General features: G+C 46.8%; 1 protein-coding gene and 1 long non-coding RNA gene across 2 annotated transcripts; both read left to right on the top strand.

Moving 5' to 3' along the window:
• Positions 1–12,377: 12,377 nt before the first annotated feature.
• On the top strand, positions 12,378–17,429 carry LOC139679108 (uncharacterized). The gene is made up of 3 exons (XR_011699139.1): positions 12,378–12,479; positions 16,867–16,993; positions 17,075–17,429. It is a non-coding gene; the product is annotated as an uncharacterized lncRNA (long non-coding RNA).
• Positions 17,430–38,597: 21,168 nt separating this feature from the next.
• Positions 38,598–70,905, top strand: ADRB2 (adrenoceptor beta 2). The gene is made up of 2 exons (XM_071569904.1): positions 38,598–39,997; positions 67,093–70,905. Exons 1-2 carry the CDS (start codon positions 38,824–38,826, stop codon positions 67,125–67,127), a joined length of 1,209 nt encoding a protein of 402 aa, XP_071426005.1. The 5' UTR covers positions 38,598–38,823; the 3' UTR covers positions 67,128–70,905.
• The last annotated feature ends 516 nt before the right edge of the window (positions 70,906–71,421 follow it).

The following is a 71,421-nucleotide window of genomic DNA, read 5'->3' as shown; positions in this document are numbered from 1 at the left end:
CAGTTGCATCCTATGGGTGTGTTATCCTAAGCAGCAAAATTATTAGTGATGGCATTATTCCCTTAAAGGTGAAACTGCCTTAGAGATTTGCTAAGGGTACTTTGCAGAGGTACCCAAAAGCCAAAGGTGGCAAGTTGCCTTAGGAGTTTTTGCCAAGAGTGGAACACCAAAAGGCAAGGCAGGGTTAGTCCAGAATCCTGCCCACACCTTCCGGCTCAGCTCAGATTTTCGCTGTGGCTACACAGGAGCAGTGGCCACGCTCCTGCAAGCCAGGCTTTGTTCCCATCGTCTTGTTCTGATTCCCAGGCGTGTGGCGACCAGGCTGTCCCCAGGAGAAAGAGCGTGTAAATGACTAATTAATGCCTCCTGCCTGTGCGTTATTCAAACCCATTTGTGCTTGTTGGAGATATCCGGCACAGGCTCCCTGAAGAGATATTCTATAATCTGTTACTAATCACCAAGGCTTCAAAACCATTTAAAAGGCTGTGCCTGACACTTGCCCCCATGCAAACATCAATCACATGCTTTCTGATGCTATGGCCTGAAATTCTGCATCACAGGAGAGGCTTTTGAAAGCTTGCCCCCCAGCCCTGACATCCAACTTGTTTTAATGTCAGTGGTGAAGTCGTTTAAGGTATTCCCTGCTGCTTGGAGAGAGTTTGAAGGAATTTCATGAAAAGACACAAAGAGACTATGGCAGAGTAAGAGACAGAAAGCATTACACTTTTCCAGGGCACCAAGTGCAGCAGTTTGTAGGGGTAAGTCAGGTTTAATGCTGTACACACACTGGTATGTGTGTTAAAATGTTTGGGAGACCTGGCCGCAACTGGGGACCCAGCGTGTTAAGCATCAGTCAGATATAGCGAAGGTGACACTAAGGAATCTACTAAAGAATTTTTTAAGCCAACAAGCTGATGCCCAAATAAACTGAAACCCCTCCATGCTCAATTTTTGAGTGTTAGAACAGTCTTTAGACATTTAAAAACTTTAATGCTTTGGCTATTATAAAAATTTGCCATAAACACTTCTTGAAATTGAGGCAGACAGAAAATCTCATACACTGGCTTTAGCTGAACATGGTGAGACATTCACATGGCAAGAAACACGTCCCAGCGAGTATGATCTGCAACACTGGAGGAAATCAGATTTTTAATTACTCTTGGCATCTCACTGATACTGGTTGCCAGCAGCCAACCTACTGGAAAATGACATCACCAGTTATCAGAGCAGAAGGTCTGCTGGCAGGAGACCTGCTGACCCTGGCAGGAGTTTTCTATCTGTAAATTTATATATCTCTTCAACATGAAATTTTTGGACACCATTAGTCTTCTTTCAATAAATAAATAGGTTCTAATTTTATGCCTGCAATCAACTGTGAGCATAAATTTTCCTCAGCAGTGTTTCATTTTCCATAAACCCAGTATTTCCTCTAGTAACTGAGAATCAAAATTTCTTCACTAGCAGAATTTTTATGAAAGCAGCATGATTGATTCCTTTAATCAGTTGACAATCATGCAGTATTGTATTTTAAAATGTACAAATACCAAAGATTTGAGGATTCATATTGAGATAGGGGCAACTTTGATGATTTCAAATGTGGAAGTGTCTTTCACTCATAAGTGAACTGGCTCAGTCCTTAAGGACCAAGTCTAACCCCTGTACATCACAAGAAAATCTCTCACTTTTAAGGGGACTTCCAGTCTGGACCTGCAGAGCTGCTGCAGCAAGTGCTGGAAGGGACCTGATCTTTGAGGCCACTGCGCTTCACTCCTACCGACCCACACTGCAAAGAATTGCCAGGGCTGGGCAGCACAGAGATGGACTAGAGAGCCTGAACATATTCAGGACCATCCCAAACCAGGACTAACACTCCTTCTGTTTCATGAGAACCAAAGCAAATATTTTAAAAGTTAGTTAGAGATTAATTGTGAGCCAAAAAATAGATTTTAAAGATGTTTCTATTGCCAATATGAAGAGCTCTGTTTGTGTAGATATTGTGATGACACCTTAATAGGCTGTTGCTCATCTCTGTGATCTGTGGGACTCAGTACACTCTGCTCTTCACATCACAGGCAATTTAGCGAATTAGTCCTTAATTTGCCTCCATAAATGATGTTTTTTTTCCTTTTGAATTGCATAATTTTGGATGTGATCCTCCATAGGAGAGGAGGCAGAGACCTTGTTCGGCAGCTTCCCAGGAGAGGGAAAGAGCCCTGGATGCTGCTCGGCCTGCACCTGGGCCCTGGAAAGCCAAGCTGGCTGCTACTGCTCCCTCTCCAGCAACAGGTATTTCTTCTCTGTCTCATCCCAGTGGGAACAGCCAGCCCAGCTCTTCCAAACCTTTGCTGAGTTCCATTCATTTATTTTCTCCCCTTTCTTGGGAAAAAATGTCCCAGTCCTCAACTCATCGCTGTTGGGTAGCTGCTATCCAGTCCTGTCCATGTTGCAGAGGATCTGTAAACTTGGCTCTTGCTCTGTATGTGTATGTGGGAGGGTGTGTTGGTGTTGAAACTATTTCTATTCCTTCATCAGTATTCAATTTATTTAAAAAATAAATAAAAAGACCTGTGAGCCATAATGTATAGTTTAATCAGCATAGAGCTAGTCAGCAAATGAAAATGGGTGGCTGAGCCAGTTGCAAAATTCTTGGAAATAATTCAGTGATTGCATTGGAAGGAAAATACCCAAGGCAGATCTTCCCAGAGGGGAAAAGCAATTCAGATTCTACTCAGTTCTCTTTGAATAAACGAGGACTATCTGGAAGGGTATGTGCAAAGAACAGGCAGAGAGGAGCTAAAAATAAAGGTGTTGAACCACCTTTCACACTGGAAGCTGGTTTATCTTGGAAGCATTTTAAATGATAAGCTCCACTGCAGTGAAAGTCAGAGATAATGGCTCTTAAGTGTGTGTCTCAGGGTCTTGCTGTCAGAGAATAATTTACATTCATTCCAGCCTGTTAAACCATCGATGCTTAATGCTTACACCTCTTAGCCAATGATGCTGCGCCATTAACATTACGAAAACACCCAAAGCCTAATCCTAAAACAAAAGAGAAGCCTAACCCCAACCCTAACCCTAATCCTAAACGTAACTCTAAGAGTAACCCTAACCCAGGAGTCGGGAGTGGAGAGAGGAGGGGGTGTGGCAGAGTAGAGAGAACTAGGCCAGCCCTTTGTGGGCTGGCACCTCTCCTCTTTCGATTCCTTTTCCAAGAGGGATCTTCATTCGTCTTCACTTCTTGGCTGAAAAATGGCAATATCCCAGGGCCACTGGTGCCAAGGAAGGACTGAGCTTTGCGCCAAGAGAAAAGGTGGCATCCATGGGCTCTCAGGTGCTGATGATGCTGCGCCATTAACATTAAAAAAACACCCAAAGCCTAATCCTAAAACAAAAGAGAACCCTAACCCTAACCCTAATCCTAAGCATAACTCTAAGAGTAACCCTAACCCAGGAGTCGGGAGTGGAGAGAGGAGGGGATGTGGCAGAACAGAGAGAACTAGGCCAGCCCTTTGTGGGCTGGCACCTTTCCTCTTCGATTTATTTTTGAAGAGGTATCTTCCTCCATCTTCAATTCTTGGCTGAAAATTGGCAATTTCCCAGACAAAATCCCAAAGTAGTCAGAGGCATGTTTTCAGGCACAGGTGCTGGAAAGAAGTCCAGCCCCAGACCACTATTGCATCTGTGTACAGCTGCCCTCTGGATGATGTTCCCCTTGCACATGAAGATTATGTCTGCAGACACAGCCCATACACCTGTGGACCCCATTGTTTGGAGTTAGCTTGTCTTCAGATTGCCCCGGAGGCAGCCCAGGGATGGGCATGGAGAACCTCTCACTGGAACTGAAGGCCACCCTAGACACTAGTGCTAATGTGACGAGAGTCTGGGTGTGTTAGGGATCACTGGAAATTCAGGAAACTGTTGACAAATTGACTTTTGTGCTTGTTTGTCCTCATCATCCTTTCCATAAGCTTTATCCTTGTGACTGCTGAACACTGCACCCTGTGAAAAAAACAGTGGAAGTGTCCTGAGACCTGGGCAGAAGTGTCTGCTTGGGGCCTGTCCTTCTTCCATCCTTGAGGAGCTGATGGGCAGGAAGACAGCAAAGAGGAAAATCTAAGCCCACACTGTCGTGGCCAAGCCCCAGCATGGCCAGAAGGCAGAGCAACACAACACATATCAGAGCAGATTCAGGAGGGTGCAGCTGGTTGTTCATGCTGTAACAGCAGGTTCTGTGCTGACCTGGCAGGTGTGAAGGTATCAAGGTAGTGGTGGGCTGTGTCCTTTTGCCAGCCCTTCTCATTGGGCAGAAGGAGAGAATCTGACATACAGTGTTGTGACAGCCCAGACCTTGTCACCCTGAGGCCTCTCTGTGCTCTGAAGGGCAGCTCAGCAGAGTGCTATGCTGAGGGAGGTCCATGAGGAGCAGAGGGGTCTGGAAACGTGGGCAGAGATGACAGTCTGGGGCAGGAGGCCAGGTTTGGGATGGTTTGGCAAAGCTCTGTAGGAGGATTTTGCATATTCTCCACTGCAGCCAGAGTTGGGCTTGTTCAGCGCTCCAACATCTCTGGTATTTTGCAAGAGCAAAGAAGTGGATGCCAAGTTCATGGTGTCTCCTGTGGTTGCTCAGGGTGAGGGCCAAGGGAAAGCAATCAGTCACAAAATTGCTTCATAAGGATCTATTTTCTAGGCTCAGAATGGAGACATTTTGCCAGGTGTATTGTGAGATGGGGCTGCCAGAAAAGGCTGCATCACCATCTCCATTTCCCCAGCTCTGTTGTTGGAAGAAGGGGCAACTGCTAAGTTATTTGCTTCTCCTCCATGAATAGGATCAGGGAAAAGCCTGGAAACAGTGGCACAAAGTGACCCTGTACATGGTGCCATACACAGTGGCGGATGAGTTATGTGTGAAGCAGTGGAGGAGTTCCAAACATGTTTTCTTATTTTATATCCTGCCTTTCATGTCTTCAGCAGTAGGAAAAATGTTTTCTTTACATTTCTGCCTGGAAAAACAATTATGAATGTTAATTGCACTGACCAAGAGGTGGAACAGGAGTTGGCCAGGAAGGGCTTTTAAACAGGCTCGTAAACAGGAAGACTCAACCTTTCCCGCCATTCTCCATGTTTTGGAGATGAAGGTGTTGTGGCGATTTGTAGGAGATGGAAAATGGGACTTGAGAGGGAAAACTAGCATAAGGAAGAAATGAAAACAAACAGAACAACAGATCAAAGGACTGGCACTGTCCAGGGGCAAACTCTGCTCCCGTCCTGCTGAGGGGAAAAGCTATGTGAAGGGTACAGGCATCTCATCGGCTCTTTGGAAGTTCTCCAGGATTTTCCTAACAAACTCTGTTGAGAGGTGTGGAAGCACCCAATACTCTCTCCCATCCCTAAATTACAGAGCGCACATGGGCAGAAGTCTACATCAAGTTATCACTCTGAAGCCCAGTGTTTCTTCTCAGATTCTGGCATGTGGCTTCTGGCCTGTTAAAGACTGAATATTTCTTTTAGAAACATGGCTTTTATGGTAAAAAATGTGACAAGTTTTCCTAATTACAAGTCTGGACCTCGGTCCATCTTCTGAATGCAGCACCATGCAGGACTCTGAGAATGTGAACTCTGCCATTGCATAGACTGAAAGCACCTCTCTTGGGTCTATTTAACAATTTTCACCTTTTTTATACTGCAGAATACTATGCATTTATGAAACCTGCCACACAATTCTCCCCTGCCAATAATTTTGAGTCAATTTTCCCTGAGAACCTTAAATGTCCCCTCAAAATTATGTCAATGAAAAATTGTTCTTTTTCATTTTTTCCTATGACAACCAGTTTCATTCCAATTTGGGGGTTATTTTGTCTTTCTGTTTTTCTGAGCACAAAATCACTCCCAGAGCTGCTGTCTGTTACAGGAGCAGAGGGCCAGGAGCATGGTAAGTGCAGTGGCAGGTGGCTGTGTCTGCTGGGCACATGGCAGTCATCCATGAGAGGTTTCCTCGTGGTGCCATCTGAACCCAAGAACCTGGTGCAGGCTGGGCATTGAACCACTTCAGGTGCCTGTACAATGGGTGGAAATATACATATCAAATATGAGGCTACCTCTGTGCAAAAATAAAGGTGAAGCTGCAGATTTGAGCCTCCTTTCATGCTGCATTTCAGGTCACTTATCCTTGGCTTTTCTCAGGACGCAGGGAACTAGGGCAGGGTAATTGGATAACACCAAGCAAGTAATTTCCCCTAACTTTGCTTCACTATTCTCATCTGGAAAAGGGGAAACAGTAATATTAACTTCTCCTTGAGGGGATTGTGAAAATGAGCTGGCTGCTGGCTGCAGAAATCTGCAGGATCCTGAGCTGGCAATGGTTAGACAGACCATGTGTTAATGTTTTATATTGGATAAACAAAGTAATTTCCCAAGGGTCTTTAAGATAACATTGCCTTTTAGTAAGTGTTAATTGACTTTGCTGTAAGGCACCCAATTTCTGCCTGTGTCCCTTAATTAAAACCCTTTAATATTTGTGCCTGTATTCTTTAATAACTGCATGACCCAAATGTTCTCAGGACAAGGCAAACATTTTAAAAATTAAGTTTCTGCTGTGTTCTGTTTGCCAAAAGTGGCGTCTTGTCCTCTGTGCAGTGATTCACCATGTCCATTCCCCTTCCTCCCTCAGCGAAGTGGCAGTGTCAGCCACTGGCAGAGCAGCCCTCCTGACGTCTGGGATGTTCTCAGAAGCAGCTTTGTCCTCCAGCCTCTGCCAAACAGGAACTGCTTTTGAGGTGTCCCAGGTGGGATGTGCCAGGGACCTGCATCTCATCCGGCGATAAGGCATTTCAGCAAGGGAGTGGTAGAGAATGCTTTGCTGTAACAGAAGTTTATATATTAAATCTAGAGGTGGTGGAAGCCTGCAGAAGCAGATGGAGCAGCAGAGCCCAGGGTAGCAGGGTGCCATCTTTCTTCTGATTTCCAGAGCCCACAGCCGCCACATTGGGTCATGGCCAGGTTATGATGGAAACCGATTTCCTGTAGTTTGACTATTCGGTCATTTCTGTGTTCTGCCTCCTGCTTGTAGTAGTCCCGAGCTTTTGGAGGATGTCCTGGAGCATGCACCATAGAGATAGTATCCAACTGTAGGAGAAGTCCCATGGCAAAGAGATTTTTATACAGTAGCTGAGGACATGCCCTCATTTGTAACTTTTGAGCAAGTACAGATGGCTCCAAGTCCTGGGACTCCAACCAGCACTTTCTGAATAGGGAACAGAAGTGTCCTGGCACTGAAGAGAGCTGTCTGCCCGCAAGTGGAAAGGAAGATCACTACAGAGCAACTGAGACTCATTGTGTGCTCTTGAAAGCCCCTGGCAGAGACCTTTAACTTTTCATGGGGCTTTTTCTTCCTTTAGTGAAGTTCTGAATTTTCCTTCCTCTATGAAGAATCTGGTGCCGGCAATGCTTCCGCCAGCTTTAAACAGGGCTTTGTTGCTCCCCAGGATTGCTGTGGGGAAAAAATTAGCAAACTCCTTGCCTGCAGAGATCCTTGGCTCAGGCTGTACCCTGTGCTGAGACCCCCTCCTGCTCTGGAGTTCATCATCAGCAACAAGTGGGGAGTAGCTGCTCTGTTCTTGCCCAAAATCTCTGTTCTTGGTTTATATTTGAGGCACAGCAAATTAGATTCACAGCATCATTAAGATTGGAAAAAACCTCAAAGATCATTGAGTCCAGCCTTTGACTGATCACTACCTTGTCAACCAGACCAGAGCACTGAGTGCCATGTCCAGTTGGTCCTTGAACACTTTCCAGGGATGGGGACTCCACCACCACCCTGGGCAGCCTCTTCCAATGCCTGACAACCCTTTCTATGAAGAAATTCATCCTGATGTCCAACTTGAACCTCTCCTGGCACAGCTTGAAGCCATTTCCTCTTGTCCTGTCCCTTGTTTCCTGGGAGCAGAGCCTGACCCCCACTGGGCTCCCCCCTTCTGTCAGGGAGTTGGGGAGAGAGAGAGAGAGATATAATCTCCCCTGAGCCTCTCTCTCTCCAGGCTGAGTACCCCCAGCTCCCTCAGCTGCTCTTCATATGACTTACTTATTGCCCTGCCTTTTACTTTATTCCTTCATCCTCCAAAATCTCCTGTTGACTTCAGTGTTTGAGCAGCCTCAGGAATGCCCTGGAAAGCTGAATAAGATGGCTCCATAAGACAGCTTGGGCAGCCCTGGGACCATGGAGCTCTCTATCATATGCCCAAGCTCAGGAGTCAAATCAGTTTTAGATGATCAGCAATAAAATTGTGTTCTGAATGCATTTGTGTGACATCCAAGATGGATATATACGAGTCAGCAAGGACTTGACTCTTCAAGAAGTTTCTGGAACTAGTGGGGCACTTCCATGGCTTTTGCTAAATTCCTGACAGTTTTGAAGGAAGTTAATTCATTTTTGAAGCTAAACCTGTCATGAGAGACTCATAAGACCATAAAATGCCTGTCTAAGTATTTAACTGAAGCTTACAGTTCATGCATGGTTCATGAGCAGCTGAGAGAAGAGCAAGTAAGCATTTCAGACTGGAAATACTGTGCAGGTACTTGTGCAGGCTTAGTGTCAAAGCTGTTGCAGCAGGATAATTTCCTTACTGCTTCCCCTCCTGGGCTTGCCTTTAGACTTGTGGGATCATATTATGGTCTAATCTTCAATCTTCTTTTTTTTTTTCTGTCCCAGAAATGCAAAGGTGCAAGATTCAAGAGTGTGAGACTCAGTGTGCTTCAAAGGACTTGAGCTTGCCTGGAAAGTCAGACACATATGCAAAATTTTAAGGATTCACTGTGAAATCCCTTTTAATAAGGCCTCCTGCTAAGTCTATCTAAACCAGCAGGAGCTTTTCTATTGACTCTAATGGGCTTTGGAAAATGCTCTGTAACACAGCAGGGAGCTCTCATCTACAAAAACATGCCTTCCTAAAGCAGAGTCCATGCTCTTTCTTGAAGATTAGATATGTAAGCAATCCAGGTGGCCCTTGGCAGCCCTTAGTTCACGGGGCTCACTCTTTCCCTTCCTCAAGTGACAGTAGGCAGGTTTTGCAGGGAAGAGGCTGCAGGAGGCACTGGGCTAGGGCTGCTCAGGTAAGGAGGTGATGCCACTTGTGAGGAAAGATGCTTGATGGAAAACAAGCAGCGGACGTGGGGCTGCCCAATGTCTTCCTAATTATCTCTACCACTTCATTTGGATGAAATCCATTAACTATGCAAGGAAAAAGACAAGACATTTTATGCATGGCTGGTGTTCCTTTGGTAAATTATGAGAACTGGGCAGAGCTGGCTACTCCCTGTGTAGGGCTGCAGGTCCAGTGCCAGGGCCATGTGGAATAGCAACAGGCTGCTATTGGGGCTGGGGGGCACTGGCAAACGGCCTGTGCATGCCCTTGACTGGGTAAGTTTGTATCTCTCTGGGTATGATTCAGTCCTCTGCCACTTGCTGATGTCAAGGCATCATTTCCACCAGCTTTAAAGAGCATGAACAGCTTATGAAACCCCCCTCCTTCCTATTTCCCCAGGAATAAACATCACTAATCACATAACTCCTGTTCTTTTATGCCTTCTCATGGCTGAGCTAATTGAAGAGCTCAAGTTGAACACAGTAACTCTGTAGGTACCTTCCTTGAGTTGTGGACATGAGTCCAGGAGCCTGGCATTCAAAGCTTTTTATAGTCAGTGCCTCAAGAGAGGAGAGGGCAAGAGGCTTGTTTTAAAGGAAAACAGGCAGGGGCAATCAGAAATATTTGGGAGATGTCTGCTTCCTTTAAATTCCAACCAACACCAGGATGACTTTTTTTTTCACTGGAGAAAGCGGTTACCAAACAGGAGGCCTTCTTTTTAAGGCCTCTATCACACATACATCCCAAAAACTGAGGAGAGGTAAAATGGGGGAAATACATCCTGATAATTTGTTTGTGAAGTACCTTAGATTGACACAAAATTTCTCCCTGGAGCCTAATGTTCCCAGAGCTTATTATACAGCTGCCTGGCTATAAAATAATCAGGAGAGGCAATGAGAAGAATTTTGGCTTCTGGCATGAGAACAGACGGCAGAGTTTAGTATCCCACTTCATGGGAGGATGAGAGGAGCAATTTGTTTGAACAGAGAGAAAGCAGGCCTTGTGAAAACCCTCCCAGTAATGCAGAGGATTTCTCACTTTAGATTTGTGGGGGTTTTTTCCCACACATACAAATTGGCAGCAGAGGCAGTGCCTGATGAGAGGACAATCCATGTGGGAAGCAGCACAGAAAGGATTTGAAAGGGCAGAGGCGAGGTACAAGTGAAGGCAGAGGGCTTGAGAGAGAACACGCTGGTGAGCAGGAGAGAGTACCATCCAGGAAAAGGACTATAAAGAACAGTGTGAAAGACGGGAAAGAGCAAAGCCGGGACCAGATGCTAAATGTTCTCAATGGAAGGGTGGAAGTTCAAGAGCCAAGGAAGGAATAGCTTGGGAGAACACAGAGGGAGAAATGAGTCATCTAATGTGGAGTCCCCTTGGACACTGCCACAACCAACAAGGATTTAACTGGGAATTGCAGCATTGAAAAGATGCAAAATGCAGCAGGTTCCATTTGAGTGAGTTGACTGCAGTAAAGAGCAGCCTAGGGATGCACATTCCCAGGGTTGGAGGGGAGGGTATGCAGACTGATGTGAAACCTGCAGGGTGAAGGGCACTGCACTGCCTTGCAGGAAGACGCCAGGCAACCCACCAACAGCACAAAAGGAAACGCGCCTTTTGCAAAAACAAAGTCATTGGGATTCGGGACTTCAAAGCTCCATGTTACGCCCAGTCTATTTGTTGCTGTTTGTGGCTGGGAGCCAGGTTAGAGAATTAAGAGGGGAAAAACTACATTATCTTGTTCTGCTGAAAACCTGTGTCAGTGCTGCAAAGTGAGCACGTGAGAAACTGCAGTCTGGAGAGAGGAGAAAGACACTGAGCTGTGTCTTCAAATGCACCAACATCTCTTAGGGACATGAGTCCACTTTAAAAGTCAACATACAGAACACCTTGTTTTCTACATTACTGTCCTAAAAGTAACAAGAAGTCAACTATATGTTAGCATTTAGCACCCAAATCTATTAAATTTCTGATCTGTGAGCTACCAGAGTACAGATGCATCTCAGAAAATGGTACCTCACAGCCATTCTGTGGTGTCAGTGGAGCTGAGTGCAGGGAAGGATAGTTTGGAAAACAATTGAAAAGTTGCACTTACAGAATATATGTTTGTCGGGAGAGAAACTGGGAGTCCAGAGTTGGTTAAATAATTTTTTAGAAAATGTGACTTATGTTCACAAATAAATAAAATTAAACTGCTGACACTTTCCCAGGAGTCTCCAAGGAAGTCACATGGAAACTGCTATGAAAAGTTTATTAATGGTGGCATAAAATAATAATTTTCTCAAAATGTGTGCCTACAGAGTGGCACTCAGGAACTGCTGCCTGCAATGTTTTAAGAGGCTTTGACCAACTTGATCTGGTGGATGGCAGGGGGTTTGAGGAGGTCTTTAAGGTCCATTCCAACTCAAACTATTCTGTGATTCTATGATTCTACAAATCAACCAGTAGAGAAGCAAAGCACAGATGAAGCCAAGATTTTTTGCCATGGCCATGCAGTTTGACACATATGCCTTCACAGCAGCCTATCAACACCCAGCTGATATGCAGCAACTTGTTGAGATGCCCCCACACCCCAGGATTCCCAAATCCTCTGTTTGGGCTGTGCATGTGGGAGCAGTGAAAGATGTAGCTATTCTCAGCTACCTGTCCACCCCTTTTTGGTCTGGGGCTGTGGAACCTCCTCTTTCAGCCATGATTCATCACCTGGGCATCAACTGCAGCTCAGCTGGTTCAGGGACTGTGGCAGCTCAGACAGTGTGGGGCCAGCTCTGCCTCCCCGCTGTGAGCAGGTTTTGGCACCACAATATAAAAAAAATTATTTAAAGCTATTAGAGAGCATCTAAAGCAGGGCTACAAAGATGGTGAAAGCCCAAACGGTCCAGTCTCGAGCGCAGGCAAGGCTGGCAGACTTCTCTGCCCACCCTTGCCCAAGAGGAATGTGTAAGTGGGGTTGAAGAAAGTCTCAGCTGGGGCCTCTGACTCTCAGCTCTGCCATTTTTAGTTCAAGAGGTTTAAATGTCTCTACGAGGTGTTCACACCTGCAAGTTATCTAGGGAAGGTAGCAAATGCTGAAATCAGCACTTCAAGCACAAATGCTTGGAGAGCTTGTGAGTCAGAGGTGTGAGTCAATGTAAGAACACTGGGTGAGTGGAGCTCCTTTAACGGACACACTCCCTCTTTCACATGGTTAGGAGGCAATACTGTTTTTTAATAAAATTTAAATGAGCAGAATACGGTATGAAGAACAGCCAAGGAATTTATTTGCCCCTGTGCTTCCTACCTCTCTCTCACACCTCTGTTCATCTGCAGCTTTGCCTGTGGTACAGATCTGGGTGAAGTGGAGTGAGTATACATAATTTTCTTAATGGGAATATGTGTTTTTTTGCACAGTGTGGCTGCACCTTCACACTTTGCTCAGCAAGTGAGGAAGGAAGGAAGAGCTCTGTGGGGAGTTGCAAAAAGAAAAGTAGGTGAATATGTCTGAAGTAATAATGGCATGATTTGCTTCAGAGGGAAAAGCTGTATAGATCTCAGATAAATATTGAGATTTTTGTGCCCAGATCTGTTCCCCCAGTTCTTAGCTCTCCTCCTGGAGAGGGAAGAAGACTGGATGCTCAGAGCAGGCAGCTGTGTTGTCTGTGCCATCAGCCTGCAGCTGGCATCTGTCACTGTGTCATGCCAGACCCTGCATCACCACTGGCCCTGGGGGGAGGGGATATTTATTTCCACCATGGGAAAATCTGATAAGGACATATCTTTAAATGGTGCTGGACTTTAGAGGCAGATTATTGTCGCATCAAGGGAGGACAGTGCACAACAGAAGTGGAGTGGGTGCAAGAGGCGATGCAAAAGAGCATGGGAAATGACATCCCTGGAAAAACCCTGGTTGTGGCACCACATCAGCCACAGGCTCTGGAACATGCCAGGTTAAAAACCAACTCAAAAAGCGTGTTTGGGTTCCTAATGTCCCCAGAAGAAAGGCTGTGTATGTCTGGTGCCCAGTCTAGCCTTGATTCATATTTATGCAGCAGTGCAAATCCCCACAGGATTTGCCAACTTCCAGACTGTAATTCTTATATTATGAACTCCTCCTGTGTGAAACTGTTCAAAATCAAGACCAAACACTCTCCAAGCTAAATCCAGCCTAACAGAAACCAGTCAATGGTGTGAGAACAGTAAGAAAGGCTGTGCTTTGGTATCTGGGTGTAGCTGGGTTTAGGGATTAGCTGAGATCAGCTCCAACAGCTAACTCCAGGGCATCAGGGAGCTGCTTCTGTGAGTGGTACCTGTGAGAACTGCCTGGGAGTGACTCAGCCAGACAGATTCACCATCCTTTTGGAAACCATCATACTTCATTTCCCTGCCCAGGTGCAATGCTGTGCTGAAAGCAAAATTGTCCTGTCGAGATGAAGCGCAGCTGCACTGCCAGCTCCAGGCACGTGGGACCATCCCTGGCTTACATCAATTAGACCAACTGCTCTTAATTTTAACCCAAAATAGAGCATGGACATGGCCTTGGGAGCACCTGTGATGTCTTTATCCATGGTTGTGAGAGAGCACCACAGGCTGGAGAAAAAGAAGCTCAGGGGAGACCTTCTCACACTCTCCAACTCCCTGATAGGAGGGGGGAGCCAAGTGGGAGTCAGGCTCTGCTCCCAGGGCACAAGGGACAGGACAAGAGGAAATGACCTCAAGCTGTCCTTGAGGAGGTTCAGGTTGGACACCAGGAAGACTTTCTTCATGGAAAGGGTTGTCAGGCATGGGAAGGGGCTGCCCCGGGAGGTGGTGGAGTCCCCAGCCCTGGGAGGTGGTCAACAAACGATTCGATGTGGCACTCAGTGCTCTGGTCAGGTTGACAGGGTGATGATTCTGTGATCTTGGAGGTCTTTTCCAACCTAAAGGATTCAGTGTGATTCTGGGATTGTGGTAAGTGCCACTTCTGGGTGTCGCTGAGCAAAGGAAGTAGGGGTATAGCTAAGATAAATAAAATGTCTAATTGAAGGAAAGTGTAAGCTGAATGCCAGGAAATAATTCCTAACTGGGATCTGCACAGGGCTGTGGAACAAGCTTGTAAGAGGAATGGAAATGTGATTTCCTGAGCTGTTCAACCCTGAATCAAACACTCAGAGTCTAAACCCACTACTGACCTGACAACAGACCAGTCCCTATTTCATCTGAGCCTCTGGTCTTGTCATGGTTGTTTTAAAAGCAAATAATATGTTAATGCCCATAAAACACTGTTAAATTTCCTCTCAGCCTTCACCACAGGAATCCTTCATTTCTTGAAACTCCTGTTCAGATACAGACCTTTGGTTTCATAAAAGAGCAACAGAAAGATCTCTAACGCTGATTGAATGTGTTTACCTTGAACCCTTCCTCCTCTTGAAGTTCAACAAAAAGCTAAACATCCCCAAACCATGATTTTATCTTCATTGTCCACCTGGAAAGGCACAATCATTTTTTGATTTATTTAGCCCTGTGACCACTGCCAACCTGAGCTCTGAAATTGCTGCTCTAGGAAGCTATTGCTTGTCCAGGATGAGGGGAGTTGGTGTTTTCCAGCTCTGACATTCCTGGCCTCCACTTGCCATTCCTTTCTCAATGTTCCCTGTGGTGCTGCGAGTTCCACTCACCCTCAGTGACCACAGTGAGACATAGGAATAGGAATGAAAAAGAGGTGGCCTCTCAACAAACTTGCTCTTGTGAAATTCCAAGCTGCAGGGGAAGAGAATAACAGAATTGATGATAAAAAAAGGCAGTCTGGCTTGCTAAGTTTATGTTGATCTTGAATTTTCTCGAGACTCTTGAGAGGAAAAAAAAAAGAGGGGTACAGCTCTCAGGAAAACACTTTTAAGATAGTGGTCATCCCTGCCTGGCTCTGTGCAGTGCCACTATTATGTGAAGGGATGGTGTGGAGAAGCACTGGGAGCTGGTTAAAGGAGAGTGGGCATCACATAGATTCCATCATATACACATCAAAAGTGCCAAGATCAGGGGAAAAAATGAAGGAAACATAATGATGCTTGTGATGCCTGAATTCTTGATATCAAGAGATAAACAACACACACCAATCTTTCCTTCCATCCCCATACCAACACAGGATTGCTCTACAAGTCTAGGTTGGTTTCTGAAGCTTGTCAATAGTTCCCACTGCAGAGCACACTCGGAGGAAGCTTCCCTGAAAATTCACCCTATCCTGGTCCTTACTTTCCTTGCTGTCCAGCCTGTGTCCTACATCACAGCTTCTTTGTGTTCAAGAAATGTCTGGATGTGACACTTGGTGCTCTGGTCTAGTTGAGAAGGTGGTGATGAGGCAAAGGTTGGACTGGATGATCTTGCAGGTCTTTTCCAGCCTCAATGATTCTGTTATTCTGAAAGCTTTCTTGTTTTCAGATCTTGGAATGGAAAGGAGAAGATGGACTGTTTCCCTGAATGGAAATTCCTTCCCAGTGTGCTGAATATAGATGTCCATGGGATGTTTAAATTTCTGTGGTGGCTTCAGAGCAGTGGTTAAATTTGACTGAGAAGTGTCTGAGAGGCACATGCAGAGGTGTCATTGTTTGTAGGACTGATTTACACAACACTGTGAATTTCCCAGTGCTGCCAAAATGGAAATACAAATCAGCAGTGATGAGGGAGGCTCTCTGGGGAAGGTGTGTGTGAGCACAGACACACACATGGGCCTTGAACAATCACCCAGGGAGAATTCCCACCATACTCTGGTGAACTTTGCTCTGCTCACCACATGTCATATAAAGAGGCAATTAATATTACTTAACATTTGGCTGTTTTTCCCAGATTAGATGTTGTTGACTCATTTGGTAGCTGCTTTGGAAAGGTTAAAGGTATCCATTCAGGCAGTGCAGAAACAGAAAAAGATCACTGACCCAGTGCTGGACATAGACCTTCCTCTGACCTTCAACCGTAGCTCCTGCCAGGTCCCTCAAACTGCTTTTCTGTTATTAGTCTCATTTTTAATGCAGAGTTACTTTTTTATAACCTCAGAGTTTAAATTCATTGTTTCTGATGTCACTGATTTATGGCATAATGTTGTAAAATTTAAATCTGGTTTTGAATAGAAAAGGCATAACTTGGAGGTGTAGATGAGTCAGAGATCTTGTAGGTTACAAATGAGATATATTACACTGGTGAAGCAAGAGATCCTTGACTGAGACAGGGAGGATGGGACAATTACATCCTTTTTCACATGCTACTAATGCAATGGCACAGGTAAGACAACTACAAAGACTTCAGGTGAAAGGAATTCACATTAGTAGAAAGTAGAGCATTAAAAAAAACCCCTGTGTTTCGTGGGTTACTGTCTCAAAAATGAGCCTCTCCCTGTGGCAAATCACTAGTGAGTGGCACGTGACAAATGTCTGTTCAACATCTTGTGTCCTGGGTGCTAAAAATATTCTTGGCACTCAACACCAGTGCTCAACAGTTTACCCACTTCTGCCGATGTCTCAGTGCCATGTCACCCTCCATCTGGGCATGTTTTTTTCACTGCAGTGGGTGAGGGCTATGCTGAGCTCACCAAAGACCTGAACCCTTGACAAATGACAGGTTGTTATGCTTAAGTGGCCTTGAACTTTCTGTCCTCTTGGAATCTGTAGTGCTTCCCATCTTGATAGCCCAGAATAAACCTAAAGCCCTTCACAAACACACTTTCAGAGCAAACAGCCCTTCAGCAGGAAGCAAGTTATCTCTCCATTTGATCTTTCAACAGGCTCTTCTGCCTAAACCAGTCAACTCTTCAGGTTTCTCCTTGGGACCCACCACAGTGCCTTGGCCAAGGACAGCCCACCTTTTTCTCCTGGTGTCCCAGGAATGGCACTTCCAGACAGAATTCTCAGGTGATGAACTGTTGCCTGCTCTTCCCTCTTGTCCTAAATTCAACTGTTATAGAAGTATAACTGTATCTGTTGATTCATTAGTTTAGGGACATCTGGGAAGAAGCGTACCCTGCAACAGAATCCCAGAGGATGAGGCCAAGGCTGTGGGACAGTGCTGGCTTTGTACACCACTGACTTGGGACTTCTGTGAAGCTGTTGCTTCAGTTCACACCTTGCCTGGAGCTTGGTATCCACATTTCACCTGCAGCAGGAGAAACTGCTCAGCAGGAAAAAAGCCCCAAATTGCTGCAGGTGTGGGCACATGTGCCTCTGCACAGAGCCAGGTTCTGCACGGACTTGTTTCTGGTCTCGCCTCAGAAATCCTCACTTCCTCTCTCTGAAACACAGTGGTTTTTTCAAATTCCTTCTTCCCTCCTTCCTTTCCAAGCTGCAGCCTTCCTTGTATTATATTTGTGCCTGGAAATACTGTTCCTGGAAAAGCCTTGTTGGAGTCATCGAGGGACTGATTTCCAGGTCTCATGTGGGCACCAGTACCAGAGACTGCTGGCTGGACTATCTGTCCAGCTGCTCTATTACCATATCGTGCATATCTTGTTTAAAAAGCACATGCCCTGATCTGCTGGCACTCAGTCACGAAAAGAAAAATAAATGCTAAATTTTCGGTCTGCTATTTTTGCTTTCAAATGCTTTTAGGTTTTAGTTCTGTGTCCTCAGCAAGATGTGTGTTCTTTTCTTTCACAGCTGAGGGTCAGTACAGTGTGTGCATGATCCTCAAGAAAGCATGGAGAGGGACCCCTGGAACTCCTGCCCTTGGCAGCCCATGGTGGTGTGGTCATTACCCACCACCTCAGCGCGATGCTGAGCCTGGAGCAGAACCAGGATGTGTCCAAGTGTGCTGCTGATCTACCCAGAGCATAAACCACAGCATTTGTGCCAGCTGAGGGCAGACAGATGATAACTGATAGAGCAGAATTCACCAGGATAAACATTGCCCCATTTCTCAGGGCTGGGAATAAACTTAAGTTGGCAGCATGGATCTGTGATGGTTCCAGGATCTGCAGTGGGAGGCTGTAGGGTCCCTAACCTGATCAAGCATCCTAAAACTTCCTTCAGCTCTTGAAACTGGACTGTCATTTTAGCTTGGCCTTACCTAGAAGTTCCCTTTGGGCTCTCAATGGTGATCTCTGACAGTATCTTAAAAAGCAGTCCCTCACCATGTCTCAGCTAAGCCATGATTACATGACAGAGCAGCAGCAAAAGTAGCTCAGGGTATCCCTGTTTCCGATCCTCCAGTTCACAGAGACAAGGATCAAAGTGCCTGAGGGGCTGCAGGTCACCTCCAAATTTCTGAGTGTTCCAGCATCCCTGAACCTGCAATGCAGTTCAGGTGAATTCTGCAGCCTATGCTGAGCTTTGTTCTGTTTCTCAGTTTTCACCTGTTTCTATCAGGAAAAGTTAAAAGTGATAGCAGCAACACTTTTGCTACAGTTTGATGAGCTCCTGCAGCCCATCCTGGGAACTACATAAACATTTAGTTGCTCTGTCTCCTTCCTTCCTCTAAAAATGAACTAAAGTCACAGTGATGAACCTACTTTACCAGTTCTGGACTCTGGCCAGAGCTTGAATATGTAGCTGCTCAGTTATTTTCAGCTTGGAATCCCCTGTCATTTTCTATCATGATTCCTCAGCCAAAACACTGTGTTTCAAGAGCAAGAGAAACACAAACATGAACTGGAAAAGGTCTACCTAATCTTGTCATCATCTGTTAACAGAGAGATGTGAATGGCTTGACATATGATACTTGTACACGGTATTTTATCCAAACTGTGGATTCCTTGCTCCCAGACACTGTTTATCAACTTCTCTGGGGAGTCCTCTGTGAGTATAGGGACACTTTCTGCTCTGAGCCACGCCAGGATGTGTGTGAAATACTTCAGTTGTCTGTAGTAGCATAACCGGATTTTTATCAATGTAACTGAGATGAGATTCTGTCCAAGATGTTCTAATAAAAACAAAAGTCTGCCCTGGGAACAAAAGCCTTGGAGTTGTTTTTTTCAACTCATTCAGCACTGAGGAACTGAAAACAAGAGGGTGCCTTTCACACTGCACCTACAGGGCTCCGTGAGGCTCCCGAAGTCTTTAGCGGTGGAGGCTTTGCTTGCAGATGAACTTTGGTACTGATGGACTCAGTAACTGCCTCATGAAAAACGTAGCAGGGACAGGTTGTCAGTGAATAGCAGGGAAATGTGGATTTGTTGTCTGTACTGACGCTCATAGCACTGCAATAACCAAGTGCCTGCATATCACATGCTACAATTTCTAGCATGTTTCAGTGTTGTCAATGCCAGTTATATTTTTTTTATGCCCCTGGGATGAGAGATTATGCAAATACTGGCTGCACAGTACTTTATGGCTGATGGTGAACACATTGCTTGTGAGCTACTCATGCTCTGATGAAGTCTTCTGCCATGGCTTCCTGAGCTGAAATGTGTCTACAGGAGGCCACCAAGTAGATTAGAGCGGTGGAGCACATCTCCTGCAAGGAAAGGCTGGAAAAATTGGGATTGTACAGCCTGGAAAAGAGAAGGCTTCAGGCTGACTTAATTGTTGTCTTCCAGCACCTGAAGGGAGCCTGCAGAAAAGATGGAGACTTTTTAGGAGAACCTGGAGTGACAGTTACAAGGGGGAATGGCTTCAAACTGACAGAGAGTAGGTTTAGATTGGATATTAGGAAGAAATTTTCCCTGTGAGGGTGTTGAGGCCCTGGAACACCTTACCCAGAGAAGTTGTGGCTGCCCTACCCTTAGAATTGTTCAAGGCCAGGTTGGACAAAGCATGGAGCAAACTTATCTAGTGGAAGGTGTCCCTGTCCAGGACAGGAGGGTCAGAACAAGATATCTTTAAGATCCCTTGCAACCCAACCCATTCTATTATTCTATGATGGTATTTTGTAACCATGTGAGCAGTAATAACCAGTTCAACAAAAATGAACCTTCAATAAACCTGTAAAACATGGCAGGAGCATGGACAGGTGGTTTCTGGCAGGACCAAATCTGAACGACGTGAAACCAAAGTAAGCTGAAATGCGGAGCAAAACTCTCAACAGAACAGAGACCTTGTGAATGTGTTTCCTCCTTCTAGTCACAGATTGTGAGAGCAAGTGCCTCTACAGCATATAGAGGGAGACATGAAATATCAGGTTCTCATGCCCCTGTGAATGAGCTGTTCAGAGAGGTCTTTGCTTCCGTTGAGAACAGATAGTTCTTCTCTGCAATTATACTACATTAAAAGTGGAATTTCAAGATCTTGTTATTTCTGGTGTGTTCCTTTGCTCATGTTTGTGATTGGAGCAATCTTTGGCTCAGAAAGACCTGCTGCTCATTGCCAGAACTGGGAGTGCCTCTGAGGGAAGGGTTTGTGCAAGTTTTGTTCTGCTACTCCTATTATCTCTCCCTGATTGTCAGTTGGTCACAGCTGGAGCCAGAACACTGGTCAAGCTGGACTTTTTCTCTGAGCAGTTCAGTCATTCTTGTGTTTTCCTAAGAGATGTTGAATCTCCCACAGGAGAAAATTTCTCTCTTAGTGAGACCATATGGAGGCTATTGGACAAAGCAGAGCCTGGGATTCTTTTCTTTTGGAACTGACAATGTGCTGGGAACAAGAGAACACCATGCAGTTAGGCAGTGAGGAAGCAGAGGGGACCTCAATGATGAAAGGTCCATTTCTGAAGGTGAGGAGCTTTCCAAAGGTCCAGTGGCTTGCCCAACTATAACTCTTTTATCAACTAATGCTGAGCTTCAGCAACGTGTTCCACACTGACACACTTGTCCAGCCCTCTTGAATTCCTGCTCTGAGAGCTGGTAATTTTCACCTTAGGGATGAAGAAAATCAAGAGGAGCATGAAGAGGCTGCAAGAGCAACAGCTTGTTTGCAGAGGGTCTGTGGCCCAGCTATTCTCCCACTGCTGAGTGACCATGAGGCAGGAAGGACAAAAACTTCTGGGGTTTGCCATCCAGTGTGTCAACAATCAAGGATTCACTTCTGCTGGTGTCAAACCTGCTCAGTGGAAATTATGTCCCCATGTTACTGTGGTTTCCATCACAACAGAGAAGCTCAGACCGCTCTCACTTGGCAGGTTATCTTTAGCCCTTCATTTGACATATTGCAAAGGTTTTTTTCAGTAGTGAGGTGGAGACACACTAGGAGCTCCCCTGTACAAATCCCTTGGGAGATCTTCCTTTAAAGGGAAGTCAACGAAGCTCAGAGGGAAGGAAAAAAGGATCCAGCATTGCAGTTACTGAGCTCCAAGCATGACCTTTATCCTGTTCTACAGATCTATGGGAAGTTAGTGATCAACCCTTGGTAGCTTCTGCAGTGGGAAGACTGTGGGGTGGCAGCTGAGTGAAACATTCCAAGGGGTAGTTTGGTGATTCTGGCCAAGTGATGTTGGACTGAAATGGCCCATCCCTGTTCTTTGTGACTGTCCTGCTACCACCCACTGGTCTTCTGCTTCTTGGAAAGCAAGTACCTTGTTATGGGAGCAGGGCAGAGGAGATGATGGCTTAATTGCTTGTAATGTTGAATATTGCATCCTGCTTCACATAGTAAAAACAAGTTTGTCCTTTTCCAGAGCTGCTCTGTGTGCTTTTGGGTTCATGGCAGTTCAGCCTTGTCAGGTCAAAAGCGGTCAGGTGCTTACGTGCAAAACACAGAGAGAACACCAGCAGAAATTCACGGGAATGGACTGACAGCCGTGGGATCAATATGAACTATGCTGCCAGAGTGGGGAAAACTGCAAGGACTGAATTAATGTCACGTGGGAGGTGATGAACAGAGAGGCTGAAGGCTTGTGAGCTGGGACCAAGGGTGTCACAGTGAGAGAGAAGAGAGTAGTGGGACTACCTCTAGTCCAGGCCTCCAGTTACAGGTGTGTTGCAATGTTGGTGATGCTGATCTTGTGGGTATTGGCTGATGTGGGAAAACACCCAGCAAATGATCAGAATTTGCAGGCTTGGGCTAGACTGGGCTGTGAATCCAGACGTTTCTGGTGAGACTGTCTAGGTGATATGGTCATGAATATGAATCTGAGTGCATGTCTACCCACTGGTGACAGCACACCCATTTAATGCCAACACACAAATACACACTATATTCCGATTCTAATTGGTGAGTTCAAATTCAGACCTAAACCAAAAAACTTTGCCAGGGCAAATTTTATTTGCATAGTCTTTCTGCTCATTTTCCTTTTAATGCCAAAAATCTACTGGATACTGCCCAATCCATTTGAAATTAGAAAAAAATATTAAAATAAAGTTCTGCTCCATCACTGCATTATTTGGTCTCCAGGATCTACAGAAGTTTCTGCTTTAAAGATGTGAAAGAAGGTCTCCCAAAGTACTTTATCCACTGCTGCACCAGAAATACAAGTGGTAACGTGGCAATGAAGTGTTCTGTTTCTGCTTCCAGTAGTGACACTATTCTTAAGCAATCTATTCCAAACTATTCTCCTGATCTATGTGGATCAGGAGACAATGTGTTGAGAAGGTAGGAGGCTGTGATGATGAACTGACTCTCTTCAGAAGTTTCCCTGTGGAATCAGATCATTACATGATGAATTCCTGACATCAGGAGGCTGTGTAAAAGCCTGGAATATCATAAAACATGCCCAGCATCACTGACAAATGGCCAGATCCCACTGACACAAGCAAACAAACAAAAATGCACAGGCTAACGCCTGGGTGAGCGTGTTACCCTGGGTATGGAGCAGTGCTCTCCCTTTTCCTGCTAAAACTGGAATGGTGCCGAGTTGGCAGAACTTCACTGCCTGGTTCAGCAGCTTCAAAGCCTGATGGTATTTCCTTTGAGTCATCTGGGTGAAGAGGCTGATAAGGCTGGGCCAAGGCTCAGAGCAGCGTCAGAACCTCTCTGTGCCTGGAAATGCAGATCCCTCCAGGGTACTGTCACTGGGACCCCACCTGGGCATGAGTCAGGGCTGGAGCTTCAGCTCTCATTCATTCTGGATACAAACATGCTCCTATGTGTGATGCTGCTGTTGGGAAAAGCTATGTTGGGAAAAGCTCTGTAGAAAAGGTCATGCCAACAGGAACCACCTGAAGAACAGAACTCATACAGTGGATGGGGCTGAGGATATTCCACATACCATAACCCAAAGTTTTGCAAACTTTCTCAAATCCCTCTGTGATGTTTCATGCTTCAATACTAGGTCTGATGATAATTTCTGTTCCTTTGAAGATGCAGGAGCCCTTGGAGGATATTTTAAGACACTTTAGTTGTCTCTGTCTGAACAAGTCGATGTAGGTGTGCAAAACACATGGATAAAGCTACTCAGTTGCATTCCTGTGCCTAATTGTGCTATGGTTTTGGTGGAATTTCATGTTTTCTTTCAGCAGGAAACGTGCTTTGTGCTCTGATAAATGTAACAAGGATGGAAACAGGACTTTGTGTTTCAGCAAAGGTTTGGTTAGAAGAGATGCCGGAAAGCGGGAAGAGTGATAGCCTGCAAAGGGTTCATGAAAAACTGGATGGGGTCATTTCCACCAGTTACTTCCAACACTCCCTATCATTTCCCAAAGTCCTTCCAAGACAAACAAAACCCTGTTTGCCGAGGCTTTCCCAATCCTCCCTCTGACACCAGAACTCTTCAGTAGAGACAAATTCCCTGAAGCTGTTTGCAGCAACTGCTGCCTAATGACTATCATGCTGTTGGTTCTTTACAGATTACTTCAAGATGCTGAGAGATCCTGCCTGTCTAATCCAATTGGCTTCACTTTGGATGACTATGAGAGATGAGGTAGAACAAAATAAATGTAAATCAAAGCAAACCTCTAGTGTGCTGCTCAGGAGCCCTGCTTGTCATGTAAAGGTCAACTGCTGTCAGACCACAGCTAAATTACAGCATTTTCTTTCTTCTCTAGTCTGAGAGAGCTACTGAACCAACAGGGCAGAGCTTTAGTCTAAAGAGATGCAGATTCGATATGGGTCTGAAATGGGATGCAAATTCCTCACTGCTGCAGGCCATGTGGAAGTGGGAGAAAACCTTCCTTAAAGGCACACACAGAGCATCTGGGAAATGGGATTTGGAGGCTCTGCTCTGCTACTGATTTCCTCTGTGTCTCTGAGCAACTCTCTTTCATCTTTACCCTGTTTCATCTTCTCTTGAATTAAAAAAAATAGTGTTGGTACTGTTTCTCTGCTTCTGCAGGGAGCAGTATGGACAAGGACCTTGAAGAGGGGCTTGTATGCTTTGGCCCACAGCATCTTCTAAGTCCTGTAGATAGACATAAATTCAAATTCACATGTCAAACATTTAACATGGTGCCAAGCAAAGAGATAGAGCTTGGAGAGGTCGTCACAAAATTATGTATCACACTGAATTGTGCCAGAAATTCCCTTTAGTTTTATTTCCACGGCGAGAAGCTCTGTTTACGTCAGCATGTACAAACTTTAAAGAATCTTCTGACTTTCTGCACCAGGCTGGGAAGCTTGCAACAAAAACCTGGGATGAGGCTAATATTGTCCAGTGGCTTGGCCAAATGAACTGTACAAATCCCGGAGTTTTCCACACGTTCAAAGCATACACAGACTAGTTTAAACTGTTCCAAATTGAGCAGATGAGGAAACGGGCACTACACCAGGGATGATCTCCTACAATATCAGTGGAACCTCCTCTCTGCATGAGGAGTTCATAATGTATTCCCAGAAGCCACCACCAAATAACAGAGGAGAAAACCTCCAGAAGCTCCTTGTTTGTGATTTCAGTCTTAATAACCCAGCTGCAGCTGCTGTCATAAGCACTGATCTCTGTTCTCACCCTTCCTTAGTCTGGAAGAAGAAAAAAATGAAATACGATGTGTAAAGAACCTTGACACTGAACTGACACTTTAATTTATTTTCTTATAATCTGGATAGTTACAAAGATTTATGTAGCTATTCTTCTAATCTTTCTTCAGTTGAAAAGAAAAAGCAAAATTCCAGAAAGAATCTCTCAGCATAAAAATATTCCCTAGAGGCACATAAAGAAGGATGTCAAAGTGGCATTCATGTAGGTGAATAAACTTTCATGTCCACAGATAGTATGGAAGATTTTTTCATGTGCACTGGACACCTGAGACAGGAGGAAACTATCTTTTTTATCTGTGTTTTGCTCATGAAGTTGTTTCCATCTCCTTTAAGATGGGCTTTGGGTAGAGATCAGCACTAGTAATCTTCATCTACTTGGTAGTCAGACACGGTCTAGTCAGAAACAGGCATCAGTAAAAGCCTCTTAATCTTGGCTTTACATGGAAAACAAATCTATTCTTGCTATATAGAATACACATATCTTAGTGCTCCAGTTTTACCCTTCCTCTGGTTTGTGTCTAAAGTAGGAAGTACCCAGTTTTTATGGATTTACTTTTCAGATGGTGAAATATTACTCCTGGCCCTTAGAAACCCATTCAGTTTTGCTTTTCTTGCTGCAAACAAGAAGTGATATAATCTCTGTCACAACTGAGGGTTTTATTCTTTTACATGAAGTCCTTTGTCTTCTGAAAAAGCAGAGACACATCTGAAAGGTCCTTGCTATACATTTCTCAATGCACAGCTGTCCCCATTACCTGTAACCACAGAGGCCAGTTAGTGTTTCCATGAGTTACTCCTAGTTATAACTCTGAAACATTGTAAGATTTAAAACGTAAGGAGCACTTTCTCAGTACACTGCACAGCCACAAGCTCATTTCAGTGCTTGCAAATGCACTTCACTGGGTGAAGAATATAGATTTCATGTTGTTTTCTTATTAAAGCAGTTTTGGATTCTCGACCTTAATACCCTATATGGTCAGATATGAAGACAATTCATGACTAGGAGCACTGCCAGCTAATGTCCTAATCATTCCTCTGTTGCAGTGTATTCCCTTGAAGATGGAGTACAGTATGGAAATCCAAAAAGATGAGTTGAATTTCAGTACCTCTATGCTGAAGAGTTTCAAAATCCAACTCTGAATTACGCTGAGTGTGGAGCCAAGTAGAGGTCCACTGTGATGTGGGATTTAAGCATATCCCTCAGAGACTAACTAGAAAGACATTTTTTCATGTTGTATGACAGGAAGCTATAATAGGGTCTGATAAGAATAACCTTTACCAAGGCAGAGAGAACACAACATGCATCTGTAAGAAATACTAAGAACATGAACTGTGGACCAGGCAAACAGAAGTTGAATGGTTTATAATTTTAGGTGCTGACTGGGCACTAAGAATTTAATCTAATTATGAGACAATCCTGGTTTGTAAACAATGCAAACATTCCCCCTAATTTAACATTTCTTCTTTTCTCTCATTACACTTTTCCATCTGCCTGTATCCACGGGAACTTTTACTCCTCCAATTCCATCTCTGCATGCTCTTGCTCCCTCCATTCCATTTCATCACAGTGTGCAGGAAAAAGAATCTTTAATTTGAGAAGAAGAAACTCCTTCCAAAACAATAAGGAAAGAGATGTTCCTATCCTAGAAGTAGGTGAAAATATTTCTTCAGCAGCCATTTAGTTTCTTTCCTCTTCCTTTGTCTACTCCATTAGTAATTTTTAAAGTCAATCACAATATTTGCCTCTTGACAGCATGTCAGCAAGACTCCAGAAGGGACTCAGTAGAGAGTCTTTGGTCCATACTAAGGCTAATTTTATAAGTGCTTCCCTTCTCTCCTGAAGCATTGCAGGGATAATAAAAGATCTTTCCTCCCTACACTATTACTAGAGATAGTGCACTAAAATTTTACTTCACATCAGCAGTTCTGAGTCATCTCTGCACACAGAGTTGCTTGTTGAATAGAGGAGGTTCATTAACACACACAGCAGCTACTCCTGTCCAGCCACCCAGGCTGTGGTGCTTAACACCCTCAACCATTCAATTTGCCTCTTCAAACCAAATTACTGGAGCTCTACATTAATAAAACTAATGCTCACCCTTCCCCATTTTCCTAAATCTTGCCTCTTTACACTCCAGATCCTGGCTACTCCAAAAGCCATTACTTCCAAGAAAGGCCCTTTATGGTACCTGACTGCCCTTTTTAGTTCTTTGATGTCCTGAACTATGAAAGCAAAAGGGATTTTAATCAATATCCCACAGCATGGGGCAGAAAGAGGTGCAGAGACCAGATGCAATGGTGTGGCATGTTAAATTGAGTGCAGGCAGATTCATATTTGCTTACATTAAGGCACTGAGATGTGAAGAAGTAGATGAAAGAACTGGGGAAGTCCAGAATATGCAGGGAACCTGCTGCCTAGAAGGCAGTTTTTGAGACAACTAGGATTTTACCCCTTCCCCTGCTGCATAAAGGATGGTAGAGGTGCCTTTCAGACCTTTTTTTGCCCCTGCCTCACAGCTCTTCCAGCTCCTTGGATGTGTTAGCCTGTGCATTCATACCATCTCTAAAGTCACCACTGGTGACATAGGAGCAGGAAACTGGGGATTAATGGAAAATTTCCTGTAAAGGGCACCACCAAGTGCACATGGCACAGATCAGAGAGCCCTCCTGTAGCCAGAGCTGCTAATGAGATGTTTCCCCTGTGGTTGTTGATGTGCTCATAACCAAGTTCCTGTCCTATTCCATTTCCTAGCACTGGTTATAATGGCTGTCTCACAGAGGTAATTGCTTACATAAAGGCCTTGAGATGTGAAGCAGTGGATGAATGAACTGGAAAAGTCCAGAACAGGAAGGGAACCCACTGCCTACAAGGCAGCTTTTGAGACCACCAGGATTTTACCAGTTCCTCTTCTGCATAAATGATGGCAGAGGTGCCAGGAATATCCTTTATGCCAGGAATGGTTTCTTTCTTGCCCTTCTGTGTGGCTGCCCCTCTTCACCCTGGGTACTGACAGTGTGTTGAGCCCCCAAGCTCCAGAATCTGCACAAATTCTGAAGGATTTCAGCTTCAGAGAAGCAGTGACCAGTCATGAAAGAGCCAAGAGCTGGGTCTCACAGGACTGGGCCAGACACCTTCATTCCTCATGGCACAGTAAAGTTCCTGTGAATTGGGGTCTCCCACGTCTCCCAGAAAAACTGCTGACTTCATTCATAATGACAGTAATAACATGGACTGTGATGATTGTTTAATTAATGAGCTTTAAATCTTTGGGGGGAAAGAAAGAATTGTTGACTTGGCTGGTGACAGGAGTGATGGATTCAGGGCCCACAACCTCCTGGTCCCACACTCACTCTGAAGGAGGAAATTGTTACTCTTGGCACAAGAGACAAGCAAGACACGGCTGCTCTGTGTGCATTGAGCTGCTTTACCTGCTCCAATAAACCATCCAAATCTACCCTGCCTGGGACATGCAACGCTGAACTCAAGTTGCTAGCAGGTAAAGGACAGGAGTGCTGTTTGTTTTAGTATAACTTATTTAAAGACTTATAAGTGCTTTTGATATGGCTATACTCATTATTATTTATTTTGGACTTCAAGCAGGATTTTCCCTTTTAAAACTGCACCCACTTGAACTCAGCAGCTGCCTTAACTCACGCAATAGGAATGAACTGAGATTTACAAGGAAAGGCGATGCATACCTTCCTCTGAAATGTTTCTTTTTACTAGTGTCTATCAACCACAGTGTATCAGCCATGCTAAAACTCCAAATCTGGAAAGGAACAAGGCTTTTTTTTCCAGTTAAAAAGTCTGGGATACACTGCACAGCACAATTAGAGCTGGTGCAATGACATCAGACACGACCAGACACCCAGTGTCGGCCACATCTTGGCTATGCCTGTAAAATCACCCACGATCTTTTAACCTTAGCCAGTCTTTTGGAAGCTATTTAAGTTGTTATGGAAACTAAAGGACTGAGTTAATCTCAAAAGAAAGCTTTCACCTCAGTCACCTCTTGGGTTTTTTTCTGGGAGAAAGTCTGATTCAGTTGGTGGTGCCAACAACTCCCGACCCACCTCAATCTGCAGCCACCCACAAGCACTGTACTCCCGGCCCTAATGAGGACATTGTGCTTGGGTTGCTGTGACTTCCTCAGTCCCTTTCTTTCAGCTGTGCAAGAGCAGTTTAGGTGATGAAACTACACATCTGTGGCAAATACCTGGGGAGAAACAAGGGGTTTCTAAACAGGTGACAGTCAGAAGTTCCTGTTTCCTATTCCCTGATGTGCACAGCCCTGTGTTGTCAGCTCTGGGATGGAGATGCTGCTGCTGTACCACATGTACCACATGTTGAGAAGCTGAAGCAGCTGCTATACAGGCAGTGAAGGGACACACACTTTCCCATGTGCCCTCAGCAGGCAGGGACTGCACACCCACAGAGACCTGGGAAGTCCTTGGGGTCCTTCCCTACCATCCTCCTGGCTAATCCTTCATGGAAGCAGCCTCTGGCACACACAGGGATGCGCACAGGTCTCTCTCCCTGTGAGTGTTGTACCCACAGAGCACATGCATCCCTCTGGTTTGCTGTGGTTACACTACAAATGAAACTGATGACTAATGAATTCATCACTGACAGGGACAACAGGGAAAATGGGGAGCTGAGGTGACTCACAGAGAGGTTAAAAACTGGAATAAAACTCCCTTGTGCTCCTGCTGGGAAACAGATGGGTTCCTTCTGAGTTAAGGAGATGGGACAAGGCCAAAACAGCACACCAGCTCTCTGCTGGAGTTGGAGTAAGCTGAACGAAAGCACGCAGTCCCTTTAGCTGCCACATCCCCAAGACTGTTTTATTTTAATGGTGAAGTAAATTCTTTTGCATTTGCATTTATAGAATTAAAAAAAATGCATTTTCACAAGCTTCATGAGTGCTGCTCTTTTCTGGCTGGGCAGCAGAGCTGCCAGACACACGCCTTAACTTTTGGCAAGAGCCTTCAACCCCTGACTCAAAGTGACCTGGCAGAGGTGGGGAGAAGAGCTCAACATTATTTTCAGGGTAACGAGCACCTTGGGAGAGTAGCCAGGTGGACTACTAGAAACTCCATGGATGAAATTGAGGTGGCCTGCAGTGAGGAATTCTGCTCCATGACAGGACAATGGCATTTCTATCTCCTCCCCTCCCTAATTCTCAACCTATGCTTACATCTAGGTTTGCATCTTGTAAATGCGGGATCTCCCTTCCTCCTCCAAGTCTCTGGGACACCTTTCCCTATTTTCCACTTCCATCAGAGGGTTGGTTACACAAATGATTATGAAACCAAATGGCTTTGACCTTTGAAGTGGGAAATCAATGGCTGGGCAGGGCTCAATTCATGGCAGAAATATTTATAGGCACACCAGAAATGTTGTATTCATTTCTTTCATTACAGGGAGAAGGTAGGGAGCCAGTACGTGTTATACTCAACACATACATTAAGATCTTCATTATGACTCTTGATTTACCTGCCCTGACCTTCTGCCGTCCCCTGAGGAGCAGCTCAATTGGTTACAGAAGTCAGAGAATTTTTGAGGAAAAATGCTTCTAGAACTGGAAACCCACGTGCAGAAAACTCCTTCTGGCTCGAAGAGATGGACGCAGGTGACTGTGTAAGAAAAGTGATGGCATGGAGGTTGGTTTACTGGAGAATTTCTCTGTTTTCTGTGCTGACTGCAAGGGTTGGACCATCACTGCACCAGCATCTCCAGGGATGCAATTAAAAGATCCTCAGACATCAGCACAAAGGGCTGGAGTGGGGGCAGGTTGGGGCAAAGAGCCTTTAATACTTTTCTGGTGAACTGAGGGAGAGAGTTCATGTTCTCTGGGGATCAGGGAGGAAGTCTGGAGGATACAAAGTTCCCAAAATGTTGAGACTGAGCCTCCATTGAAACGTTACTAGCGGGAGTACAGTAGAAAAGCCGGACTTGCAGGTTCTCTGTTTAGTTGGTCAGACTTGCAAACATTTTTTATCCCAAGTGTTCTGCCCTGAGCAGGAGGAAGGGGTGAATTTGAGCTTGCCAAGGCTAATTTTAGTAAGAGACAGCCTTACATCGTTTCCCTCAGGGCTAGCAACATAAAAAAAAAATTAAAATAAAATCAACCACAGATTAAAATCACCCAATTACCATACTATGGCAAATAAAAACACCAGCCAGAGATGTAATCGCATATGCTATTAAAACCCAGGAACATACAAAGCACCATTCACAGATACCATCTCCGAGGTGAATGCCACACACAATAGCCTATCTAAAAGCAATTACTGACATTGTTTAGGGAGTTAAACAGTGTTTGTCTGACATTCCAGGGCGGACTGGGATGGGTAAAGAGACTGGATGGTGAGGAAACATGGTGTCTTTCACTTTCGTGGGCTTTTCTGCATTTAGCCCGAGTTCCAATGAGCAGAGAAAATGAGAAGGATATATAGTATGTGGGATATGCAATATGAATTAGAAATGTGTTGCAAGTTTCTCCCGCAGAGAATAAGTCAAACAGGGTTCAGATCAGATGTCAGGCCCAGGCTAAGAGCGTAAGAGATGTGTGAATTATTGAGAGTAAATTCTGCCTGTTTTATACCTCACCTTGATACCTTAGTGCTTACTACCCATCTTGCGACTAGACACTGTCCTCAGATACGAAAATATGTTGGTGGTAACCAGTGAAACAAACATTTTTGCATGTTCTGGAGTTGTTTGTGTCCAGGACTCTGTTTGATCATTTTCCTCAAACACATTCACTTCTAAAGGACCTTTCCATCCCCCTACTGACTTGCTTTCAAGACATTGATTCACTTCCAGGCTAAAAGCAAAATCCCCATGACGGCTCCCATTGCAAAAGTCCATTTTCTGTGTAAAGTGGGAAGACATACGGCTATGCCAGGCTGAGGCATCACAAAAACCCGAGACAAGCCTGGCTTAACATAAGCCACTTTTGAATTGATTGTCGTTTTTCAGCAGTGTATTTAGGGAAATGATGAGACCTTATAGACTGTAACCACAGAGAAAACAAAACTTTTTAGCACTGTCTTGTGAAGTCTGCTCAAAAAATCCTGACAGACATTACTGGATGTCCTCTTAACATGTCTGGAGAATATAAGTATTTATTGATCCTGCCTCAGTAAGGGAAAACAGAAAATTAAGGGCACAGTGACTGCAAAGGTCCATGTGATCTTGGAAGCAAATGCCAAGCACTAGAGTATTTTCTCCATGTGTGACACTCCAGCTCTGGAGCCACCAATATGCTTGCCCAAGGGCTCAGACCTTGCAGCTTGGCAGGGATTACACTGCATGTGTTGGTATATCTGCTTTCCAACCATGCAAAGGCCTTGCCCAGTAGAAATGATGATTAAACAGAATTAACCCCGCCTCCCTTGGTACGCTCCAGATGAAGCACATCCTGCAGCACCCACCACAGCCATGTCACTCTGCAGTAAATCCTCCTCCAGCTCTCAAACCATCTCTTGGAGCTGAGGGAAAGCTTGCTCTGAACTGCAGCCACATAAGCTATTTTGGGTTTGATATGCAGCAGATTTGATAAGAAAGCTCTCAGGAAAAAACATATTTCCTCTTGGATTCAGTAGAACTGGGCACATATTCCAGCACATAGAGTTCCTTTTCCTATAAGCTTATGAAGTAGCCTTCTAAAATTAGGAATGAGGTGGAGGACTGTCCCCACTGCAAACAGGGACCTGCATCCTCAAGACCAGGACTCACCCTAGGGGTACAGTAGACCTTCACTGATGGACAGGTGGAGAGGGCAGAGTGCCCTGTGCTTCCTGTGTTGCTTCTCTGGTGTGCTGCCTTTATCCATGCCTATTATTTACATGAGTCGGAGCCTTACACCAGATTGGTCACAATTTGCCTCCTACCTAATGATACTGAGCATTATCTGAGTAGCTCAAGACACCTTGCAAGAACAAAGGCAGGGAAGAGATTATAAATTAGAAGGGACTTTCAGTTTGGCCACAGTTTTGGTGCATTTGTCTTTGAATCAGACATTGCCTTACACTATGAGTATGCAATTCAGTGTGGGTCCAGGCCAGGGTCCTGTGAAATTATGGCTACATTTATGCCTCATCTGCTCTGTGGCACCAGGTGCCCATTGCACCTGACTAGTGTCCCCTTTGACCTTCTGGGTGGGGGTAATGGAGCAGAAGCCACCTTGCTGCTGATGCCTGGAACACCCAAAAATCCTCCACTGTGTGGCAAACTCCCCTGCTGCAGCCTCACACCTTGGCTCTGCACCATGCGAGGAAACAAGATCCTGGGGAGAGGACAAGAAAAGACTGCTGGGCTCAGAGGTCATTGCCAGGGACAAGCCAAGGGAGAGGTGTGGGTTAGAGACAGTGATCTTCTCTGTTTGTGAAAACCCTGTTCAGTTATGGGAAAAATAGTAAAGAGAAGAAAAAGGTCTTGATAACAATCTTTTATCTCTGGCTTTTATTCCAATGCTCTCTTCTGTTTCCTCTGCTGCCCTCGTTGTGTCATTTTGTAACCTGTATTCACCATCAGTGTTGATTTACAGAAGAGCAGTACGGTATTTGGCCCAGAGACAATAATTCTCTGGTGTTCAGCTGTTCTAGCTAGTGTCATGTTCCATATAAAGTGCTTCAGTTTTCAGTGGGGTCACTGCTCATGTTCTGCAGTTTCCCTTTTCCTTAGTCTAGTCTAAAAAAAACCCCACCATAACAGCCTCCCTGCAAGTGCTGATGCTCCAGAGGTTAATAACTGTGATCTTCTACACTCAGCAGATGCTCTGGGAGAGACACAGAGAGGATCAGAGCATCCTCCTGCCTTCATGCAAGAGGTTCTTCCTTGCTCAGTTTCCCTTCCCACTTCCACAGCACCCTCAGATGGGATGATGTGGGGATGGGCACTCCAACAGCAGTGGCACCTGTGGAAGTGTTAGGGATACTCCTGTGTCAGACAGGTGTTGTCTCAGGCATTTCATACCATCCTGCTGCCCTCAGAGCGGAGAAGACCCTCTTCACTGTTCTTTCCCCTGCAGTGCACAGCAAGCGCACAGTCCATGGGAGTGGCTGCCTGAGGGTAAAAGTGGCAGCATCTCCCCCTCAAAAGAATCAGGAATGTTTCTGTCCCTTCTGCTGCCTCTCCTGATGCAAGTGAGTGTCAAAGAGAGCTCCAGGCTTCTTCTTACTGCTGCAAACTCCTGGAGCAAGGAGACACCACAGGGCTCCCACTTGACCATGCAAGGAGATCTAGGAGAGAAATAAGCAAACAAATAAGCCCGACTTTATCACTCCAATCCTAATTTCTGATTGTGCCATTGCTCCAAACAAGCATAAAGCAGAGACTAATGAAGAGCTGTGAGTCAGGGATGGCTCCCTCTCATGGCTTAGAGAGTTAGAGGAAATCAGGAGCCAGGACGTTGCACTCTGCTCCCACAGCTAATGTCCCAGAGCCCCCTGATCCCTACCAGGCCTCTCTAAAGAAGCATGAGGAAGCCAAAAAAATCACAGAGCCACAGAATAGTGTGGAAGGCATATTAAAGATCATCCCATTCCACCCGCCTGCCACCAGGTTACTCCAAGACTCATCCAACCTGGCCTTGAACAATTCCAGGGATGGGGCAGCCGTAGCTTCCCTGGGCAATTGTGTCAGTGCCTCACCACCCTCACAGTGAAGAATTTTTCCTACTATCTCATCTAAACCTGCTGTCTTTCAGTCTGAAGCTGTTCCCCCTTGTCCTGTCATTCCAGGCCCTTGTAAATAGTCTCCCTTCATCTTTTTTGCAGGCTCCCCTCAGGTCCTGGAAGGCTGCAATTAGGTCCCCAAAAGAAGGCAGAAGTGACCCACAGAAAGTGTCCCTGTCCCTTCTCCTGTGGGCTGGTGAGCTGCCCCTGCACTATCCCAGCACTGCTGAGTGCTGAGAGCCATAGCCTGGCATATGTGAAGGAATGCAGCAGCAAAAGAGGGGAAAGCAGAGTGAATTCACTCTGAGCAGGAGTGTCAGGTTGTCTGAAAGGTGTCTAATATGTCTCAAGCCAAGGTGGGCAGCAGCCCACCTGTGACAGGGGTTGATGTGAGTCAGCAGCTGCAGGATAAGGGATCCTTCCCTCCTATCTCTGTGCTGCTGCTGCCGCCTTACAACCATCCCCGCAGTGACACACCAGACAAACACTGTGAGTTATCAGTTCTCTGCAAGGAATTTTACAAATTCCTCTCCAGCCAAACACTGTGTTGGAGACTGTCACTTCCAAGTGCTTGCCAAGAGCTTGATCTGGCCAGCTGGTTAATATCAGAATGCTTCATGCTTTCCAGCTTGTGATAAGCATCTGGGCAGGCGGGGTTAAAGCCGGCATCCTGCTAGTCACAGTCCTCAGGAAGGTCTTCCATGCCCGAAAGCCTAGCTGTTTTTTCCAATTATGTCAGTTGGGCTAATAAAAGTGATTACCTCTCTCTTCCAACCCTGCTTTCTCATTGATCCCACAGGCCGTTCTTCAAATGTCACTCAGCGAGGAGGGAGCACACATCCAATTATATAAAGCAAAAAGATCAGCGTGATGACAAAGCAGCAGGGTCAGTGGTACAAATGTGCTGCATGAAACAAATGAGATGCGTCTTTGGTTTTGACACCATCCAAGCCAAAGCAACCCATAAGGAAGCATTTTGGGGTGTGCTGGGGCTCTCCTCAGCACTTCAGGCAGCATAAAAAGTGCAAACTGCACTGTGTACATAACATTTCTTCTGAGGCTGGGTGTTACGTTTGTTTAAATAAGGAGCATTAAAAATGCTGGAAAGTTAAGAACTGCTCAAAAGCACAGATAGTCATGCAAACCTCAGAAGTAACTTGGACTTCTGGTGATCAAATTTATTTTTATGTGGGACAAAACCCTGCCTTTATTTTGAATCTGTGATCACTTCTCTCATTTGTTGAGGGCAGAAATCAGTTCAAGCCGTGGGCCCACCCCAACACACCTCAAATAGTTGAGAAAGAATTGCCAACACAAGCAAAGATGCAGAATCAAGGAAGAAAAATCAGCCTTTCTCTGCTTACTCCACCACAGCCTGTCAACCAGAGGTTCAGGTTTCCCTTAATACATTACAGCAAAGACAATATATTTAGCTGTAAACTGGGCTAGCTGATTTCTGCACCTTGGGCCACAAAAACTGCCACAGTCCTTAAGAGCCTCTGGAGAGAGACACAGGACTGTTACCAGAGACCTGTAGGAAATAGAGATGCCTTTGGTAAAGCACTTGTTACAAAGCAGAGAACTCAGCTTTGACTCTCCCAGAGCTGGAGTTTCCCACCAAGTCCCCAGACCTGATTCTCCTCCTGTCAGGACTCAGCGCTTCATGCAAGGATGAACAGCCATATATCTATCAGAATAGGAGATCCAATGGTTTTTGAATGCTTTGATTTGATGTCTAAATATTCCCAGATATTAGTCTAACCACAGAAACAGCACAGCAAATTCACTGGGTCACTACCAGACACGTACTTTGAGTGCTTTCTAGAGCTTTCAGATCAGCTCTTAAAATAGAAGGGGGAACAGAGACCTGAGGGTGATGTCTAATTCCCACACCTTCTGCTTTTCCTACCCCATTCTGCTCCACACTCTCACTATTGCATCTTATCTGTGTCTCTCTCTGCTTTCCAGCAGTTTCTTGTTGTGCTTCCTCTAACAGGTGAGTGCTGTGGGTCCTGGGAAGAGAGTATGTAAGGACCTGTGCAGGGAATGGATATTACACCCAGCAAATACTCTCTGAGCCTGTGTGTGCCTCTGGACTACACACTCTGCTGGTGTGAGATCTGTGAAAGCCAGTGGAGTGTTACACTAACACCAGTGGGTTACAATTGTACAATTGTACAGTTGTTGGTGTGTGTGTGAAATAGACAGCCCCATTTATCTCATTTATCCTATGGACAGGAGAAGTGCCTGGTAATTAGCTGAGGTCATTATCACCAAACCAGTGGTTCCTTCAAATGTTTTTCAAAAGGCTGCAGATGTCTGCAGTGGGAAGGGGTGCGCTGTGGACTTCTGATCATGTCTCTTCATTTTTAAAAACTCTGAATTTGTCCATGCAGAAGCGGAGTGTGGAAAGAGAAGGGAAACCACTAGTTCAGGAAGGGCCCTGCCTAGACAGACATCTCATACCACTGAAACTGCCTTTCATTTCCTGATTCCAGTACCTCATTTGCCCCTCTGTTTTAAATCATAAAACTTCCTCTCTGTACATCCAGCTCTTCTCTATAAATATCCCCAGCGCAGCCAGGCATGGCAGGGTGAAGGCTGCTCCCCACTGCAGCCCCACTGCCACAGCTGGTACCTGGCCCTTGAACCATGGTACCACCTTACCATTTGGGAAAAATGAGGCAGAATCTTGAAAACCCATCAGATTCCAGCAGCTGATGGGTTTCAAAGAGGATTCTACATCACTAAGTGTTTAATTGCTAATGAAGGTAGGACTCTGCTGCTGCCTGTGCCTGTGCTCTGCACCCAATGAGGCACTGACCTGCAGCTGCTGCTGGTGGCATTGGAGTGGATCTGGGCAAAAGCAACTCTTTCTTTTCTACCTTTCCATGGCATGGGGCAGTTTTAGAAACACAGCTTTCAGGCTTTGCTATCACCTCCACAAGCACCCCAGGGAGAGCAGTATGAGGTTGGGCGGCACCTCTCTGGGAGAGCAGTATGAGGCTGGGCAGCTTTGGTACAGAGTGATGGGCAGAAACAGAACTCCAGTGGGGCGGCATTACCTCCTATCAGGCTAAAAGGAAGTTTTCAGGATTCCTTAGTCCTTATTTAGCAAATTTGTTTGTTTTGGAGGGAAATACTTGTGATAGATTCTGAGTCTGACCACATGTCTGGCTGCAGCAGTCACACAGCTCCCTGCCTGGTCAGTGGCCCCTGGATGGTTGAGGGTTGTCTGCGCCTTTGGTTAGCTCTGGGATTTTGGGGGCTGGGCGGTGACTCCTGCACTTGGATACCCCCCACCACCCTGGGTGCTGAGTTGGGGTGCTGAGCTGGGGGTGAAGCTGCAGTAACGTGCTGTGCTGGGGGCTAGCAGGAATGAGGACATGAGTGAGACCCTAGCACAAGGTGTCACCAGTGAGGATGGGGGTTCTTGGGAAAGCCAAACTGTTTTGTCCAGCCAGGGACAAAAACTCTTGTGAGCTCCAGCATCCTCAGGATTTTCCTGGTGCTCTGTGCCCTGGTGACACCCCAGGAGTGCACAGGGTCTGTGGGAGGGCTGGAAGGTGTGTGGACACTTTGGAACAGGGATTGTGGGGGTGTTTGTGGGGCAGGGAGTGCAGAGACACTGTTAAGGTAGGGAGTGCTTCTGTGACACTGTAGGTGGGAGCCACAGAAGCAGTGCACAGCAGGCTGCACATGGGGGTGCATGGAAACCACAGGGTCATCCTGGGAGGAAGAGACACGCGTGGGCAGGGAACGATGTGAGGACACTGCAAAGTGGGGGGAGCACACATGGAGCAGGGAGAGCCAACGGTGCGGGCTGCACGGGAGAGGTGCAGGGACAAGGCAGGGACACGGCGGGGTTGCAGCACGCGTGGTCGAGGGGAGCGATGACACGCGTGGTGCAGCCGGAGGGAGAACTCGGAGGGGGTGGGGGGGGGGGGGGGGGGGGGCCTCGGGGTGCGGGTGCGGGCTGCCATTGGCTGCGGCGGGCTGATGTCACGGGCGGGTGTCACTTTATAAGATCCGCGGCGCCGAAGGGGCTGGGAGACGGACGGGTGAGCGGCCGCTGGGCGCGGGACGGGGCGGACGGGACGGGGCGGACGGGACGGAAAGAGACGGGAGCGGTGCGGAGCGGAGCGGTTCGGTCCCAGGTTCGCACGGCGGGAGCGTCCCCGCACCTGCTATCCCGTATGTGCGGCGCCCGGAGCAGCACTGCTGCTGCAGAGTCCTAAGCAAAGCCGAGCCCCGCCGCGCCGCCCCTGGGGGACTGCTGGCGGGCCATGGCGGTGGTAGGCACCGAGCTGCCCGGCGGCAACGTCAGCGCCAACCAGAGCGCCGCCGACCACACGGTGTCGCGGGACGTGTGGATGGTGGGCATGGGGATCCTCATGTCGCTGATCGTGCTGGCCATCGTCTTCGGCAACGTGCTGGTGATCACTGCCATCGCCCGGTTCCAGCGCCTGCAGACTGTCACCAACTACTTCATCACCTCGCTGGCCTGTGCTGACCTAGTGATGGGGCTGGCCGTGGTGCCCTTTGGCGCCTGCCACATCATCATGGAGATGTGGCAGTTTGGGAACTTCTGGTGTGAGTTCTGGACCTCCTTGGATGTGCTCTGTGTCACAGCCAGCATTGAGACCCTCTGTGTCATTGCTGTGGACAGGTACTTTGCCATCACCTCCCCTTTCAAGTACCAGAGCCTGCTGACTAAGAGCAAGGCACGTGTGGTCATCCTCATCGTGTGGGTGGTCTCAGCCCTCACCTCCTTCTTGCCCATCCAAATGCACTGGTACCGAGCAGACAGTGAGGAGGCCATCCTGTGCTATGAGAAGGACACATGTTGTGACTTTTTCACCAACCAAGCCTATGCCATTGCCTCCTCCATCATCTCCTTCTACCTGCCACTCGTTGTCATGGTATTTGTGTATGCCAGGGTCTTCCAGGTGGCTAAGAAGCAGTTGCAGAAGATAGACAGGAGTGAGGGGAGGTTTCACACCCAGAACAAGGAGCAGGAGCAGAAAGCGGGAGCTGGGCACCGCCGTGTGTCCAAGTTCTTCTTGAAGGAGCACAAGGCCCTCAAGACCCTTGGCATCATCATGGGCACCTTCACACTGTGCTGGCTGCCCTTCTTCATCGTCAACATTGTGCATGTCATCCAGGACAACATCATTCCCAAGTATGTGTACATCCTCTTGAACTGGCTGGGCTATGTCAACTCTGCCTTCAACCCTTTGATCTACTGCCGGAGCCCAGACTTCAGGTACGCCTTCCAGGAGCTCCTGTACTTCCGCAGGTCTGCCCTGAAGATGTACGCCAATGGCTACTCCAACAGCAATGGAAGGAGTGACTACAATGAGGAGGACAATGGCTACCCCCTAGCACCAGATAAAACCTGCGACTTGCTCTGTGAAGAGGGTTCCTTCCCTCACCCCGAGGACTTTTTGCACTGCAAAGGTACTGTGCCTAGTGGGTAGGGTACTGTGGGCTCTGGTGTGGCTCACAGTGGTTGTACAGAGGAGTCCTTCTAAGGTAAAGCAACTCCACCCTTATTAATAATACTGATCCTCTTCTAGAGTACACCTAAAATCTAATGGCTGTGAGAAACCCCAAATTCAAACCTTCTGCAAATGGGGGCTGCTCCCAGCCAGGGCGGCTGATTAGGGGCATGACCGGGGGTCCCTTGAGTGGGACTGGGGGGATTTGAGGCTGTGCAGAATGCATGTTCCCGGAGGGACTTTTGGCCATGCCCTGTGTTGAACTACCTCATGACCTTGCTGTAAGTAACCAGTGGCTGCTGTGGGAGAGCAGTGTGGGGCAGCAGGAGCAGGGCTGGGGCTGGACCCCCCTTGCCCCGGTGGCAACCCCACCGCGGAGCTGAGGGCCCTTCGAGACTCTTCCCAGTCCCCTTCTCATAACTGTGCCGGTGGATGTGGGAGCCCTCTCCGGCCAGGTGGGCACCTCGGAAGAGGATGCCAGTGTTGTCCAGACCGGGGGACTGCGAGGAGGTGGCACTCGGCGACAAAATCGCGGAGAAGGGATGCTGGGAGCAGGGCTGAGCGCGGCTCAGCAGGGCTGGGTCACGGCCGCGGCTGTGGCCGGCAGTGGGACAGTTTCATGAACGCCCAGAAACCGCGAGTGCTTTTCCTGCTAAGTGCTACTTTTTGCTGAAATAATAATATTAGAAATAAATGCACTATTTGCCTAGAATGTGAACCTGTGACTGTGGGACTCAGGAATGTTGTACTGGGAAACCGGGTGACATGCTGCTACAACCACAGACCATCGCTTTGCATCCAACCAAAAGATTTTAAAGAACTCAGTTTGTTTAACTATAAGTCTCAGATGACAGTGAGCCCGAGGAGGTAGGAAAGGAGGAGGGTTTATATTTTCCATGGCATCCTGTAAGCGCAGCTCCGACCGGCGAGCGGCTGCAAGTCTGTTGGGTTGGTTGTGGAGGTTTTTTTTCCCGTGTAACAGGCGCTGTCTGGCGTCCTCGGGCTGCGGAGCTGGCGGCGGGCGGGCAGGGCTGGCGGGGGCAGACAGGCACGGGCGGGCAGGTGTGGGCTGCGGGATAGCACCCCACTGCTATCGAGGACTGGCTCTCTTGGAGTCCCTAGCTGGAGGGAGGCAGCGATTTGGGCTGGGGAGGGGAGAATGGAGCTCCTCTACTGCCTGCACCCGCGGCGCTGTGTGACAGGCTGGACCCGCGTGCCGAGAGGTTGTGCAAGTGCGGGGTCCTTTCAGAAGCACTCGGGAGAGCTGCGGGGAAATGGTGCTCACGGGACCTACGGGCGCTCCGTGGGGCCATGGTGTCCCGCGGGGGAATGCTTGGGCACCGCCTGCTGTGGATACCCCGCATTTCCACCCCCTTTCGCCACACTGCGATGGTGTTTGTTGCCCTGGTGCCTGGGCCGTGCCGTGGTCAGTGGGTGGGTCTGAAGGTTGCTGGGTCCATGGCAAAACTATCTTTGCAAACGCAGTGGTGTGACCAGCCCGGAGCTGGGTCCTCTCCCGGGCTGGTACTCCCCGTTGCAGGAGGCAGAGCGGCTTCGGGGCAGCGCTACGCGCTGTCCTGGGGAGGCCGGAGGCTGGGAGCGGGGTGGAGCAAGGTTTCTGGTTACCGACACCTCCTGCAGTCCCCGTGTGGCCTCGGCTCTCTTGGCTTCTCTGAGAAGGACTTGCCCCAAGTGCTACTGCCGACAGGGGCAACCCCAGGGAACGCCGGAGGGGAATCCATCCCCCTCGGAACGGCAGGGAGCAGGGGGGGTTGTCATTGCTTCTGGTCCCTGCTGCTGCTGCTGCAAGGCGTGGGGACAAGCTCCTCGAGCTCTTGCACCACTCACGTAAAACTCCACCTGGCTTGTGCAGGGCTGGAGGCTGGAAACTCCTAGTGCTTCCTTCTTTTTTTTCCCAAGGTGGTACTAATCGTGCCTGAAAAAGGTCCTGGGAAGGAGGAACTGACTAAGCTCCACTTAGAGTGTTTATAGCTCAGCACTGCAGCAGAGGTAGGGAACATGGCAGAGTCCTTCCCTCCTGCCTCTCTACCTTGATGTTTGCAGCTGTCTGTGTCCTCACCTGCGGCTTTGTGGGGGATGTCAGTGCTGCTCCAAGTCCTTTGAGTATGAGCCACTCGGGCAAAGGAAGGGTGTGATCTAACAGCATGGCGTGTGAGGCCCCAGGTCAGCTCCTCAGATAAACATTAACAGGCTGCCCAAGCAGGGGAGATCCAATGCAGGACCAGGACTGCTAGTCAGGTGCTGTTTGCTTCATATTGCACAAGGACTGAGAGGTGACAGTCTGGTGTGATGTGGATTTGGTGTAGGTACACACAGTGCAGGTACTTGCATCAGGGCTGGAGATGTACTTTAGATTAGTTTGGGCCATGATTATTACGTAGCATTCGGAGCAGTGACAATTAACTTCTTGATTGCAGAGATCAGTATCTCCTGCATTGTTCTATCTCCTACATTTTGAATCTTGCCAGTCACTTTTATTTTGCTGTACCTAGGGGCAGCGTGGGTTGGCAGGGAGCAAGGGCACAAAGGGAAGAGTGTCTCACAGTGTTGGGGGGTCGGCCAGACTCAGCAGTCAAACTCTCACCAGCTTTGGGGCAGGTCCTTCGGCACAAAGAAATCCCATGTCCACATGTTGGGGTCTGTATTTTCACCATTATGTGCATTTCAGTAGCACATGTTGTGGACCAGGACTTTGTTGTCCAAATAATCACTCTATTTCTTTTTACTTCAGATATTGTGGTTCTGTGTAGGCAAAGCTGAGAGATGAGCAAGTGACTGAATGTAAAACAGCTCCAGCATCCAGAACAACTGGATGTGGAGGGGACAGAGGATATCGGGCTGTTTGCACTGAGCAGTTGACCTTAGTACTGCAAAGCTCAGCTACAGTGTTAGGAAACCTCAGGCTTGCAAGTGGAGTCTGAGTGTTGAAGAACTGATTTCTTTCCTCTAAACATTATTAAAACTAGTAAAATATAAACTGTAGTTCTGCGTGCAGCTGGAACTGAAAGAGAGAAATATTGGAGGAAAAAATATTATGGCACCACTAAAACCAAACCTGACAAACTTTTCCTATTCCATGGTTGGAAAAAAAATTTGGCCTGTTAAAATATTTTACATTAAAAAGATAGTTTTAGAGATACTTGCTAGGCATTAAAAAATGGAGCATTAAAGTCGAGAGTAACTGTTAAATTGGATTTTATAGTACTTAGGATTTACACTAGCAGAGAGTTGGCTCACGTTAAATACATCTGATAAAATACACAGTGACAAACACCAAATTGTTATTGCAAACAGAACAGGTTATCTGCTGTGCTGCTGGCTTGAACCTTGTGCCACTGCCACAAAGGTGGGTAGAGCATGGGTTGGATACTGCCCAACCATGTTGGTGGGTCCATGGGCAGGATACGACCCCCAGGTGTTGATGTGTGCATTGACTAGATTTGACAATATGTTCACTGTTTTTAGGCCAGATTGTTACGGTTCTTTAATGTGTTGGCTGAGATGGGCATTACAAACACAGCTTTTGTGTTGTTCCAAAATACTGCCCTTGCTGTATGTCCTGCATGTGGTTTGGGCAGCTGCAGTTTTCACATCAGGAGTTGTCTTTGCTTCATCCTCCAAAACAGCCAGAGCACTGAAAGCTGCTGAGTTATACTAGTCCTTTGCCTCTTGGGAGCATTCCTGGAGAGCTTTTGCTTTCTGGGTAGCCAGACCTGGAAATACAGCCTGCAGCTTGCTCTGGTATGGGGTAGATGTGAAAGTGCATGGGGAGCTGGCAGAGGGAATGGAGTTTGAGTGCAGATCCCCACCTGGAAGTTCTACTCAAGCATCTTTTGAGGACTCGCTGTTCCGAAAGTGCCTCATATCCCAAGCTGTTCAGCAATTCCCACTGGGCAGCATTGCCCAGGGGTACATCACGTTGCTGTGGGGTGTCAAGTCTGTGCCTGGCCCAGCCTTGCCTGTGGAATTGGTTCCAAGCCTTGCAGCCTCCCCTGGGGTTCAGGTGAAGTTGAGGCCCTTGCTCAGGGAGAGTGGGTACAGCAGAGAGGGAGGGAAGAGACTTAAGTTACTAAATGAACCAACATGTTTGAAAATAGGCCAGGGATTAATCGTGTAGAAAGGAGAGTTTGGCTTCTCCAGAGGGGGAGCGGATGTGTGAGCAGGGACAAAACATGCTCTTCATCTCTCCCACATCATCACTGCTGGGTTTTGCAAAGGCCTTATTTAAGTGTTTATTTACTATAAGGAACATGTTTTTGTCATCGAGGGAAGGGTAATGCCAGAGCTGGTTGGCTGTAAACAGCAGGCTGCAGTCTATCTCCTGGCATCTTCTGCCTTTCTGGTATAGAATCATGGGATCTTTTAGTTTGGAAAAGACCTTTAAGGTGGAGTACAACTGTTAACCTAGAACTGCCATTGAGCCAGCCTGTCCAGATCCCTCTGCAGAGTCTTCCTACTGTCCAACAAACCAACACTCCCCCTAACTTAGTGTCATCCATGAACGTACTGGGGGTGCACTCAATCCCCTCATCCAGATTGTCAATAAAGATATTAAACAGGACTGGCCCAGAAATGAGCTCTGAGAAATACCACTGGTGAACTGACCACCAGCTGGGTTTAACTCCATTCCCCACCACTCTCTGGGCTCAGCCATCCAATCAATTTTTACCCAGCAACCAGTGCACCCATCCAAGCCATGGAAGCCAGTTTCTGCAGGAGAATGCTGTAGGAAACAGGTGTTAAAGATTTAAGTAAAGTCCAGGTAGACATAATCCACAGCCTCTCCCTCACCTACTAAGCAGATCACCATGACACAGGAGATCAGGTCCCTGTTTTCCAGCTCCTTAGTCCTCCTTCTGCTCATGTATTATGCAAATGTATTTTTATTGTCTTTTATGGCAGCAGCTAGATTAAGCTCTAGTTGGGCTTTGGTTCTTCTAACTTTTCTCCCTGCATCACTTTACAACATCCTTGTTGTTGCTTGAGTTTCCTGCCCCTTTTACAAGAGGTCCTAAAGTCTCCCTTTTTTCCCCGAGTTTCAGCCAAAACTCTCTGTTCTGCCAGGCTTGTTCTCTTCCCTGCTGGCTCATCCGACACATGGGGACAGCCTGCTCCTGCACCTTTAATTACAGCTCCTGCTGCCAGGAGTCTCAAACACCCACATTGTCTGAGGGAAGGAAGGGTTTTGTCCCTCCCTCTGCCAGTCCTTTGCCTCCAAGTGTTTATTTTCATTATATGATGAATGCATTTCCCGAGGAGATGGGTTTATGAGCACATTCATTCCTCTGGCAAGAGGGTGGATGGCCTGTCTTGCATGTTCCCTTCTCTGCTCTCTGTCAGCAGATAAAAAGTGCCATCCTAAAAGCAACAGGGAAACAAAGGTTTCCTGACCTACTGTGGCAGCACTGGCTACGTCCCTGAGCTGTGAGGATGGAAGGAGGAGACAGAGAAGGTGCCTGCTGGTCTTCTCACCAGTGTTAGCCCAGTCTTCCCCTCTCAAGCTGTCTGTGCAGGGGCATCCAGTCCTGGTAAAGCACATGGTACCTTTACTAAGCTTCTGCCTGCACTTCAGCTCTGCAATGTGTGTGGTACCCAGAGTGGTTCTGCAGGTTCAGATGAGCAAGAGATATTGTGAAAAACCATTCTGGGCTTGGATGTTGTTCTCAGCAGAGAGACAATGTGACTCCAGGCTCCACGGAATTAGTGTTTTGCAAGATTAAGGTTCCTTTCATCACTGTTTTTCTACTTTGCTTGGTTTCTGGGCCCACAGTAGGACCACAGCCACTTTGGCATCTCCTCCCTGTGCAACAGTCTCTTCCAGTGTGAAAGCTTGGCACCTTCTGAGACTTGAATCCACCAGCCCCAGCACTTCTTCCCCTTGTTATACTTTTATTTGAGCTATTTTGAAAGCAAACATTAGTACTAATCTTTCTTCCTAGAAGCAAAGAGAGCATTTTGCAATGAACACACCTCCTGGGCTGTGAGGATGCTGACATTTGGCAGCTGGAGTGGCTACACGCTCTTATCAAGACATTTCTGTGGGTCACCAACTGCACAGGTCACCCAGGGGAACCTGTAGGCACTTTTTGTCACATTCCAGAGTTGGGCAGCAATATTCCACCCAGCACTGACTCTTGAGAGAGGCACTACAGCAGCTGCTTAAAGGCCCCAGTGCAGCTGGTGTCACGGGCAGACCCTGAGGCACCACCACTCCCTCTTGCACCCTCGGCCAAAGGACTCAAGCTTGCCTGGCACTGAACAAAGCACAGCCAGCTGGGCTGGGAGCACAGTTGCTTCCCCAGTGACACAGCCTGGGTCTAGACAGAGTAGTGCATGCTGGAAACTGGAGTTTACACAACTTGGAAGTAGGTTCTCTCTCCTGGTAAGTGTTATAAGAGCAGGACACAACCCAGACTCCCCTGGAATTGGCAGTGAGTATGTGCTGGAATTGCTGTGTGTAAGGGTGCTGAATCTAGCAGAGTATTTAAGGGGGCTTGAAGCTTTTATAAACTTTATTCATCCTGAAAAAAGTAGATTTGCTGCTTCTCTGTGCATTCAATTTCAGTTTTTCCTGTTTTCACACCTTCCCAATGGCAGGAGCTTATAACTGATTTTCTGTGCAATATTGCCAGTGCCAGTGAGAGTGGATTGGGAAATATTTACTTGTTTACTGTCCTTGGTAAGGTCATTTCTGCACAAGTGCATATATAGATACATGTATATGTGTGTGTATATATATTCATTATCTATATACAACAGTATATAGATCTGTATATAAACAAGGAAGTGTAAAGATGTTTTGCTGTGCTAGATATGTACATGGATGAAGATCTGTATATTCAAAACCTTGAGTATTTATTGCAGGTCCTATTGATTGACATTGTGTTTAAATAAAGGGTATTTATGGTATACTTGTAGTCAAGTGTCCTTGCTTAAAGCTATTTTGTTGGTTGTATTTTCCCTGTACTCTGCAAGACTCTTCCAGTGACTCCTTCAGGGCTCATTAAAGAAAACCAACACCTCAAGAGGTGGTTGCTGGCAGGGAAGCAAACACAGTGTGGACAAGAGTTTCATTATTTTATCCAGTGCTTTGAGCTCTGGAAATGGTGAGGGAGTTCTGGGTGCTCAGCACTTTGCTGTAAAAGGGCTTCTCTGGTTTTCACATCTTATGTCAGGATCTGCAGGCAGGGTTTTAAAAATCCACCTGCTTTGCTGCCTGTTTGGACTGGAAACAGTGGCAGTCTGGGATGGCTCCGGTGCTCCCATGGCAGCACTTCCTGGGCTGCTGCAGAAACACAGACAAGTACAGCTGGGGGCTTTAATCCTCTGTTGCTGGTCACCAGTGCCAGTGCTCCCTGGGACTAGGAGAAAACACAGATGTCCAGTGCTGAGATTGTTGGGATGGGAAACACAAAACACTGCAAAATGTAGCTGGCACTGATCTGTAGAGCCCAATGTTGTCCCTGCTCTGCTCCATGCTGGCACACAGCAGGAGGGAATTATGACTCTGCTCCCTCTTGGGTGTCTGAGCAAGGTCTTATCTCACACCTCACACCTTCCTGGACTTCTGAGTGTTGAGTCAGCACCAAGCACTGTGCTGCAGCTTCTTCAGCTGTGCTGGTTTGGAACTTGGGCTGGAAGCAGGTAATGGAGCCCTGCAGGAATGGGATAACAGAAGCACAGCGTGGGACACTGCTGTCTATGCCAGGTTGCTTTATCTTGCTACTTAGGGTTAGAAAAGCTCACGGGGAGAAGCTCTTTGGAAAAATATTCCAGTCTCCTGGCCTGTTCTCCGTTATCGATTTTCCTGATGTTCCTATTGCCTCAGGTCAGGGTGAAGAAAGAACATGGGTAACGTAAAGTAGGACCTCAGTCCAGCCTGTTGCAAGGACAAGTATTTTCCATTCTTTATGTCACTTAAGACCATGGTGAAAGTCTTGACAGCAGAGGCCAGTGTACCCTGAACATTGTGAGGCTTCTTCTTTCCAGAGACAGCAACAGGGAGCCTATCCTTGGATAGGGAGAGATTACACCAGGTGCTTCCAGAACACAGCAGGTGCCCAAATTATAATAATTTGTGAGTTTGTGCTTTCAAGATGAAGAGAGCCCCAGCTAGAAGTACAAGCCATTGCTGACTGCAGGGGTCCTGAAGAAAGAATCAGTCAGACCTTCAGTCTCTGTGATGGGAGCCTCAGCTGCCATCCAGCTCCCCCTAGCCCTGCTAAAACAGGACATTACAATCACAGAATATTTCACATCCCATCCTGGAAAGGTTGTTGACCTTAACAGATTCTAAGAGCCCAGTCCCTGCTTCCCAGCACATGTGATTATTACCCTGTGGCTCTGAGCAGCCTCTCCTGTCTCTGATCCCCCAGGGATGCCAAAGGAAAGGCATTAGGAAACCACAGTGGCCAGTGTCCAAGCTACCTGTGGTCTCACAGACACAACTTCTCTGCAGGTGGTGGTACTGAAGGAGCACTGGTAGGATCTCCAGCCCTAAAGATAGTCCCCTTGGCAGCTCAGTGAGGTTCAGGCTCCACCATCAAGCTCTGCAGCCTCAGCCCAGTCCTGAGAAATTCATAAACAGCAAATGGCCTCTGGGAAGCCTCTGCCAAGTCCTTTTTCCCTCATGTAAATATTTTTTCCTCTTAAGTGTATGCAAGCGTGAAAAACCTCGCTCTCTTTTTTTTTTTTTTCCTCTGGCTGAAGGAAAATGCTTCTTCATCCCTGTGTGGGAACTGCCCTCCTCTTGATATTTTGTAGCCAAAGCAAGACCAATGTTTCTTATCACCCCCAAAGCCACACTGCTCTTCCTGCCTCCCAAACCCACTGGATTAAATGGTGCCTCCCGTAATGGTACCTGTCTGGACATGACACCTCTCAGTGGCTGTTGGATGAAGGTCCCATGGGCTACAGTGTATGGACAGGACTTCGAAAATAGTGCAAAATATGCCTGGGGTTAAGTGTCCTTGCTCCCAAGCCTGAAAGTACCATTCTGTTGTACTGAATTTGTGACTGGAAATGCAGGGCAGTTTTTCCTGAGAGAAACTGGAACCCTATGTAAGTTTCTTTCTGCCTGACCCTGAAAGCAAATGGCTCAGTGGTAGATACACTGATTTTCTGAAACACACTTGTTATAGAAAGGAAGTGTGTCTTCACATAGCAAAGGTGCTGGGAACCTCAAAATATCTCTGTTAAGGGGGCGGGGGGAGGGGAGGGGGCGGATGGAGCTGGGTTGGTACCTGTTCACTGGGAAATCTGTTCTAACTGTTCAGATGTTTTCTCACTCTCCATTGACCTCACCTGGCAGTCCTGCTCGGGAATGGGTGAGCTCAGACATAAGTTTTCACCCTTCTTTTCCAGTCCTCTGCCAGGGCCACAGCTCAAACCTGTATCTCATAAGAATAAGAAGCTGTTGCTGCTGGTGGTTTCTGAGAGGAAGCGTGTCATAACTGTGGCCAGAGAGAGAACGATGCTCAGATAAACCTATATCAGCCTTGACTGGTGGTGGGACCTTCCTGTAACCCAAATATTAATGAGATACTCTGCCTCGACATGAGTCTGGCTGAGCACGGGACCTTCTCTACATGAGTCAGACTCAACAACTCTAGTGCAGAGTTCCTGGGTGTGAAATTGAGTCAGAATCAGAACTGCAGAATATTCTGAATTGAAAGGGACCCACAAAGACCATCGAGTCCAACTCTTAAGTGAATGGCCCATACAGGTGTCAAACCCACATTTGGGATGCACCAACAGCTTTGTAGACAAAATCGTTTTGGCACAGTAGATGAGGCAAAGGGGAGCTGCAGAGGGGAGAGCCATGGGAGGAAACAAGAAGAGCAGAACCACCGAAAGACATTTTGTGACTCAGAGCAAGAAGGCCATTCCTCAGTAACTGCATAGCATGCTTTGTACAGCTTGTTTAAAGCTGACTGTGTAGTTCCCTGTCCCTCCAGGGCTCCCTGCTGCAGAGATAGACCCTTCTTAAAAGGGGATCCTCAAGGTTCCTATTTATAGGATGGAAACTGCTCCAGGAGAGTCATCCAGCCTTGAATGAATACCTCCCTGTCCCAGGCAGCAGAGCCATGTACAGGCTGTTCTCCTGCAGTCCAAGCCCCTCCTTCTGACATTTGCTATCAGACTGTAAGGGACAGTTGCCGGCATCTCTCCCTGGTGCTGGAGGTGATGATAACCAGCTGGTGCCACACTGGGCTGACAGAGGCAGGGAGAGGGACAGGGTGGTCCTGCTGGGTTGCCCCTTCCATGGAAGTGATGGGAGGTGAGGGGCATGTGCTGTTCCCAGAAAGGAAAGGTCAGGGTGCAGAGCTGTGTGTTATGAGCCTCCAAGGCAGACCCAGTGGCAGCAGGGGTGACTAGGGGAGGAAGCTGTGATTTCTAGGCATGACTTGTGGATGTTGGCCAGGAGAAACAGAAATTAACTTGGGACAGGGGAATAGGATTGTTGATTTGAAGTAAAGTGTGGGCCTCTGCAGAAGTGATGGCCTGGGGCATGATGAGTGCAAAGTCTGCAAAGTCCCCCTGCATCTTAGAGAGACCCAGGATGGGGTGCTGGCATTGCATTTGCTCAGGTTTGGTCTCAGCCTGGGCTGGCCCCAACCCTCTGTGCCATGGGCAAACCACTGACTCACTTCTCAAACCGCAGGGTAGGATTTCAGTTTGCTACCATTACAGGACACAGCTTTCTTGACAGCAAAGTCAGAATGAATTCAGGGATGTTTTCTTTTTCTGCCTGAGAATTCTCTTTAATGCTCATAACTGAGGAGGAGAAAGATGGTGATAAAACTGGGCAGGACCAGTGCTTTTAGCATAGTTTTGAACAACTGCACCTTTCTGAGGGCGTGTGTCTAAGGAGGCTCCCATCAGCTCTGCCATTAAAGTCATAAATACAGCACACGCTGGTGATGAAAAGAGAAGGACTCTAAGGAGAACGACTGAAGGGATAGATGGAGGCAACCAGATAAGAGAGGCTATATACCTAAGGAGAGTGTAAAAAGATGAAGAAACAGCTGGAGATGGAAAAATTGGCCCTAGGAGGGACAATGACAACCAACAACAGGAAACTCAAGTTGTAAAACAAGATACTGGATCCCATGGAAAAGGAGGGAGAAGGTAGAAACTGATTGCAGAAGAGGAAACAGGGCTAGAAAATGCCTTGAGAGCAGGATCTGCATTTCATTGCAGGCAGCCCCACTGGTGCCTCTTCCCTTGGAACTTTAGCAGTTCCTTTGTCTGCTCTCAGGCAGTGTGAGTTTGATGTAGCAGATGTGGCAGGGGAAGGCAACAGGACACAGGGAGAGTGGTCAGGGCAGTCTCCCAGTGACACAGTATTGCTGGGGACCCATGAGTGAGCAGGGATGGCCATTAGAGAGGCAATGCAGGCACAGTTTTTTCCCAGTGTCAGGAGAGTTGTCCAAGACAAGTGGCCAGCCTAATTTACACTCCCAGAGCAAGGAAGAGGAATGTTGCCTTATTGTTAATGACAGTCTCCTCTGCCTTGTGCCATGTGATCTCCTGCAGTGGGGTTCCAGTTTTGGGAAAAGCAACATCCAACAGAATTAAAGCATTATGATTTTATCTTTAAATGTCATTGAATATGGTGATTTCCACAGTGGGAGGAGAGCAGAAGCAGGGATGTCCCTCATACTGAGTTCTTCACTCCAGTGTCACCCACGGGATCAGACTGTCCTGTGCATTAGTTTTGGATGGAGATGTTCCATCTGTAATGCATATTACAGCCTTGATTCCAACATTTCTCTCTCCTGTCTCTTCTTCCAGTCACTGTAAGTGGAGTAATGAGAGTAATGACGTGGCCTAAAGCTGACCTTGGGTCAGTCACCCAATCCTGCTAAAGCACTGGTGTGGGGGGGTGTGATGAAGAAAGAGGGAGATGACTGTATAAGCCAAATAGCTGCAGATAATTTTGGGACCTCACTGTTATTTTAACTGAAACTGGAACGGGGCTGGGGCAGTTGCCAGCAAAGCACCTTGGCTGGAGAGTGATGGAGGGAGAAGGGCTTCACTGGTCAGGCAGGGGGACTGGAAGGGGCTGTGTCACACCAACACACAGGGTAACTAGTTTCCCAGCAGACTCTTGTGGAGTAGGGGGAACAAATGTATTTTTTTAAGAAAGAGCTCCTTTGGATGGGACAAAATGATTGTGAGTATCCCACAAAGTGCCACAGATCAAATGGCCGACCAGAGTCTGCCAAATGTATTGTTACTTGAATAAAAGCCATGGCTGGGGAGAGTAGTGCCCCGATTTAGAAACTGGTGCAGACATGTTTGCATAGTGCCTGCTTGTTCTCTGGCTGGCACCAGTGAAGTTCTTAACTTCCAATGTCCATCAATGCTGAAAGAATTAGAAGGTGGCTTAAAAACGCATTTTTTAGTGTGTTTTCTATTAGGAGCCTTCACATATAGGTAGAGGTGCCCAGAGATGAACAACAGATGAAAAAAGCCTGGTGCCCATTTCCAAAAATGTACTATCTACCTTAAAATATCATCTTTATTTTCCTTATCCCCTTCTGGAGCTGGAGTATTTAAGTCATACAGCCTGGAGCATCTTTTTCCTCCTCTTTCTTGTAGAAGCCACAAAGGCGAGCCAATTATTTTGGAAAATCCCCTCCCAGCCCTTGGCACAGGGCAGGATTATATAAAGCAATAATTTATTATTTCCTCTGAGCCCCCCCCAGGTTCCTTCCCGTTGTGTAGAGGATGATTGCCCCTAGAATGAGCAGCAAGCTCTCTTCCTTCTCAAAGGCCACTCTGATGCCTGCCAAGGCACAACTGGGAGGGTGTGGAACAGGCGTTCCGGTCATTCTTCAGGCATGAATGCCTTTGCACTGAGCGTCTGACAGGTATGGAGACAAATCAGGACAGCCGTCCTGCTGCCCCAGTGCAGTGATGGCCCTGGTGATAAGCAAGTGTGAGTGGGGTGTCACAGAATGTAAGAATCATTTAGGTTGGAAAAGACCTGTAGGATCATCGAGTCCAACCTATGACTGATCACCACCTTATCAACTAGAAAAGTTGAAGTGGAGATGGGGTTTTCCCAAGAGAAAGCCAAGGGAAGAGGTTGGGTACTGGGTGGAACCAGGGATGCTGTTTGGGCTTTCACATCAGCATTGCTGCAAGAAGTTTTGCTACTCTCAGTTTGCTCTTTACTTATAATCTTGGGGTGTCTCAACAATGCCAGCCATGCCAGCCAGCAGCTGTGGTTTGTTTGGAAGGGACATGTCAGTGTAGCTCACCTCTCCTGGCACGTCCATCGTGCACACTTGTCCATGTGATGAATGGAGCTGTGGCCATGCTATTTCCAGTACCTGTGAAAACATGCAAGCCTGGTATGTGTCTGGTGTCAGTGCTGCTTTGCTGAGGTGGTTTTGACATAAGCAGCCCCAGAAGATGTGCAGAGGGATCAGCAACTGCACTGTGCCCCAAGGAAAGCCAGACCTCTTGCATGGAGGTGAGAGCCCACCAAATGGGGACCTGGGCAAGACCCTGACTGTATTAGGGATGTAAGCCTATCCATGGTCAAATCTGGAAGAAGTTGTCTTGCTGTATTTTGTGCTCTTAGAATAATATGAAGATGCCCTTAGTCTCCAGTGTTCGCAGCCATTTCTGTAAAACAGCAGCCTGGGTTTCTAATCATCAGGTAGAGATTGTGCTGTTACTGAAACACGTGGGACTTGGTAGAGCCAAAGTGTTCATTCAGGCTTTGTATGTAATTCCTTGAGATCTCAATCCTCTCTGAAGCACAAAGGTTTTATTATGAGGTGCTTGTTAAGTCGCAGGAAGAAATGCGGTGTGAAGATATCACCCTGTTCTGCAGTGACAAACATCTACAATGCAGGGCTCAGATTAGAAAGGGAGCACGCTGAGTCTGCACGCCACTGAGGTGACTCATCTCACATCCTGGTGCCGCCTGTGATATGGAGGCTGCCAGGCACATGGTGCCTGGAAGTGCAGTGTCCCTGCACACCATGTCCAGGAATTTGGAGAGAAGATGCTTCACAACTACTAGATATCATCCTTTCTTGGCTTCCACAACAGGAATCTGAACCTCAGCCTGATATAGATTCATCTAATGATGAACCCCTTTTATTACTCTGCCAGAGCTGTGAGTATGTCTGTAAGAAAACTATCACTGGGCCATTCAGCCTCACCACAGAGAATATGAGACACTAGGGCTAGACCCTGAAAAGCTAAGATGCAACCCTTTGCACCAAGAGGTCAACCCTTGCCTAGCAGTAAAAAGCCATTTTGTGTCATATTTGTTAGTCTTGAGCAATCCTGAAGATCTAAATCTGAGCGACTGCATCCCTGCAAGCTTCCCATATTCATTAAGTTCCTGTTAATTTCTTTCCTTCAGCTGCAGGTAAAAAAGGTTGAGTTTGAAGCACTTTCATCCTTTCCCCTCCCATCTTGTGTGATTCATCCACAGATGCCTTATTTCTCGGTTGAGTGATACAAGAAAACAGACTAAGGAGGCAATTCCATCATGAACATCAAAGAAAATTGGGCCAGAGAAGTCCCAGGATGATAATGGTCCTTTTCTGTACACATGCTAATTATAGCAATAGCAGAGCCAGGTCAATGCTGTGGCTTTGCATCAGGAAATCCCCTGTGGTTTTAGCCAGGAGTTCCAACTACTGTTTGTTGTAATTACCAAGAGAAACTAGACCTGTTAGGTCATGTGCATTTCTGAAAGATTTATCTGCTGTAGTGCAAACATAGGGATGGGTATATCCTGATCAGAAGTTGCCCCTAAGTTTTTCAGGCTGTATTTCCCCTTTGCAGACTGAAGACATATCCACCTCTTTCCTGGATAGAAGTGTCTCACAATCTTCTACATCCCTGATTTGCCCTTGCTCACAGTTTCTCTGTTCTGATCAATCCTGAGCTGGCACACCAGGGCCCTGCCCACACTGCTCATCCTGTGTCTGTGCTGTTCCATGTTTCTCACCACAGGCATCCTCACCTCCATCCACGGCTTCTTCAAAGGATGGCAATGGAAATAACAAGCACTTTGTTGTTAATAATAGAGACAATTAAAAGATGAGCAGCTGAGTGATTAAAGGGCTGCTGGACTGGTTTTCGAGGTGAGACTAATGGAGCTGAATATATGTGTACATATCACCCGCTTTGCCTTTCATCTCCCTTATATGGAAATTGTTAGCATTTGACTTCCAGTAATTAATGAAAAGCTCAGTTATAATTTCCACACCCCTGCGCCACAGAAACCACTCTTGCATTGCACATCACATGTTCTTTATTGGCCGTTTTAGCCTGCAGCTGGAAACTCCCATGATCCTGAGCCCTGCTCTGTCCTTCTGCCATCCCAGTGAGTCCCTGTGTGACAGAGCCAAATGTGGAGGAATCAGACAATGTCCTACAGCTGCTGGTCACTCTGATGTGTAAAGTGTGTCCTTTGTATTTACAGTTCTGTCTTAACAATGCAACTGATTTAAAATAAAATAAAATAAAATGCTGCCTGTCATATCAGGCCATCAGAATGCTACAGTTGAGCTACTTGAACCCCTCATAAATCCCAGGGCTCTCATTCCTGCAGAAGTCTTAGGATCATTCATTTTTAAATAGGGTTTCAGGCTACAGCAGGGCTTCACAGCAGGGCCAGGATGCTGTTAGGTAAGATTTGGATCTTCCTAAACAGGAGGGAAATTACAGTAAATAAGTGACTGAAATGAGAACCTTCTGTCCTGTTAACATTCTGCCTCTGAAATTTCTGCAAGTTCCTGGGCTTTTCCTTCCACAAGAGTTGTCTCACTTCCAGCCCAGAGTGGGTCAGGAGGACAGGGCTTGCTGTTGTGTTGTGTGCACCGAGATTTGCCCTGGAAAGGGTGGGGAAGACAGTCCCAGCCTCCTTGGCTGAAAACTCAGCTGAAGACAGAAGTAGCTGCTGTTGATGGAGGGCAAGGGCAGGGGCACTAGAGGAAGGGATGCATCCATCAAGTGCAGCAGGTCACCGTGACTGAAACCATGAGATCATCAACAAGTTAAGCTCCACCCTGCAGGAAAATCTTTTTATATCTCCATGGCAGATGCCAACCATTTGCTCACTCACTGAAGAGGGTGCTTGCCAGAGAGTGAAGCAGAAAAGCCCCTGAGGGCTGAGCCACCATGGTGCAGTCACCAGCTCGAAGCTTGGCTCTGGGAGAACAGTTTGTGTTTACCCAGGTGTGATGCCCACTCCACCCGTGGAATCCTGGCCTTGTCTTCATGCTGTGCCTGCTGCAGGTCTGTATTGTGTCTGCCAGTGATACCATCGGCATTGCTCCATGCCAGCCCCTGCTCGGCTGCCTTCATTTTGCTTTGATGAAGTGAACCAAAGCACAGTGTGAACTCGGCTGTGGAGAGGCTGAGCATTTTCCACATAGGTTTAGCCCTGTAAACGCTGGGTTTATTTATCAGCCTTGGCACAAACCACTGTGCTCCACCCTTTGATGTGGGTGAGCAGGATAAGGGAAAAAGAATTGGACGTACTCTCATCAAGTAGCAGCTACTCCTGAGTGAACGATTACCCAAGGCAATTTTGGAAATGAGACTTAAGCTCTGGAGCTACTTTTGAAACTCTTACTGGTGATGTGTTGCACAAGAGAGAACTGAGGGACAGCTGAGGCTCCATCTCTCTCCCTGCCCTTGCAATTATGTGTTGATAATATGGTTGTCACTGATTTAATGGGATGATAGATTCATAGGACTCCTGAAGAGCAGTGTCCTCCAAACACACATGGATATAACCATGAGTGCAGATAATTGCCACTTAGACTCTCCTTCAGGTTGTTTGTGTGACTCCAGCACACACAGGCTAAAATGAATGTGTTTGCTATTAGGTTACTTCTGTATGAGGTGAAAAATAGGTTCATTTTTAATAAATGAAGTACTGTGAGAAGGGGATGGGAGGGAGTGCTGATAGACACTCACACTAAAGCCCTGCATGTGGACAGAGAATGTCTGAGTGGCATAATATGCTGCTCAGTCTTTGAAAGATTTTCCTCTTGTCCTTAGATGGGAGACAGCACCATGTGGGGACCCACTGCCTCAAGTCTGGTCTCAGTGTTATGTTGTGCAGCCCTACATGGCTCTGCCATGTTCATATCCTTTTTTGATGCCTCAATGCTCTCTGGCTGGTTGGGAGCAGACCATTGGCATTGCAGCTCAGGATTCTCCAGGCTCTTTTTCATTAGGAAGCAGAGATGAGAAATTGCTGCTGTGCAGAAAACAGCCTGAGAGCCCCACAGAATAGAGGGGAGCTGCTGCATGTTATGCTGTATACAGGTCAGGGCTATGTGGGGGGGTGATCATAGAATCACAGAATGTTAAGGGATTGGAATGGACCTTAAAGATCATCTAATCCCAACACCCCATTCCACGATGCCACCTCCACCTCCCTAGAGCCTTGTGTGTCCTGCAGGACACTGTGTAGCCAGGCTATGGAGAAAGGGCTGTCACGGGGATGGCCATGCTGTTTATACTGCTTCTGTGTTATTTCTGTACTTAGAGTCGCTGTTGCCACTTGAGGGGCAGGACTTGCAATCTCCAGATGGTTTCTTTGTATTGAATCACACCACTGCTTTTCCCCAAGCACTGGCAAACTGTATGGGCCCCCAAAGTCTGTCTTATGAAAACTTCAGAAACCTGTGGCTTTTCTTTCTTCTTTTCCTTTCCTTCATTTATTCTCTACCTGCTCCCTTCTGAGCTGTTAACCTTTGTGCCAGTGACAAGTTTTTGAGCTTCCATCAACTATCCCAAAGGGCACCAGTGTATTTCTTACTTCCCAGTGGCAGCAGCAATACCTTATCAGGTCAAACACTGTAAAAATTGCAGGCTCTTAGAAAGAAACCCTGATCTTTATGAGCCTTAGCCCCTCCTGAGAAGAGGGAGAACTTTCTACCATGCTGGAGAATTAACATTTCACCAGTTTTTCTTTCTCCTTCAATTCCTGTCAATCAGAGCAACTTCCCTTTCACCACAAGCACCTGCTGCAGTCTGGCTGAAAGCCACCTGAGCCCCTGAACAAATCTAGTCCATCCTGGGCAGCCCCTGAGATCTTTCACCTCTCTGGGTGCAGATTCCTGCAGCAACAAGATGGGAGTGGAACAGAAACTGGTGATTTCCTCCTTTCTTCCCAAGCTGTGATGCTTAAAAATATATCATGAAAGTCACATTTGGGAACAGCTACTTTTGAGCTGTCCCATGGCCGGGATTCTCCTGCCAGATATGAATCTGTGATGGAGTCATTTGAAATCACAAGAAATTAATTTCTCCCATAGTCACCTCTAAAGGGCATGTGCTGCCCTGTCCCTTGTCCTATTTGCCCCATCCCAATTCCAAGAAGTCAAGCAGGTGGATAATGCACAGTTTTGGAGAATAAGTTTTTCTAAGGGTAAGAAAGGAATTTATTTCAATAAACATTTTCATTTGTGGGTGAAATGGCATCTAAGATGTCTCTGAGTCTAAATTAGTATCCACATTACCTCATTAGACACATTAGTCATAAACTAGCATCAGTGTTAGCTCACACATTCATCAGGAGATGTCAGAGCTGTGCAGAGTTGGCTGTGAGGATTGGAGATTTTCAAAGGTGATTTATGTGACTAGAGGTGCTGGCTTGCTAATTGCCCTGGGTCAGATCCTAACCCCTTATCTGCAGGGAGGGAGAGATAACGCTCCTCTCCCAACTGCTTCAAGAGCAGCAGCTGAAATGCACCATTTTGAAAATGATGGAAATACTTTTGTGTTATGTAAACAGGGAAATGCTTTTCCTTCCTCCTTCCTCCCAGCCACCAGTGGGACCACACTCCAACACTGCCCCACCAGCCAGACACCACAGTGGTGGAGCTGCAGGCAGGAGAACCTCCTTCCTTCTCAGAGAAGGTCACAGGAGCCATTTCCTCTCTCTGGCTTCACATGGGCCATTCTGGCACCACATGGGGCCGGTACTGATACATATCACACTCTGGCTTTAACAGAGGAAGGAGAGCAGTGCAGACCCGGGCTGGGCAGCAGGACTGTCTGAGGTAGATGGACTCAACCCCTTGTCTTTCCCTGGAGAGGCTCTGTTCCTTTCCATCAAGAAAGGAAAACCCAGCAGCCACCAGCTTCGGGCTTGTGGAGGGGGCTGTGGTGGCTCAGCAGGACACAGCAATTAGTGACTGAGGTGGAAGCAGCTTGTTCAGCCTCCCTGGAATCTGTGTGGAGTTCTTAGGCTGCCTGAGGATAGAAGACTGTCATAAACCATTTCCCACATACAATGCAGTTCCACTTGTGCCCTTGAGATCAGAGGTCATCTGCACTGGAGCCTTGCATGGGAACGTTGCCTGTGAGGAGAGGCAGCCACAGAGCTGCATGTGAGAGACAGAGCGAGGACATTCTCTGCACTCTTGCTGCCTCTTCGTCCCAGGAAGAGTCTCGAGGGAACCATAGAAGCATCACAAAAGATCACAGCAAAGCACAAACAGGGATGTTAAGTCTCTGTGTTTCCAGAGGGAGGGATGGTAGTACTTGATTTCTCCTGTCCCTGCCTCTTGTTCAAGGCTGACAGCCATGCTGGAAATGCTCAGTTCAGGAGGCAGAATTTAGGTTAGAACATTCTGGGGAGCTGTGGCTGTCTTTGTGGTTGTATGCGTGTAGGAAATGCACCATATTCCTCTCAAAAGAGAGATTCTGAGCTCTGGTCAGCTATGGGACAGCTGGCTTGGATGTGTGCTGGTGAATCAGAAGCAGAGATCTGGATTTCTTCCCCATTCCCTGATCACCAGCTGGCTCACTGGTTTGTTGTTGGATCTCTGAATCTGGCTCAATCTCTCTTTACTAGCAATGTGCTGGGCATTAGAAAAGCTCCCTCTTCTCACTTTATTCAGTAAAAAGGAAGGCATTTATAGGGAAAAGGAGTAGATTTGCTTTTGCCTGTTACCTGTGGGATCCTTGCTCCAGCAGAGCATGGACATAGCCCTGAGAGACCTTCTGACGGGATGTACAGCTTTGAGGGACATGATGGCTTCTGCTAAGCCTTGATAGCTTTACTCCTAATTTTTTGTATTTGCTCTTTCAAATCTAACCTTTAAGAACAATTTCTTACTGAAGCATTGTGGTGGCTGCTGCCAACTCATGGAATCCTTCAAAATAGCTGAGAGGGATCCTCTCATGTAGGCATCTCCCCACGCCACAGGATATCCCTGCTTTTTGTGGTAGGAAACAAAACCCTGGCTGAGCGCTCAGTGTGTTACCAGACAGCTGTCCTGTGACACTATTAGAATGTCTAAAAGAAAAATTCTTTTAGCATTTTCCCCTGACTCCAAGTTATTTTGCATAAAACAATCAAGCAGACCACTCAGAATCAATTTACAAGTTTTCCAAGAAATCCTTGGCTCAGTTGGAGATCAGACTTCAGACCTGGATTCCACAAATGATGACACTAAGTCTGGGGAAGGATTTTCATTGCTTGAAGCCAAATGTCCAAAAATATATCTTTCTTAAAATGTCGGATCTTTTTAGTGTGAATCCCTTCCAGGCATTCACAGGCACCAGCTGATACTCCAATTCTGTCAGATCCCTGTCCCTTTCTAATCTAGAGGACCATTGTTCACTATTTTCATGTAAGGATTTAGGTAAAAGCAGGGCAGGGAAGGTACCTGGGCATAATCTCTGTTATAATGGCCAGTAAATTTGTTTCAAAGTTACTGATTTCCATTAAGGCTTCAGAAAATATCTTTTCTTCCTAAGTGCTCTCACTTGGGCTGATAGTTACAGTTGCTCCATTTGAGTGAATTCAATCAACTCCAAAGAGCTGAGCAACACATGTCCTAAGGCATTGTACTTTTGACAGGAAAACGCAGTGAGGAAAAATCACTATTTGCCAAAAAAAACCAAGCATAAAATCCCAGGAAAGCATTTCACCAGTCTCACAATACTCCAACAGTCAAGAGTTCCTGCTGAAGATTGCAGGATTTTCCATTTTAATAGTTTCAAAGAGAGCTGTTGCTCAGTTGGTAGCAACGTTCTATCTGTTCAATGATTAAAAAACCCCAAAGCAAACAATGTCCTTCCCACTTCCCTAAAATTCAACAAAATAAACAAACAATCTCCTTAGAAAACCTGGGGCAAGCAGATGACAGAGAAATAGGATAACACAGCCTGTTGCTTTGCAGCTGTTTCACATTCTGGCTACTTTCCAGAGTTACTTTGGTGATCATCTGCCAGGAAAAAAAAAAAAGAGTCCTTCAAACCTAGAATTTGATAAAACCTTTATTTCTTAGTAAAGTAAGTGAAGATCCAGGTTTGGGATTTATCAATGAAACTTCCATCTGCACCAGTGTAGGTGATCTTTGCCAAGAGCCTGGCAGAATTGAGTGATATCCTAGTGTTGAGAAATCTGTGTTCCTCAAGTGGTTATAAAGGACACAGAGGGCTTGGGTCTTCAGATGGGTTTGATACCACAACTAAAAAGTGGAGTTGTTGAGTTAATTTAGTGCCTGGCTGGTGGGGAGCAAGCTGGACACATGCTACAAACTGACAACTGGCAAGTTGTGTCCAAGTTTGGCTTTGTGGCATTGGCTGTTGGATCTGTGTCCCATAGGAGAGCTGTGGGGAAGGAGTACAAACTAAGTACAAACTGTTTCAGGGGAGAATTACAGGGAAGAAATGCTACCCCTGAACCGATGCATTACAAAGTGTCCAGAGGCACTGCCAGGCATTCCTGAGGCTGTGACCTAGGAGTCATAGATGAACTCTGCGGAGGAAAGATGCTTTGTCAGAGCCCTGTAACAAAGCAGGGAGCATTACCATGTGTCATTTGGAACATCATCTCATACAGACAAGTACAGAGATGCCCTAAAACACAGGTTTGGGTTACAGCAAACTGTAAGGGATGAGATTGAATTTTTTTCCTCTCCTAAGTAAATGTGGTCATAAAGAAGCCTAAGTCTGGAACTGGTACACTCTGGGGTTCCTTGTGCCCTTATGTTACATCTTGGCTTCTTATCATGCATTAACAGGTTCTTCTTTTACCTTGATCTGTGAAGAAGCAACTGATGCTTCATTTCCTGTTGCTCTGCCCTCGGATTCTTTTCACACCCTGCACTTTTAACATATGCTGTTTAAAGGTTATAGGAGGAATTGTTGGCAAATGGTAGATGACAGGTTGCTGAAACATGATAAAATAGCAAGAGCTTCCAAGGAGAGATGAAAAAGGCAGGAAAGGAAAGAAGGGAGAGTCTGTAGAAAATCTGTGCCAGACTTGACAAAGTTGTGAGCTGTTCAGGTGCAGAGACTGTGCATTGCAAGCCAGGCAGACTGCCCTGGTTTTTGGAGTGCAGGAGATCTATAACACGGAATTCCATCTTCCTTTGCCCTCACTCCAACCTGAATCCGATGGATGCTTATGGAAGAGCTGTTCAGCTGCCTTGAACACACCTGCATTAGTCTGAAGGCTGGACTCCAGTGCTCTTGAAATCTAGCTCTCATGGAGGTTTTCACAGTGTACATGTTTCAAATGGAGTGAAACAAATATCATATTTATGGAATCATAGAATCACAGAATGGTTTGGGTTGGAAGTGACCTTAAAGATGATCCAGTTCCAAACTCCCTGCCATGGGCAGGGACACCTTCTACTAGACTAGATATTTCCAACCTGGTCTTGATGGGGCAGCCACACCTCTCTGGGAAACCTGTTCCAGGGCCTCAGCACCCTCACAGGGAAGAATTTCTTCCTAATATCTAATCTAAATCTATTGTCTTTCAGTTTGAGTTTATTCCCCCTTCTCCTATCACTAAAGTTCCTGATTTGCATAACCACTTAGCAAACCACGAAGACAATCTACTGTTAATCTACAGCCTAGGGCCAGGAAAAGAATTTATTCCCTCTTCATTCTTTCCTTGACCCCTTGGGAAATGTCCCATGGGAGGCATTTCAAATTCCCATTGTGACTACGTGGGCAATAGTCCATTCCCATTGACTGAAAATGTCATTTTCACTTTCTCATCGGATCTTCACCCTGAGGAATGGCTGCCCTTGAGCCTGGGATATGTTGTGACTGATGACCAAAAATAATTTCATCATCAGGCTTCCACCTCTTCTATGGCTGTAATGAAACAAAAGAAGGGAATGTAAATTAGTGATGTCCAGCTGAGTAAGACGGAATATGACAGAAGCATTCAGCCTGACTGTGGAATGTCGGTCATCCTTCTACTGTGCTTCTCTGGTGAGCAAATCAAAGATTCCCACAGGTGGTCAGGCACTGGTCAAGAACAGAGGCTGCAAGGTTTCTTCAGCCAACTTCTGTTTTGAATATTATGTTTTTACTTGTGAACCCTGAGGGATTCAGATCTTAAGGCAGAGAAAATGTTGGAAGAGGTCAAGAGAGCTGTGCTCACTCCATGTAACTTGGAGCAGCAAACAGCCTGCATTCCAGGGCAACATCTGATTTTCTGCTTTTACAAGGCAGATGTTTAGGATAAATGATGTGCTGTTTATTTTAATTGCCATCTTCCAAACCTCCTTCCTACGTGCGCACACACATTTGGAGACCATAAATAAAGATTCTTCAGATTATGCCGCTGTTTGGGTAGCTGGCCCTGTCTTCCATCAGTGCCTGGACAGGGCTGTGTCCTTCAAACCCTGTTCCCCCTGCACCTCAGTTTTACTGTGGCATAAATCAATTAGGTTTAAATCCTTTCTCAATGACATGAGCATAAATCTGACATTGCTTTGTTGACGTCAGCCGATGACAGTCTAAAGAAGAGTTAGGCTCCTTGACTTCAGAATGTTGCTGGTTTACACCCAGACAAGTGCAAAAGAAGTTGGGCTCAGGATGTTCTAGCACTGTGTTACTGTACAACAGGCCAAGATTTGCTCTAGGATACAGTGGTGATGACAGAGATCAGTTCCATGGATGTTGCTGGCATTAAGTTGATGGAAATGAGTTGTAACTTGGCCACAGTTTGGGCCTCAAAGAGCTCCATGTAGTAGGTCGTTAATGAAAAGAAAGAATAAAGCAATGCTCCTTTGTAAAGTGATTAGTCCCATTGCCTGTCACTATTTCTGGAGAGTCACACAGGCATGAATCCAGCCATTTGGCTTGTGTTGTGATAGTGGAGGAGAGCAAGGCGTGGTATTCTCATATCTTGATGAACACTGGGCAGATGTTCTTGGAGGAACTACTGGTCCTAGCTGAAGGCAGAGGGACATGTGGAGGAACTGCCCTTGCAACTGGTGCCAAAAGCTAGTCTGGAGGGGTGGGAATGCTGGCTGCACTTTACTCCTCCAAGAGGACACAAGCAGTTGTAGGCATCCTGTGCTGGCAGCATTCACAGTGTTACTCCTTACTCATTTGTTTCTCTAGATTTGCATACCTTTTTTCAAAATGACTAGAAGTGAAATCTATAAAAGAGGTGCTGGTCCCTCTCTCTGCAGTGGCTTCACCCTGCAGACGACTCTGAATTTAAGCAGAAGGAGACAAGAAGTAGAAATTTCTTATTGAAGCTGTAGGACTTCCCAAACAACCTTGCTGCTTAAAAAGACTTTGGCAAAGATTGCCTGGATTTCTGGTGGCTGCTCTTACAGAAGTGGTCCAGTGGTCACCTCAGAGTCCATCAGTCTTGCTCTGTGAATGGCACTGGAGACAAGCTGATTAATACCCCTTTTCTGTTGGCATCTGGCCAATCTCTTAATTGTTCATAAGTGACTTTTTTAACAGCATAGATTTGCTCTGAGTGGCTTTGTTTGCCCACAGTGAAATGCAGTCATGTGTGGCACAGCTGCTTTAAAGCCAGCAGATCAAAACAAGGTCCCTGTGAACCACCAGGTAACCTGAAGATGCCACAGAGCAGGACATGGTTTTCAGCAGCTCAGCCTGAATCTGTGACCTTGCTGACAGTGGCCTCCTTGGCCCACACTCAGAACGTCACTCCATGGAGATGGAGTGAGAGCTAACTGAGCATGGCCCCAGTTCTCCCACCCATTTTGTTCTCACTGGTGGTGAATGACTAGACTGATGCCTTTACTGGTGGGGAGTGGTGTAGTTTTCCAGAAATTAAACAAAACTGTGATTATTGTTATGGAAACTGGAGCTTGAATGTGAAGTTCATCCAATGGGGCAGCAGGAAGAGGACTTCTGTCTCCTATCAAACTGTGTGTGGCTTGGATTTGGAATACCAGATAGTCAATATTATGATGATCTTGTCATAAAATATCATGAAGCATTGACTTCTTTGTATTCCTGGGAAAGCTAAGCCAGGCTTTCAGAGAATGGCCTGTGAGGGATGGGGTTTCTTAGCAGCACCACTGTAAAGTGCAAATCTCTTTCCAATTGTGGCAGGCAGCAATTAAACCACAGTGGCTGAGGGATGAAGAGTTGGAAACATAATCTTGTTGTGCCTCGTGACTCTATTTCCTGAATGCAGAAATGCAATTATTTTAGTCTATTCCCTCTTCCTTTCCATTTCAGCTCTACAAGTGGCTTTGCCCTGGGAGCTCACTGCATGGTTCCAGTTTCCTTGCAAGCTTACAAGCTCCATCTATAGGATCGTCGAAGAAAAGCCCTCTGGCTTCAAGCTGATGAAAAAGGGCAGAGAAATTTCCCTTAGAGTTTCCAGATTTGTTCTGGAAAAACTCCAGCATTCTTAGCATACCACACTGCAGAAAGACAGTGATTTCATCATCTCTCCTTCGTATTTGGGTAGAGCTTTCCACCCTGGTTAAACTGCCAGTCCTTGGTCCCTTGCTGCATGACTGTGGGGCTGTTTCCTGTGGAAATTGCTGAAATTGTGGAGCTAGTATTATTTCACACAGGAAATCTCAGCGAATTTCTACAGAGATCATGATCTGAAAGATTCTCATAAGGAATTGTAGTGACAGGACAAGGAGGAATGGCTTCGAACTGTAAGAGAGTAGGATTAAGATTGGATATTAGGAAAAATTCTTCCCTATAAGGGTGATGAGACCCCGGTGCAGGTTGCCCAGAGAAGCTATTGCTGCCCCCTGGATGTGGTAAAGGCCAGGCTGTACAGAGCTTGGAGCAACCTGTTCTAGAGGAGGTGTCCCTGCCCGTGGAAGGGGTTTGGAATGAGGTGAGCTTTAATGTTCCTTTCAGCCCAAACCATTCCATGTTTCTGTGATGCAGTTGTGATCCCTTTAGGTTCTGATAGTCCACACTGCCCCATGAAGAAACTTAAAACAGCAGTGATTGACATGTTCAAATCATCTAAATCCAGCTGATATAGCAAATCACTTTCTCCTCAGCTTGGTGTTTAATGGCTGCCAGCCCCAGCCCACACTTCCCTTCACAGCTGCACCTGCAGAGGTACTTGCAGTCCACAGGGGCTGTTTTTTAGGAGGAGAAAACACAAAAGGAAGGAAGGATGGACTTTGCAGGGCAGATGGAGTTTAGTAGTCCTTTTAAAGAGATGCTGGCAACTAACACCATTGCAAATCATCTCTGTCATCTCGTCTTCGATTTGCACAAGAAATCCAGCTTCATTTTGGATACCCAGAATTCTTCTGAGAGAAACATTTTGTTCCCAAAGAACAGATACGTTTTGTTCCTTTCTGCAGATCCATTCTGGCTTTAAACCCGCTTTCTTCTCACACACACAGATAAGAATCTTTTACATGTACTTATTAAAAATTTTCACTTTCAAAAAATACACAGGCATATTCTGTACTTGTTCCTTTCTCTACCTCAAGATTAATTTCCCATTTTTCCATCTGACATGTCTGTCATTTGGGTATCTCCAGAGTAAAGAAAAAACTCTGTTTTTTCCCTTTTGTAGATTCACTTATATTTAAAGCAGAATGAAATGTGTTCTCATCTGCTGGGTGGCTGACCTGTATGTGGAGATGCATCTATTTATCTTTGTTGTGAGGGTGGTGAGGCACTGATACAGATTGCCCAGAGAAGCTTTGGCTGCCTCATACCTGAAAGTGTTTATCGCCAACCTCTACAGTGCTAAACTAATGTGGGGTTTTTTTTCCTTTCTTGTCTGTCCCACAGAGATCCCCGGGTGTCCAGGAATGGTCAAGAGCTGAATGGACCAACCTTTCTTCCTCACCATCCTGAGTTCATGAGGGCTCTGAAGAGATCGAATGGGAGCATAGCTTTGCTTCCCTGAGCCAGGTAATGCTGTGGGAAGTGATTGCCTTGGTAAATATATTCATCCCAACCCATAGCCCATCGTGCATCACCTGAAGGAGAAGCTGGTGAAAGATAACCAGGGGACCAAGAAAGGCTCTGCTAGCCTTGGAGGACACCAGTGTGGGACTGGCACTATGAGAAGCACTTTGCAGGAGTCACTGCTTTGGAACCAGCTCTGGAAAGAAGCTACAGGAGCCCTGTGAACTTAAGGAGGGGAATGTCCAAATCATGACAAAAGGCGCAGAGAGGTTTCCCAGGCACAGCAACCTTGGAAAGCACTTTCAAAATAGGAGTACCAGAACCACCTGTTTGTCTCCAGTGGCTGATTTGGAAGAGACATAGCAAAGTCACTACCTTATGGTCAGGTCAGGAGACAGCAGGATGCCTGTCCATGTACTGGTTGGGAATCCAGATGAAAACAGGAACACGTCCAAGATCAAGAAAGAAAGAGTGTGGAAGATTGCTTCGACTTATTCTGTACTTGGTTGTCCTTCTGGTGTCTGTCTACCTCTTCTGCTCTGCAGGCCTATGTGTATGTCATGTGGGGCCCAGACTCACAAACGAGGTGAAGGATTGGCACAGGGCAAATCCTGTCCAGTGCAGATGCAACGTGGCCTTTGTTTGCTGCTTGTGCCAACAAATCTGTAACTATCATGCCTGGACGTCAGGAAGGAGAAAGGCTTGAACCTGGCAATTGTTTCACTTGCAAGCCAGTCACATTCTAGCAAGACCAGCCACACTTCGAAGGCAAGCTGTAACACCTGGGCCTCAAAACATCATAGAGCATCTCCTGCAGTTGTGGGAAGGAGCATATGGCCAGGCTGCACACTCAGCTGTTGCTTCTTGGACTGGATAAAACTCATTAAGCAGAGAAAGAGACAGAGATAGAGGGGGAGGCAGGATCTCAGGCAGAAAATACTAGGAAAAACAGACTCAAAACCACAGGAAAATGTGCACCTTTGATTTGCAGGTGGTGTCCCAGCTGTGGACTGTCATGCTCAGCTGGGCAGCTGCAGATCTCTGGTCACTGAGCTGCTCACAGAGTCCTGGGCAAAACATGCGGGTACCGAACTGTGCCAGGAGCCCCATCTCAGACCTTTCTCATGGGCTTCCAGTTACAAACTCCTTCCCTCATGTGCAATTGTATTTATTTATTTATTTTCTTGCTGCTTTGATGTGAAGCTGCTAAATGAACCGCCTCCTCACAAACACCCACAGCCAAGAGGGGATGGATGGAGGGTGTGTGTGGTGTCTCTTTGCAAGGGGAGTAGGCACAGGGGCAGGAGAGAGGCACATCTCCAAGAGCAACCTTCTAGTAGAGAAGGAGGGGTTGAACTAGATGAACTCTGTTCCAACCCGAACCATTCTGTGATTTTATGATAAGCCTTGAATGAGATGGTCCAGCCCTGGAGGTGTTCAAGACCAGGTTGGATGAAGCTCTGAGCAACCTGGTGCAGTGGAAGGTGTTCATTCTATGATTCTATGATCTGAACATGCCTACAGAGTGGGTACAAGGCTGCCGTGAAACCCCAGCCTTCCTGGGGTGCGGGTGCAATTTTGTTCTGTCAAGTACTAAGATCAAGCTGGGCAGAGCTTTGCCAGGAAGGACAGTAAGACAGCTGCAGCCTACATAAGCTTAGCAATGTCTCTGTAGTCAGATTTTCTCTGTGAAGCTGTGCTTGTGCAGGATATGTCTCTGTGTGAGTTGCTCACTGAGGTCATGCCCTCCCAGCACTCCCTGAAGCAAACTTGTAGTGTGTACACTCGCAGAAGGACATATCCCCAGCCAGGCAAGTTCCCACCAGAGTGCTCACTGAGATTATTAAACCAGGTATTAGTCTGGCAGCTTTTTTTCCTCTATCCAAGAGACACATCCATCACAGACCCATTTGAAACAGTGGGTTTGAGCCCAGCCTCTCTAGGTAAGGCTGTAGCTGTGCTGTAGCAGTTTATGCTCAGCCTTACTGTTCCTACCCTTTTTGCTAGAAAACTGGCACACCAACAGCATCCACTCATGATCAGGTATCCCATTTTATGGAAAGCCTGTATGTCCAAGGGCAGAGGGGAATAATTTCTCTGGGAGAGGGGGTCTCTCCAGTGCCCTGCTACTGTCCCACAGCTCCCATGCTCAGGAGGGGGAACCAGACTACCCTGACATCCCTTGGCTCAGCTCCCAGCTGCTCCAGAAAAGCATGTCTTCTCCCATACCCCTCCCTCTGAGATGCCCCAGCAAGGCTTTGTCTAAACCTGTGTGGCTGCTGGCTGGAAATATTTCCCAACAAAGTCTGTTCCTCAGAAGATTCCTGGCTGGTTCTAGTCGCTTATTATGTACTGGAAACACTGTCCTTGGGATTAGTTTTCAGGTTAGAGACATGCATGAAATGGTTGTAGTTCTTTTTCTCACAAATCCCCTGATGTGCAGGAGCAGGTTGTAGGTGGAATGGTTGCACTTGCTCTGATCATTTGCCAGCATGGCCCAAAAGCAGTGACCTGCTTATTGCTGATTGCTGCCTTGGAGAGTTACATGAATTGGAGATAGAAGAGGTGTATTACAAATCCATCTGCCTCTGACCCTTAAGGCTTGTTCCATGTATTACATTTACTGATGGTGTGCTGGGTCTATTTTTAAATGCCCTAACATCAGGGTTATTGTGCTGTCCTTTGGGAGGTTGCTCTGTGTTCCAAGTCAGAACCTGCTATTAGTTTTCCACCTGCGTTTTCTCCTGAAAACTTCATTCCATTATTCCTAGTGATGCTCTTCAAATACCTGCTGTTCATTATGTTCTGCCACTTGACCCACACTCTTCTTTCGCTTCCAAGAATCTCTCTGGCTCCCTGATCACTCCTGCTCCCTGTCCTTCCCGTGGCTCAGCACAGAATGAACCTGTTCATTAATGCAGTTGTGCTGAGTTTGTCAGAGATCCATACCCACCGCTATAGCAGCCAGGAGCTCTGGCAATGCCCAGCATCCCCAACAGCTGTGGAGCTTCTCTCTCCTTCATTGTGGGGTGCAAGGAAGGAGCAGACACAGAGATATGTTCGAAAGTAGACCAGTTTTGGCAATGAGAAATGTTTCCCAAGATATTAGGAAGAAATCCTTCCCTGTGAGGGTGGTGAGGTGCTAGCACAGGTTGCCCAGAGAAGCTGTGGATGCTCCATCCCTGGAAGTGGTCAAGGTCAGGTTAGATGGGGATCTAGCAGCCTGGTCAAGTGGAGGGTGTCCCTGCCCATGGTAGGGGGCTGGAGCAAAATGATCTTTAAGGTCCCTCCCAACCCAAACCATTCTGTGACTCTATGATCCCATGGGACATGATCCCTGTTAGGGGCAGTGCACAGCCAAGCCTCCATCTCAGCAAAACCCAAGCTGAGTGGTGCTGCTGGTGATGCTCGCCAGCATTGCATGTGCAGCTGTCCTGGGAAGACATCCTTACCATGGCAGGGAACTGTGGTCTGTCCTGCCTGGAAATCACATCCACGAGCTGGAGCTGCATCTCTGCACAGAGGGAGCCCCACACCACGTGAGCAGGGAGAGCTTGGGAGGTTCAGCACATGTGGAGAGCTTGAGTGGGGAGCTGGTGTGTGCAGAACTCAGCTGGAACACCATCATCATTGTAAGAGCTCTGTTCTTCTCACCGAACAAATTGTTCTGACAAATAAAGAATGAAAATCCTGCTTTTCCCACTCTTTTTTTTTTCACACTATTCATCAAGTGGTGCTAGGGGAAGGGACTGCACCTGGATGGTGGGAGCAGAAGGAAGCCAGGGCAGCTTGGGAGGTGCTGGGGCTTCCGGGAGGAGAGGTCAGATGCATACAGGATAGCCAGGGGAACTCAAAACCCAAAGTAAATCAGAGTAGGTGGCAGGGCTTTTCCATCGAACTTCCTAGTGCTGTTGCAATTTCCCTAGGCAGGGTGGGAATGGGCTGTGGGACCAGGCTAGGGAGGAGCCAAGCAACAGCAAGATAGTGGATGTGGAGCTGCAGATGCTATGGGGCTGAACAGGAGGGGGACAGGTCAGAGAAGCCAAGGAGGATGAAAAAAGACAGACAAAAGAGGGTGGTGAGTCTCCCAAGGGTTTCACAGGACGGCAACAGTCTCCTACACGGCAGTGTGTTGTCCATGGGCTGGTTCTTTACCCACACTTCAGGTCAGTGATAGAGCAGAAGGCTCCTTAATTCCTCCTCTCAGTC

This window comes from Pithys albifrons, chromosome 15 (assembly GCF_047495875.1).
Source record: "Pithys albifrons albifrons isolate INPA30051 chromosome 15, PitAlb_v1, whole genome shotgun sequence".
Classification (NCBI taxonomy): Eukaryota; Metazoa; Chordata; class Aves; order Passeriformes; family Thamnophilidae; genus Pithys; species Pithys albifrons.
The sequence above is the reverse complement of the archived record's forward strand: the minus strand, read 5'-3'. Positions and strand labels throughout refer to the sequence as shown.

Coding starts and splice junctions, on each gene's coding strand:
- ADRB2 (XM_071569904.1), top strand. CDS start 38,824: ATGGCGGTGGTAGGCACCGAGCTGCCCGGCGGCAACGTCAGCGCCAAC. Junction 39,998..67,092: donor GGACTTTTTGCACTGCAAAG/GTACTGTGCCTA, acceptor TCTGTCCCACAG/AGATCCCCGGGTGTCCAGGA.